This window comes from Pseudophryne corroboree, chromosome 4 (genome assembly GCF_028390025.1).
Source record: "Pseudophryne corroboree isolate aPseCor3 chromosome 4, aPseCor3.hap2, whole genome shotgun sequence".
Lineage (NCBI taxonomy): Eukaryota > Metazoa > Chordata > Amphibia > Anura > Myobatrachidae > Pseudophryne > Pseudophryne corroboree.
In genome coordinates, this window is record NC_086447.1 from 281,953,280 (window position 1) to 282,025,368 (window position 72,089).

Genomic DNA, 72,089 nt, shown 5'->3' on the forward strand with positions numbered 1-72,089 from the left:
GGAAACGGTAGCGTTTTCAGCCACACGCCCCTGAAACGCCGTGTTTCCGCCCAGTAACACCCATTTCCTGTCAATCACATTACGATCGCCGGAGCGAAGAAAAAGCCGTGAGTAAAAATACTATCTTCATAGTAAAGTTACTTGGCGCAGTCGCAGTGCGAACATTGCGCATGCGTACTAAGCGGATTTTCACTGCGATGCGATGAAAAATACCGAGCGAACAACTCGGAATGAGGGCCTTTGTTGTTACTGAGATCTTTAAGTGCAGTTTTTTCTGTTGCAGTTAGTTTTAATGTTCTTGGTTTCGTTTCTAACTTGTCTAGGTCACGAGTAACTAATTGTTCAAACGTACTTATGAGAGAACCTCTCATGTGCTGTGGGTAGAATCTAGACTTGGGCTTCAAATCTGAATGTTTGTACACTTTGTCTCCCTCTCTAGGTTCTGTGGTGTTGTTAGGGCCTTTTTTGTAATATTTTGCAAGAGTCAGTTTTCTCGTGAATCTGTGCAGATCCAAATATGTCTCAAACTTATTTAGTTGTTTGGTAGGTGCGTACTTTAAACCTTTGTTTAGGAGTGTTATGTGTTCGTCTCTTAGTGTAACTGTACTCAAATTGAATATGCCCTTGGTATCTAGTTTAAGTTGTTGTTGTTTCTCTTGTTTCTTCCTACTACCTCCACCTCTACATCCTCGTCTAGATCCTCCAATTTTCATTTTTGTGGTGTCACATGGTTCTGTTCGCAGGACAGGTGGCCTGTCTTCTTCCCTAAAAAATGATCTGCACATGTTTCTACAGTTTCTGGATCAGTAATTTGTGTGTCTGTATTCCTGATGAAAGTGTTGTCCTCCAAATTTGCTGATATCTGAAATCCCTTTTCTAAAGAGACTCTCGCTAAATTCTCATAATTGTCGTACTCTGCAATACTATATGTCGAAAATTCGCTGTCTATTGTGGTGTCGGGGTCAGACCTATCTGTACTTGTCTTCCTGTCTTCAGGGATGTTCAATTTTTCGGTGATACTTAATGTTTTGTGATGTAGCTTGGTCATATACTGTTGGTATGTCAAATTTAGTCTCTTATAAATGAGCGTCTTGTTGGGGATGCTGGGAGTTTTCTGTACCTTGCCTCTTGGTGGTATTTGTGATGATTTGGTAATAGACTTGTGTTTGTCAGTATGTCTCTTTTTTGATTTGACTTTTCCTATCTTTTCTCTGAGAATTTTTGATTTCTTTGTGGCTATGATTTCCTCCTCTACCTTTCTTAATCTGTTCTGAGAAATTGTTTCTAATTGTTGGTACTCTTTATCCTGTTTGTGTACTTCTAATACTGTTTGTAAAGATTCTATTTCTGTTTCTAAATTGCTCAATTCTGTTTCATGTATACTGAGAATCAGTTGTATTAACTGCATTGAACAATTGTGTAGAACATTGTTCCATTTTTCCATAAATTGCGGGTTGTCTTGGTTTTGAGTGGGTGTTTTCTTAATTCTGAGTCCCTTGGGTATAAGTTGATGCTGTAGGTACCAATTGAGTGTCTTATTATCCCACCATACCTTGGACTCTCTTGTTGCTAACCGTTCTAATTTCAAAAAGAGGTCACAAAATTTGTTTACACTATCGTGTGTTGCTGTTGTATGATCTAAATTTGTGAAAACTAGATCCGCCCTATTGGCTCTGTCCCTCCTGAGGTCCAAAATACCCATATAAAGGGGCTGCTGGATACTGGGTTCACAAAACGGATAGACAAATAGTTATATCCTGCGCTCACCTTCCTTGGGTATTGGTTGTGGCAGCAAAATTGCAAATGAGGCTAAACCCACAACCTCACAATATAATGACAAGAAAAAGGTTTTGCAACTGCGCCTGGAAAGTAGATGAATTGGCAATGTTTGGGATCTTCAGTGTTTGGGATTTTATATGTACTCCCAAGTAGGAGATATTTAGCGAAGCTTGGAGAGACATACAATTGTTAGAGATAAAGTACTAACCGATCAGCTTCTAATTTATATTTTACATGCTGTGTTTGAAAAATGTCTGGGGCTGATTGGTATTTTACAATTTTATCTCTTGTCAAATCCCCCCCCATCAAAAAAATAAATAAAAAAAATGAAAAGAAGTTCATTTAAGACAAATGGCGTAGGATAATTATGGTTACCAGCAGTTATTTGTTTAAAAATACAATGACAGGTTCTTCTACCTTATGTATAAAGTATACTATATTCCTCTTAAATTATAAACACATGCTGGCAGGGATATATTCATGTTGTTCTATATATTTAAATATTACTTGTCTCATTATTCTGTCAATGTATAATACTGCAGAATATTTCAGGACTTTATAAATAAATAAAGATTATAAAAATGATAATGATATTAATAATATATACTGAGACACTGATTCAATAACTCCTTCAAAAGACAACATTTGCTAATTTGCTATGTTGGAGTAGTGTACACCAGCGACATATGCTACTTTCAGAAATGTATTACCAACTTTAATTTTACATGCAAACACCTCTGCCATTTTCTACTAGGTAATTTACAGTCCAAAAAAAACAAGAATCAGGGCCAAAGAGGAAGGGTGCTGGAGATATTGTACCTTCTTGTAGTCACATATACAGAGGCTCTATACAGAGGAGTAATGTGAAGCAATTTCACCTGGGACAAGCTCACATCATGACGCCCCCTCCCATCCCCTCTTCCCCACACACACACCCTTAGTCCCACACCCTCCTTCCCCTGGGGCCCTTAGAACCTCATAACTGTCCCCAGCCCTCATCACCTCAGGATCTCATCATCCTGAGCCCCTCAACACTGTTGTCAGTCCCTCAACACCGCCCTCACCCACAGCCCCATCACCATTCTCAGCCACATCACCTTCCTCAGCCACAGCTCACATCATCAGCCTCAGCCCTCTGCCCCATCACCATCCTCTGTCCTTTGCCCCATCACTATCCTCAGCCCCCTGCCCCATCACTATCCTCAGCCACTTGCCCCATCACTATCCTCAGCCCCCTGACCCATCACTATCCTCAGCTCCCTGCTCCATCACCATCCCCTGCCCCATCACCATCCTCAGTCCCTTGCACCATCACATTCCTCAGCCCCCTGCCCCATCAATATCCTCAGCCCCCTGCCCCATTACTATCCTCAGCTCCCTGCTCCATCACCATCCTCTGCCCCATCACCATCCTCAGTCCCTTGCACCATCACAATCCTCAGCCCCCTGCCCCATCACTTACTTCCTCAGTCCCCTGCCCCATCGCCATCCTCAGCCCCCTGCCCAATCACCATCTTCAGCCCCCTTCCCAATCACTATCCTCAACCCCCTGCCCCATCACCATCCTCAACCCCCTGCCCATCACCATCCTCTGCCCCCTGCCCCTTACCCCATCACCATCCTTTTCCCCTTGCCCCATCACCATACTCATGCCCCGGTCACATTACCCTCTTCAGCTCCAGTTTAATTATGTTCTCATACCATTTCCTGCCTCCCCTATGGAGCCTCCTCCTGTGCAGCCACATGGGTGATAGGAGCTAAGCAGATAGCAGCCACCAGTTAGAACCCTGCTGTGTGTGCTGCTCTGACTCACTGCTGCTGCCATCCCGGGCCACGTATGTGAAAAGAATGACAGACTACAAATGACGTGCGGTGTGGGTAACGGTCCCTGCAGCACCGCCACTGCTCAGTGCCCTCTGATATTTCTGGCACCTGGAGCTTGTTCTCCACCGGAACCGCCCTCCCTATGCCCCTGGCCCTATATAGCCCTCTACCCCACACATACACAATATGCAATAATCCCCTTCATACTTCAAAAAATCTATTTCCATTTCTTAGAGACCTTCATTATCCTTCCGTTTTGTCCACCAATGCACAAATGAAGAACATTGCATTGACAGATCACACTGCACAAGTAAACACAGTTTCTACACCTGTACTCAAATTTATCTGGACTGCCAACTTATCTATCCTTACCATGCAGCCAAGAAAACCATGAAACTGAAAGAAGTTTCCAGAGGGATCTGATCCACAATGACTTAGTGGCAAAGACAACGTGAAACATTAGACTTGATGTGCTATTCACATACATGAATTGAAATGAGATAGTCTTCAATTGGAAGTAGAACAGCACATCACATCCTAAGACAGAGGTTCCCAAACACGGTCCTCAAGGCACACTAATGGTCCAGATTTTAAGTATATCCATGCTTGGCCACAGGTGACTTAATTAGTAGCTCAGTCACTTTGATTAAACCATCTGTGTCGAGTCATGGGTGTACATAAAACCTTGACCATTAGGGTGACTTGAGAAAAAAATTTGTGAATCTCTACACTAAGCTACCATCAGTGCCATTTTTAAGGCTGGTCCAGCCAAGCTATTGCACGGGGCGCCGGTTATTATGTACAGTAATCAGTGTGGTCTGCCGGCTGCATAGAATACTGTGAAAATGTGCCTCCCAAAATGGCCACCACTTGAGAGAGGACAGTTTTTATGGATACAAGCAGAACCATGTACAGTGCCAATTTTAATTGTCATTGTCATTATTACTATATTACTATTATTACTGTATGGGGCATAATTTGGTGCAAGGGGCATTACAGTGTGGGGCACAATATGGTGCTAGCGGTATTACTGCTTGGGGCATAATATGGTCAAGGTAGTATTTTCCTGGCAGACCATGCCCATTACAGGAATACCCTACTCCTTTTTCTTGGGCACATGTGCCCCGGGGGGTGGGGGGGGTGGGGTTGTAGAGGGTGGATTTTCTTTGTGTTTGTGCTGGGAGCTGATTGGCTAGAAACAGCTCTGGATACCATACAGGTTTGCAAGCAAAGTAGAATACATCTGCACTACAAGTATTCAGCACCTACAATTAGCACAGCAAAGGTGCATCCTATTAGGAGACTTTGAGATTAGCAAAAACTATGAGCCCATACACTGCTCACAAAACTCTGTCGGACTTAACTCCACAGAGCTGTACACAGATTGGGAAGCAGTTAGCTTCCTAATGGACAGGATCCTGGCGGTCAATATACCAATGCCAGGATCGCAAAGGAGGAGATAATCCCGGTGTCTACATAACGACACCGCATGGGATACCGGCATCGCAATACCATCAGCCAGCATCCTGATCCTCCTGACAGCAGGAAGCGCTGGCATCCGGTCGCGGGGGGAGGTTAGGTTTAGGCATTAGAAGGGGGGTTAGGGTGCAGGGACAGGAAGGTTAGGGTTAGGAACTGGGGAGGGAGGATTATGTTTAGGCACATAGAAGGGGAGGTTAGGGATAGGCATTTAGCAGGTAGGGTTAGGTTTAGGCAGCTGGGAAGGGATGGTTAGTGTTAGGTACCATCCGGGAGGGTTAGGCACCAACTGGGAGGGTTAGGTTTATGCACCCACAAGGGAGGGTTAGGGTTAGGGTAGGGGGCAGAGAATGGTTAGGGGACTTCAGAGGGGGCTTTCAGGATTCTGATGGATGGGATGCCGCTGTCGGGATTCTATCCGCTGGCATCAAGTCCATCAGTAAATCATACTGAACACCACAGCACTTTTCTATTGTACTAGATGTATCTAATAAGTGACACATTTTAGCGATGGTGACTTTACTGATATCTTTATTTCAATGAATCATATAGTGTGTAGATTATGTATTTTATTTCTTATTGGTAAGTAGTACTTGCATGGTTATAGATAGACATCAACTCCACATGCTGCTCTCCTCCTTACTCTCCTTCTACTTCCTACTTCCTTCTACTTCCTGATCACATGTTCATCTGTGCAGCCAGATTCTTAAAGGTACACTACCTCATCTAGCTAATGCACATAAACTATTTACACAGATACTACATCTCCCCCTTCCTTTCATATATGAAAATTAATATATTTCTTTAAAACACATAAAATTGATTTTACGTTCCAACAATTAAACATACAACAATATGCTTACTGAATTTGAGCATGAACATTAACCCACAATATACAATACACATTAAACTGGAAAAGATTTTTGAACAACAAATTATGAGGTTTAAGATGAAAGTCATATCTGCTCAATAAGCCTTGTAGGAGGTTTAATGACTCTGCCTGCTTTCATCCGAGTATATGATCCTTCACTCAAAGGAACAGACACAATAGAATCACTTGGTGCTGAGGATGTTATAGGTGGTATCTTGACATCATCTTGACTTGGTGCATCAGAAGATAAGGATGGGAATATCTTCTGGGACACATTCCTTGTCACAGTGTGATGGTCATTTCCTGCAACAACCATTGTTCCTTTCCTTTTCACTACAGTCAGTGGACTTGGGTGAAAAGCAGTCATGTCCTTACGTACTACTTTTTGTTTAACCAGAACACGATCTCCTTCTTGTAAGTCCGAAACAATAGCTCTCCTTTTCCGGTCTGCATATTGTTTAGCCTTTTGTTTATTGGCAGAGTCCTTCTGTCTAACCTGATGATCTCTAGATGAAGGAGTCAAATGGATTTCTGGAAGAGTGGATCTGATTACTTTTCTTGGAAACATTAATGTATGAGGTGGGACATTTGTTGTGGAATGAGGCACTGAGCGATATTGTCTGAGAAATTGATTTAGAGATTGTTGAATTGGAATTCGGGATACTTTACAAATCTTTATTTGCTTTCCCAGATTACGCATGAAACGTTCAACAAGACCATTAGCCTGTGGCCACAGGGGAGTGATTTTTTTATGTCGAATTCCAAAATGTTTCATGAATTTGCTGAAATCATCACCTTGAAATGGCGGACCATTATCAATCTTTATTGTTCCTGGAATTCCATAAGTAGTAAATATTCTATCCAACGCTGGTAAGACAGATGTGGCAGACTTTGAAGATATTATTTCAAGAACAGGATATCTTGAATATTCATCCACAGCCACTAGTACGTATTTACCATTGTATAATGGTCCATAGAAGTCAACATAGACATTTTCCCAGACATTGTCAGGTAGATTAGTCATCCGCAATGGTTCACTGCTAGTTTGCGTAGAAAGAAGGGTGCATGTCATACAGTTACGGATTTCCGATTCAACAAGTTGCTCCATGGAGGGAAACCATACCTTTTCACGTAAAAGTTGTTTGGTCTTTACGATTCCTAAATGACTGGCATGGGCAATATCAATTACCCTCTTTCTCAAAACAGCTGGAATAACAATTTTGTCACCACTGAGAATTATTGAATCATCATGTACAGTAAGTTCTTGACAATGTTTATGAAGTGTTCGGAATTATTGTTCCTCATCAGATGAAAATAAAAACTGTCCCAGTCGCCAATCATTGGAAATAATGCAGTGTTTTACTGCTGACAAAACTTTATCTGAGGAAGAAGCCTCTTTGATGTTGGCACTAGTAAGTGAATCAGGAATTGAATTGTTAATAATAAAGTTCACATATTCCTCCACTGAAGTAGACTGCGATATGTCAGAAGGCAGAGGATGTCTGGACATGTAATCTGAGGGATTGTCAGCACCAGCTCTATGAATGATGGAGAAATTGTATGCCTGCAAACGTAAGCCCCATCGCTGTATCCTAGCTGGTTGTTTCGATTTTGGATTTCCAAAAAGTGTCACTAGGGCTTGATGATCAGTCTGGATGGTAACGTCAATGCCGTATAGATAGAGATGAAAGCGTTCACAACCCCAGACTACTGCAAGAGTTTACCTTTCTGGTTGAGAGTAACGTTTTTCCACCTCTGTCAAACTGCGACGGATAGCATTTTGAAACACCTCTGCTGCAGATACAATTCCAAATGATAGCCGTTTGTATCGTCATAACCAAACATGAGTTGAGAATGTTGTTATTTGCCGTGACTCTTCATCAAGTTCCAGTTGATGATAACCTTTATTTAAATCCAATTTTGAAAAGAAACTTGCACCTGTGAGTAGATGTATGATATCATCCATAGTAGGAGTAATATGGCGCTCTCTTTTAATGGCAACATTAGGACGACGCATATCAACACATATTCTCACTGCATTTGGTTGACCTAGTTTGGGCACAATAGGGGATACCCATGGTGTTGGACCAGAAACCTTTTCAATTATATCTAATTCTTCAAGGGCCTGAATTTCTTTTTCCACTTGCTTCCTTATGTTGATAGGAATACGCCGATGTTCTTGAGCAATTGGGATAACTGAGTGATCAATGTGAAGATGAACTTCATAGTCTTTAAGTTTTCCAATGCCATGAAAAAGATGATCATACTCCCATAGTAAAACATCCACATCACTTCGTAGTGGTTTTGGGTCATGTAGGACAGGAGTGAGATTGGGAGGGTCAAGTAAAACATGAGCGGAATCATGAGTGTGTGCCACAATTTGTATAAGACCCAACTCTGATGCAGAATCCAATCCCAAAAGATTACCTCTTGCATACTTAGTGACATAAAATACAGCTTTTGTCATTTTGTCATTTTTGCGTGCAATTATGTCAAAACAACCCTTTAGTGGAAGAGGTCGTTTATTACCATAGGTGAATATACAAAATATTGAAGCCAAAACTGAGGCCCTTTGGGTCACCATAGAAACTGGGAAGAAGGACATTATTCGCATTGGGGTGATCTATAGACCACCAGGCCAGGGGCAGGATTTGGACAGGAACCTATTGTTGGACATCTCTAAAATGGCTTTGAAGGGAGAAGTCATAATCATGGGAGACTTTAATTTACCTGATGTAAATTGGGAGGGGTCTTTTGCAAGTTCAGCTACAAGTGGCAAATTTTTACATTCCTTACAGGGAGCATCTCTCAAGCAATTGGTGAGGGAGCCCACTCGCAAAGACTCAATATTAGATCTAATTCTTACAAATGGTGATAGGATATTTGATATATATGTGGGTGAGCACCTGGGATCCAGTGATCATCAAGTAGTATGGTTTAGTATAAAGACAGGATCCAACTCCTGTCACACAAAAACAAAGGTGTTGGATTTTAGAAATGCTGACTTTGCAAAAATGGGGAGATGTTTAAGTGATTCATTGGCAGACTGGAGGAACTTGGAAGGAGTGCAGGAGAGGTGGAAAAAAATAAAAAGTGCAATGCTAAGTGCAACAGACCTTTGTATCAAAATGGTTAGGAAAAGCACCAGGAAAAGGAAGCCAGTGTGGTTCACAAAAGAAGTATCAACTAGTGTGAAAGCAAAAAAGATGGCTTTTAGGAAATACAAACAGACTCAAAATAATAACGACAAAGAGGTGTATCTGGACAGACGGAAGGATGCTAAGAAAGTGATCAGACGTGCAAAGGCAGAAGCTGAGGAGAAAATGGCCCAGTCAGTAGATAAAGGGGGCAAAACTTTTTTTAAGTATATAAGTGAAAGGAGAAAATAAAATGGAGGAATAATAAGACTTAAGACAGAGAGTGGGCATTTGGTGGAGGGAGACAAGGCAATAGCAGATCACCTAAATAATTATTTTTGCTCAGTATTTACTACAGAAGAAGGGATGGGGCCACAGTTAAGTTGCAAGGACATTCATAAAAATAAGGTAGATGAAAATACATTTACAGAGGAGAAGGTCCTAACAGAACTTTCAAAACTAAAAGTGGAAAAATCAATGGGACCAGATGGGATACACCCAAGGATACTCAAAGAGCTAAAAGATGTGCTGGTTACACCTTTAATAGAATTATTTAACCAGTCACTAAATACAGGTGCTATTCCAGAGGACTGGAAAAGAGCAAATGTAGTTCCACTGCACAAAAGTGGAAGCAAGGAAGAAGCAAGTAACTACAGACCAGTAAGCCTTACATCAGTAGTAGGGAAAGTAATGGAAAAACTATTAAAAGAATGAGTAGTGGAATATCTTAAATCAAACAACTTACAGGATCCAAAACAGCATGGATTTACTGGTGGGAGATCATGCCAAACAAATCTTATTGACTTTTTGACTCTGTGATGAAAATAATAGATCAAGGGGGAGCTGTAGATGTAGCATATCTAGACTTTAGTAAGGCATTTGACACTGTCCCACATCGCAGACTGCTAAATAAACTTGAAAGCCTGGGGGTGGATTATAAATCAGTTAAATGGATTAGAAACTGGTTGCAGGATAGGAAACAGACAGTCGTAGTTAATGGAGTGCAATCTATGGAGGGAAATGTTACCAGTGGAGTACCCCAGGGATCTGTACTTGGTCCAGTTCTCTTTAATATCTTTGTTGGTGACATTGCAGATGGTATTGAAGGGAAGATATGCCTTTTTGCAGATGATACAAAGATATGCAACAGGATAGACACACCGGGAGGGGTCAAACAAATGATTAATGACCTAGGTAGGCTTGAGAAATGGTCAAGAACGTGGCAACTACAGTTTAATGCTAAAAAATGCAAAATCATGCACTTGGGTCTCAAAAACCCAAAGGCTAAGTATAGTATCAAGGGTACTATAATGGAAACTACTGAGGAGGAAAGAGATTTAGGAGTCACTATTTCAAGTGACTTGAAGGCAGGAAAGCAATGCAACAAAGCAATGAGAAAGGCAAGTCAGATGCTTGGTTGCATAGGGAGAGGAATCAGTAGCAGGAAAAAAGAAGTGATAATGCCACTGTATAGGTCATTGGTACGGCCCCATCTGGAATACTGTGTCCAGTTCTGGAGACCCTATCTCCAGAAGGATATAAATAGAGGACATACCTTTATACCAAGAAATGAAGGCCCCTCAGGTGCTCGTGCATCCGGCCTTCATTACTTGGTATAAAGGTATGTCCTTCTCTTCTTTTCACTTGTTATTTACCTTGACAAAGGGACGTGTTTGTCCCGAAACGTTGGGATTCATGTAGTGATTTTTTCAATACACCCGTTTGCTACAACAAGACCCTGAGTGCCGCTGACTGCTTTATTGCCTTTCGTCTTACTTATTTGTACCAGAGGGCACCGGGGCACATTGTTCTCCAACAGTGGGAGTGCCGGTCCACGCTAGAACTGTATATATATATATATATATATATATATATATATTATTTTTTTTATTATTATTATTTTTATTGTTTTTAGATTGTGTTTGGATTCCATGACAACCGATGTGTGTATCTCATGACGTCACCGGAAGTGATGCAATGCTATATATGGACTTAAACTCCGCTGCATTTCAACAAACAGTTATAACTACGAAAGATCTAACAGTACAGAGACATACATATGTGTCTTAAACATTGTGAAATAATACACTGGCAAGTGGTTACCAGACTGCGTTCGGGAACCGATGTTGCCATGGTTCCCTGCTATGCCAGAAGTGACATAGCAGGAAGTCCGAGCACAGCAAAGAACCTTGGGACTTGTAGGATTTGGTGTATAATGGTTCAGCTTTGCACGGAGAGACATCATTGGACAGTGTCTATTTAAATAGAGAAAGGAGTTTACCTGAGGCATAATCACACCTTGAAAAAGACCCCAGTTTGGGGAAGAAATGCGTTGGTGGAGGAGGCGATCCGGTCTTAAAAAACAGGAGGATTCTTTGATACCAGCAGTTCTGACGGTCTTGTGGGGCATTCCCGGGATCCCCACCATAACCTATATGGGCAAATATTGAACTGTTTAATTCACAGTTCCATAAAATCTGGTAATCACCCATTGTTTAAGCTGACTGGAAAGCCTACCTGTGTTAGAAAGATATATGCCCTGCACTGCACTTTGTGTTCTAGCTTGGAACATTTTTATCTCATCTTTTTGTTATTTCATGTCTATTAAAATTGTGATACACTATATATTCTCTTTTGATCTTTGTTGTATATACCATTTATGGAGACGGTATATGAGAATAAGTGATCTAATGAATTAACAAAGAAGCACTGGTTAAGTTGTTCCTTCATTTTTTCTGTTTGTTTGCACTATTGGTGAGGGGTGAAGGATACCTCTAGAAGTTTATGACTGACGAGCTGCTTGTGCACAAGGGACAGTTCTTCTATTCTTTTTTCTATAGTATGACATGGTTTTGCATGCCATAGACTCAGATATTTAGCCATGCCTTGTGATTTTTCTTACTACTTTATACATATTCTATTATGGGAAACAATTTTTTTTAAATCAATCCACCCGCTACTTGTGAAAAACAGCTTAGCCGTTTTTGCATGTTGTGTCAAATTGAGCAAAATAGCAAAAATGTAAGTAGATCTGTAAATATAATATTAATGGCATTTCATTGGAAACTAGTGAGGAAGAAAGGGTTCTAGGAGTCACTATTTCAGGTGACTTAAAGACAGGTAAGCAATGTAACAAAGCAATGAGGAAGTCTAGTCAAATGCTTGATTGCATAGGGAGAGGAATCAGCAGCAGAAAGAAGTAATAATGCCACTATATAAGTAATTGGTACAGCCCCATCTAGAATACTGTGTTCAATGCTGGATGCCATATCTTCAAAAGGATATGAATACATTAGAGACTGTACAAAAAAGGGCAACTAAAATATTGCATGTTTCTATGTAATTTAGGGAGAAGCCTCTTTTTAAAGGCAGCTATGTGGCCTAGCCACAAAATCTCTTATGGGCCCAACACGTCAACCAGCGAAACGCGTTGAGCCAAGGACACTGACCACCACCATTGGATCCACTTTTCACCCCTGGTACTTGTTGGACTCTTTCACCTCTATTTGGACATTTCCAGACCTGGAACTTGAAACAACCCCTGCTGCTAATTGGATCCCTAACTGCCAAACTGAGATCCACGGGGATAATTTCCATAAGGACTGGGTAACTACCAAAATTTAAATATTGAGGAGCGAGTCTTAACCAGAGACTGCACATATAATCATCACATAAGTGAGATCCTAGTGGTCCTAATCCCCTCAATTGGGAATATACAAAGTCATTTAGTTTACTTCTGTGACATTTTTAATTAATTATTTTTTTTTTTTTTTAATGTTTATTAAAATTATATGATATTTTATTGCAAATACCTTTTTCATCCCTTATTGGCATTTCAGCCGGCGCCAGTATATCCCTATACTATAGTCCCAATTAAGTCTATCAAAGGCTTTATCAGAATCTAAAGAAAGGATAACAAATTGTTTCTTAGTATCTAAATGTAATTGAAGTACATTAATGTTGTGAGCCGCCATGGCGGCACATCCCTCCATCACATCCTGGTCATTGTTAGGTGAGCAAGACATCATAGGACTTCCACCCAGCCTTCCCTGTTGGCACCTAGACAACCAGGATGCCGGGTGGCAGGGACTGTTATTGCTGGGTAAACAGCATGCTTAGGGATACATGCAGTGCTGCAGCTGCACAGAGTTTTTTTTCACTAGGGCATAGCTCTCTCCCATTTGCTGGTACTGTTGTTAAAGGCCAGACAGCCTAGATCCCAATGCCAGCTATAGTTTGTGCCTTGTGTAGAAGCCACTGGTCCTTGTCTGCAAGCTGTGCTGGTTCTGTGGATCACTGGATTTCCTGCTCATCTGTGTTCTGGTTCCTGCCCTGTTTGCACTCATCTACAGCCTAGTGTGTAACCCTCCATCTGCCTTCCCATTGTACCTGTACTCAGCCTGCAAGATTTACACATTTTTCAGTGCCTGCATATCATCTACTCAGTGCCTGCTAAGCCATATTTACAGTGTCTTATCTGCCCTGGCTCAGAATCTGACCCGGCTCAGACCTCATCCTCCGTGCTTCACATGTATCTCTAACCTTAGTTATTTTCCAGTCCATTATCCTGTGGTATCCAGCATATTGTGTGAGCCCCTCCTGCTGGAGCTTTAAGTCCAGGGGGCCCCTAAATACTGGTGTACATATTCAGCAATAAGGGAAAAGTGGGGTTTTGCCATTGGCAGAAGACCCTCTTGAGGGCTCTAGGGGTCTCACACCAATAGAGTTAGATTTCCCTAACAAATAACCATCATACTTGTATTGTCCAAGGCTTGCCTATCCAACACAAATACACCCTGGTCAGGTGGTACAGATGTGAAAAAAAAAACAGAAAGTCTATTTGCTAGGATTTTAGCAAATATGTTTATATCTGTGTTTAATAATGCTATTGATCTACAGTATAATTTCTGTAGTCAGAGTGATCCTTACCGAATTTTGGAATGGTAGGTAACCTAACAATCCTTGCAGTACCCCTTAACATGGCTTTTAGGGCAAACCAAAAAGTAAATATACTTGTATCGGTAGGAGAATTAGGGGACTATCCAATTAGCCCAGGTAAATTACCACGGTTATCCTATTACACTCGATAAGCCAGCACGAGCTGTGGCTTGTCGGGGGTAACCTGATGCTGCACCGGGTGCTGACTGCTGACAGCTTCCGGTGCAGCGCTGCTACTCCGGCTTTCCCGGTCTCATGGCCTCTCCCCCGTTATGTGACCACTGCCCGGGGTGGAGTAGAGAGGGGATGTGGTCACGGCACTGCCCCAGCTTCTCCACCAGGGGTCAGCGCTGAGGGCTGTTTCCAGGATGTGGTGCCATACCTGAAGTCCCAGCTTGCTGCTGCAGCGGGCATGGGACACTGCAGGTTGTCTCGGTCATCAGGGATATTGTTTTGACTGCCTCAGGCCTCAAGCAGGTGAAACCAAATCCCCAGAAACAGCTCCGTTTCCATGTGAAAATGGGTCTGTTTCTACCGAAAACACACAGGTTTCACTGAACCTGTGTTTTTTCGGGAGAAAGTTCATTTTTTATAGGCGATCTATCTGGATAGCCTGTAAAAAAAACGGTGAAACATCGGGAACAATCACGAAAAACATGTTTTGACCTGATGTTTTACCAGCCCTAATAGGATATCCCCCTTAGTATTAATATATTTAGAAAGGGAATCTGAGAGTGCTTGGACTGCTTCATGCGACTGAAAAAGGTGATCAGAGAGTCTTCAAGGCAATATGACACAGTTAAGAGAGGATGAATTCCACATCCACAGTCGTGGTGTATGGTCTGGCCAGGTAATGGGCAATATTTTTATGGAATCAGTGTACTGAATAGATCTTTTGTCTACTATAGTTAGGTCTATTTGTGAGTAACAGTTATGAACAGAGGAAAACACCTCTGGATGTTCGGTCTGCCAAACATCATAGATGTCAAATTCTAAGTAATTCTAAGTAATTTCTTAAAAGTAGCAGCAAGGGTAAGTTGTCCAGAGCAGACACCTCTCTTGTAGGCACCTGATCTATCTCTAGAAGGATTGGGGGCATATAATAAGATGACCCTTTTTAACTTTAGAGATTTCGCAGCAAAATTTTAACATTATGCAAGTTAGAGAAATCTGTGTTTTTTGTTTTGTTATTTAATACCCTCTTCATTTGTTTCTTGAAGATAATGCAGTATAATATGTGTGTCCATGTTTGTAAAATTATTTTTCTGTAACCAAACCTTAGAAATATTTTTCAGGCTAAAACACATTTTAGTCTAGCATATTCTCCGTGTTTCTTGGTGAATTTGCCACCCTGTGCAGCCTCATGCTACATAACTATGTATAACTACAGTAAGTGTGAAATATTAATCATTGTGCAGAGAACATAAAGACTCCAGCAATTTCTAACAAGGTGGCAGTGAAATTATATATTTATCATACGTAACCGAAGTTTGCAACCGTCACAACCCAGTTGTCTTAGATTGCGGTATCTAAGGGCAGGCAGGAATCATAGCAGGGATTATAAAATGGCATCATTTTATTTGTTTTCCTAGGTGGAGGGGGAAAGACAAGGTCATGGAGAGATGTAATTAGTGTTTTAGATGATCTAATCTCCCCCAAAAGCAGTACACAAGGCAATGCCCGCTCTTTTTTTGATTCTGCTTCAGGTCATGCCCTTCTTGCATTCTGTATATTTTGCCCCATATATCCCACAAAGCATCACATCTTACCCTTCAGCCCTCTTTCCTCTTCTCCCCCTATTTCCCATCCTTCCTGTCCAGTATACATACCCTTCTTTCACTGTTACTACACTGTCTTGTCCTCCTCCTAAGTTTCTCCTTAGGACAACTGATTTTATTTTTTAACATTTTAAGTTTTTACAGTGCAGATGGTCAAATTATAAGCAATTAAAACTTTATGGATAGAGGGGATGGTGAAGGCGTCAAGTTATTCACTTGGCCAGGGGCACCTGTACCTCTAGGTATGAACCTTAGTAGCAATGTTGAGATGCAAAAGAATTTTAGGTCAGTCAAAATACACGTGTGGTGTGGACTTCAAAAGTGGAAAAGGAGGGGGAGAACTCCTTAGGAATTACATGAATGAAAGTACAGACAGAGATTTGGTAATGGCAAAGAGACTTACTGTAAGTAACAACAGAAGGATAGTTATTAAATAGTCGGACATTTGTTCCAGACAAATACAGCATTCCAGAAATTACATGTACATTATAAAGTTTAAAGGGAAGTGAGGATGTGTTTGATATTGGATGTTTTACAAGTATATAGTACTGTAGATGTCAAATTTTAGGATAGAAGCGTAAACTTGAGATTGCATGGTGATTGCATGGTTATCAGGATTGTGGAGATGTTGCCAGCAACCAAGAGGAGGATATGTATTACAAAGAGGAAAATCTAAAGCAATATGTTGGTGTAATATTTATACCAGCTTGTATTGGAAGATGGATGAGGATGATACAGAAGGTAGAACATTTTAAAATTGTAGGCAGGTGAGAAAGAGGCTAGTGTGGATAAGATGTAAAGGGAAGAGTAGAGTTGAGATATTTGAGAGTAGGTAGGTAGAAGTAAATTGTTGGAGGGTGTATTGCTTTATGCATGGATGGTGGTGAGAGACAATAATATGTTATATGAGGGGGGTGAGAGCTGGGGGATTGCTTAGGAGTATTAAATCAGGTGGTATACTGTGTAATAAGTAATGACAGATGGTGTACACCGTGAAATAGATATTCATTAGAATGTGTAAATTTTTTTTATCAAACCATGGTGGACAACGTCAGAATTAACGAAAGTTCCTTCTTTCTGGATTTTTCTTATTAGCTAACCAAAACACGTGACGTCCGTGAGCCAATAAGGAGATTCAGGTAAATCCGAGTAAATCCGAGTAAAGTGGTTTTGCCTTGTAATTGATTGCGCCCTTCTTGTTCAGCTATTTTTATTTTGTTCAGCTTTAAAATAATGTTAGCGCCCATGTTTACTTTGGTTATATCCTTGTTGGTTAACAAAAATAAAAATAAACAATATAGATGATTTGTCAAACCAATCAACAAACTTAATAATGATGGACTTGATCATCTCTAAAAGGCAGCTTACATTGGAAAAATTTGCAATGAATAGATGTTGATGGTATTTATAACACCATGGTTGCATTATGATTCCTAGTACAGATTGCAGACAAAGCAACTACCACTAATAAATTGCCATTATATGGAATCTTGACCTTGTCCACTTGACCCGAGTGTTGAGCACCTGAATATGCATCCAATAAGCCATATTCCACTGTGATCAAATCATAAAGATCCATCAATATCCAACTCAAGCCCAATTCCCTGAACTTTTGGTGCCCATTTAGTGGTGAGTTTGTGTTGTGGAGTGGAAGATGTCATATAAAACTTGTGACACTGTATTTGTGTGCAGCTCGCATCAGTATTTTAAGTTGAATGTGTACAACACTAGCAGCATCTTGTGCTTGAAGCAGTAACTATGGGGGTCATTCCGAGTTGATCGCTAGCTAGCTGCTTTTAGCAGCAGTGCCAACGCTAAGCTGCTGCCTTCTGGGAGTGTATCTTAGCTTAGCAGAAGTGTGAACGAAAGGATCGCAGCATTGCTACAAAAAAAGATTGTGCAGTTTCAGAGTAGCTCGAGACTTACTCCTAGCTAGCGATCACTTCAGTCTGTTTAGTTCCTGTTTTGATGTCACAAACACGCCCTGCGTTTGGCCAGCCACTCCCCCGTTTCCCCAGCCACTCCTGCGTTTTTATCGGGCACGCCTGCGTTTTTACAAACACTCCCCGAAAACGGTCAGTTACCACCCAGAAATACCCACTTCCTATCAATCACTCAACGAACAGCAGTGCGACTGAAAAGCGTCGCTAGAGCTTGTGTAAAATTACATTGGCTTTTGTGAAAGTACGACGCGCGTGCGCAGTGCGCCGCATACGCATGTGCAGAAGTGACGATTTTTAGCCTGATCGCTGCGCTATGAACAACGGCAGCTAGCGATCAACTCGGAAAGACCCACTATGTGTAGGTACAGTAAGTACAGTACATTAATTTGCACATGGTACAGTAAGTACAGTACATTAATTTGCACATAGGCGTGCGCAGGGGGGGTGCCTGGTGTGCACAGGCACCCCCTAATGTCTGGCACCCCAATCTCACATGCCTGATGCAATGATCGCCGAGCAGGCTGATTACTGTCCCCTCTGCGTTGCACCTTGTCAGGACTGCATTACTGACCGAACGCCTGGGTTAATCAAGGGTGCCACTGCCACCGGCTTTCAAACTCCCGGCACCTCCATGTACAAAAACATGCTCGCACGCCCACCTGCCACACCCGCCACATGCCCACCTCTCTCCTTCTATGCTATGCCAATGCCAGCCACTGATGAGGATCAGCATGCAGCCAGTGTTCCTCTTAGGAAGACAAATTCAATACTGGCAGGCGGTCGGCAGCAGCATTGACACGTGACTCGTTTTCCCAGCAGCAGCAGTACTAGTCTGCGACTGTCAGTGTCAGTGAGTGACTGACTTGTAAGTAAGCTGCTGCAGCTTGCAAGGGAAAGAGAGGGGGAGCCAGACCAGGCTGAGGAGGAGCAGTGTAATTGCAGTGAGTGCCATCAGGGGTGTTTGTTTGGTGCACACCACAACATCTGACAATATATCTGCTTTATTAGGATTGGTACAAGGGTGGATATTTTATATTGCGTTGACCGTCAATAGATGGTGCTAGACACGCCCAAAAGGCGGTGCTAGACACACCACTCCGATGGTGCACCCCCTAATAAAATGTGCTGCGCACGCCTATGAATTTGCACGATAACTATGCCACATGAGCTATTCATGTATTTTGGGTTAAGAAGATGAAACTTGTATACTTGCAATGCCAATATTAACATGGTCATATATGTACTTAGAGTAGAGAGGTGCCACATTTTAAAGTAACTCTAAATACTGGATTCCACATTTAACTTGTATGTGTGCATAATTGTACAGGTGAATGTTTGCAATTGTAATGGCACTAGTTTACACAAAAACGTATGCAACTCTAAGTCACCTCTAGTATGGACAATAACAGTTCTGTGGGCAGTGACCACACATAATTATATTGTGGTCACATTGCTGATTGACATGTGAAAGATCCCAGTCAGATTTGGATCAGGATCAGTGACCCATACATACATTTTAGCAGTTTGAAGCCAATTACCTCTAACATAGTTTAACTGCTTATGAAAATCACAGGTCTTAGGAGGATCTTTAGGGATATTTGCAGAATATTAATTTGTGAAAATGTAATCAGTAAAAGGTTCATAGCTGACAGGTCGCCTGGCCTGTCATTTGCATTGCATCTCACATGGAGCAACAATCAAAATTTTAATTTATTCCCATTGGATTAAAAACTGACTGAAGAGGATCCCGTTGGATATAAGAGTATAATAATTTGGTAAGTGAGAATGTTGGTGAGTGTTTATTGTAAGAAAATACTTTAACATGGTGTCAGTTTCTACTTTAGCAGCATTTTCTTTCTGATGGACTACAGACCCCTATGTGCCCTGGATGTAGTTGCTCTGCAGACTTGATTATGATGTTGTTTCCAGCACCCATGCAATTGAGAGTTGCCTGGGTTTGATGAGCCCACCTGGGCATTAGTGCTGGATGGCGCCATAGTGGTTTCAGCAGAGGGAAATCAGTGCTGGGTAAAGATTTTGTGGATAAACACCACACTGTTAATTCCCCAGGCTATAAGCACTGTTGTAGGTATCACTTTTTTTAACTGCAAAGGTTAGTGCTGAGGACAATTATTTCCAACAAAGATATTTACTAATGATTTAGGGCATAATTCAAGGTTGATTGCGAAACCACATTTTCCTCTAACTCTCTCTGCACATGTTATATCTGCCCCACCTGCAGTGCACATGGTTTTTCCCATTACAGGAAAATGTTGTTTTGCAATCACCTTGAAATAGACCCTTGGTACAGAAGTTATAGAATGGGAACATTCCTTTACTTAACCTATGTTTTTGTGGTCATACCCTCCTATACTTTGCCTCTCCAGATACTAAAATATTTGTTTACTTTTACACATTTTTGCTAAGTATTAGAACATTTAATTTTATATCGACTCCTTACATCCGGAGAGGCGAAGCATGGTTGGTCCATTAAATCATATTGGTGTACATTTCACTAAAAGAGTGAGAAAATGTTAATAGACCTTAAATTACTCCCCAAAGATTAAATGCAAATGAGGTACTCCTATTCATCAGAGTACAAGTAAGAGCAATGCAGTTGAAGCTGGGTACACATAAGAACAATGCGCACCCCAGCCGACGCCACAATCTATATTAATATATATTGGTCAGACATACACACTGAATGATATAAGGCATAACTCAGAGTTGATCGCAGCAGCAAATTTGTTAGCAGTTGGGCAAAACCATGTGCACTGCAGGGGGGGGGGGACAGATATAATATGTGCAGAGAGAGTTAGATTTGGATGGGGTGTGTTCAAACTGAAATCTAAATTGCAGTGTAAAAATAAAGCAGCTAGTATTTACCCTGCATAGAAACAATATAACCGACCTAAATCTAACTCTCTCTGCAAATGTTATATCTGCCCCACCTGCAGTGCACATGGGTTTGGCCAACTGCTAACAAACTTGCTGCTGCGATCAACTCTGAATTAGCCTCATAGTGTGTGACCGTGCAATATATAATTCACGGATGGATTTAGAATGCATGCTGTTGTTGGCAAGACCATCCCATTGGCCATGCAGCATGCCAGATGGGACGACCCAGGGAACGACCTGTGGGAGTGTGCGATCGGCCATACACATGAGACTATATGGCAGATATATTGTTCCGATCCACTCCGGAAGGATATTTTGGAATATATATCGTCTAAAGTGTACCCAGCTTTAGATGGAATCACTATGAATCAAAGCTTTGGCCAATGGTTTTTAAAGTCTGATGCAGATTCAAATACAATTGCAGATGTGCTTATTGAATAGCTGCAATTGTGTACATACTGCATAGAAAGTGTCAACTATCAAAAGTTGCATGTGGGCTAGCACCAGAAGCATATGCACCAGGTTGACATTTAGATTATGCAACATACGCACTCACACTTTTTTTTAACCATTTGGGTTGATTTTGAAATACAGTGGCGGAACAAGTGGCAGTGCAGCCTCTGCATTGCACAGGGGCCTGCCGCAATGAACGGGCCCATCTACTCGTGGCATTATCATGAGTCAGAGTAACTCAATATATGCTGCCCACAACCCACTGCTGCACCACTGCTCGCAGCTAGTATGCCGTAAAGAGCAGCTGCAGGGGAAGAGAGGAGTAGCAGCGAGGTCATCACTTCAAAGTCACACTTTACATACACAACGAAGACAGGCAGCAGCACTTGGAGTCATTTCAAAGTGTCAGTATATTACAGAATCAAATAGTGCACCTGACATTTCGGGGCACACGTGCCCCTTTGTCAAGGTATATATACAGTAGGTGTATATATTAGAAGGTGTGATGTATCTACATTAATGCTGTGAACATGAAAAAACCATAGAAAATAACCTTTGTCGGACTGCACTTCATGACACTGCTTGCTCCTGAGGGCACCAAACCAGGATGCTAGTCTGAGTAGTTCAATCGCACTGTGCTGAGTTCCTGCCAGGCATCAGTCCCAGGAAGGGAGTGATGAGTGTATCCATGTTTTTAATTGTGCTTTGGCACCCCGATTTGTGTCTATTTGGGCATCTACCCCAGCAAAGTATTTTTTTTTCTAAGTGAGTGTGGGCTATGATTTTGTGTGTGTGTATATATATATACATATATATATATATATATATATATATATATATATTTATTTATTTTGAGTGATGTGGTCATGGGCTACATGCACCCCACCCTATGAGTGGTAAGTGCATGTGTGTAACCTGCACCTGGGGTGGTGAGAGCCAAGGTTACGTGCACCCCCCCCTATGAGTGAGGAGTGCACTTGTGTGCCACGCTTCTGGGGTGGTGAGTGATGTGGTTTAAAATAGTAACATAGTAACATAGTAACATAGTATCTAAGGTTGAGAAAAGACAATTGTCCATCGAGTTCAACCTATTTGTGGTCTCCTATGCACGATTATTTTGTATAAAATTTTGACTGAAGTTGATGACTGCTGTTACGTTTTACCCCTCTTTTTTATAATAACCATAGTGCGTGACTATGCCCCGTAACCCTGGATATCCTTATCCATTAGGAAGTTATCTAACCCATTCTTAAAGGTGTTGACTGAGTTGGCCATTACAACTCCCTCAGGCAGGGAATTCCAAACACGTATCGTCCTTACCGTAAAAAAGCCTTTACGCCGTATTGTGCGGAATCTCCTCTAACCTGAGCGACTGTCCACGAGTTCTCTGTGTTGATCTAACCAAAAACAGGTCCTGCCTGCGCAACATCTGTATATTGTCCCCCTATATATTTGTAAATGTTGATCATGTCCCCTCTTAATCTCCTCTTTTCCAGTGTAAACATGCCTAGTCTTGCAAGCCTTTCCTCATATTCCAGCGTCTCCATACCCTTAATTAGTTTGGTCGCCCGCCTCTGAACCTTTTCTAGCTCCAGGATATCCTTTTTGTAGTAAGGTGCTCAGAATTGTACACAGCATTCAAGGTGTGGCCTCACAAGTGATTTATATAATGGGAGTATAATACTCTCGTCCCTAGCATCAATTCCCCATTTTATGCATGCTAATATCTTATTAGCCTTCTTTGCTGCAGTCCTACTTTGGGTACTACTGCTTAGTTTGCTATCTATGAGGACACCTAAGTCCTTTTCCAGTACAGAATCCCCTAATTTTACCCCATTTAGTAGGCAGGTGTTATTTTTGTTCTTGTTACCACAGTGCATTACCTTACACTTGTCTGTATTGAAGCACATTCTCCATTTCGCTGCCCAAGCTTCTAATTTAAATAAGTCGTTCTGAAGCGACTCAGCATCCCCATCCGCATTTATAACTTTACACAATTTGGTATCATCTTCAAAAATTGACACCATGCTCTCTAGACCTTCTGTTAGGTCGTTAATGAAAATATTGAACAATAGCGGTCCTAATAATGAGCCTTGCGGCACACCACTTAGCACTTCAGTCCAATTTGAAAAAGATCCATTAACCACAACGCGCTGCTCCCTATTATCTTACAAGTTTTTGACCCAAGTGCATATTGTGCTTCCTAGCCCTATTTCTTGTAGCTTGTAGATAAGTCTCATGTGTGGTACAGTGTCGAATGCTTTGGCAAAATCTAAAAAGATTACATCCACCTCTTTACCCTGATCTAGGTTTGCGCTTACTGTTTCATAAAAGCCAAGTAAGTTGGTTTGACAGGATCTGTCCTTCATAAACCCATGTTGATTACTTTTAATTACCTTATTGACTTCAAGGAACTTCTGAATACTATCTCTTAGAATACCTTCCAATACTTTCCCCACTATAGATGTAAGACTAACTGGTCTGTAATTACCTGGTTCAGCTTTACTTCCCTTTTTGAATATAGGCACTACTTCCGCTTTACGTCAGTCTTTGAGAACCATACCTGATATTACTGAATCCTTAAAGATCAAAAATAGAGGTTTTTCAAGTTCAGAGTGAAGCTCCATTAGAACCCTTGGGTGAATACCATCGGGACCTGGTGACTTATTAATCTTTAAATGTTTTAATCGGTCACAGACTACTTCCTTGCTTAACTAAGTACCTATCAGTGGGATATTCTCATTATTAAGATTATGTGTTAGTCCCTGAATTGGGTCCTCTCTAGTAAATACTGTTGAAAAAAACTCATTTAGTGTGTCCGCTATGTCATTATCATTTTTGCTTAAGACTCCCAACTTGTCTTTTAAAGGGCCTATACTCTCCTTCTTTAATCTCTTGCTACTAATGTATTTAAAGAATTTTTGGGGATTCACTTTGCTTTCCTTTGCTACTAGTTTTTCAGTTTCTACTTTAGCTGCTCTTATTTCCTTTTTGCCTATTTTGTTACATTCCTTACAGTGCTGAAATGACTCTGCTTCCCCGTCAGATTTGTATTTTTTAAATGCTCGCCTTTTCTTGCCCATAAGTTCCTTTATCTTTTTGTGAAGCTACATCGGTTTATGATTTTTATTCCTTTTTTTGCTGCTCGTAGGAATAAATTTGAGAGTATTTTTAGCCAGCAGGAGTTTTAGTAACCTCCCATTTTTTTCCATAGTATTTTCTCCTAAAAACAAACCTTCCCATTCAATATCCCTGAAAAATACCCTCATCCTTTCAAAATTCGCTTTGCTAAAGTTTAGAGTCCTAGTTGAGCCAGTATAGGGCTCTTTATGAAAACTGATATTGAATGTGACCATATTGTGGTCGCTGTTTCCTATGGGTTCCCCTACTATAATACCTGATACCAAATCCCCATTATTTGTTAATACCAGGTCTAGGATTGCATTGTACCTAGTTGGTTCCTCAATTAGTTGAACTAAGTAGTTATCATTAAATGTGTTTAAAAACATATTGCCCCTAGCAGTATCACATGAATTGTTTTTCCAGTTTATCTCTGGATAGTTAAAATCTCCCATCACTACTATGTCTCCTACTCCTGCTGCTCTTTCAATTTGCTTAAGTAACAATTCCTCATCAGATACGTTGATACCAGGCGGCCTGTAGCATACACCCAATACTAACTTTTTATTCCCTTTTCCCTGCATGCAATTTCTACCCATAATGTCTCGACAGTGTCTACAGTCCCCTCCTGAATATCTTCCCGTATATCAGGTTTTAAAAATGGCTTTACGTAAAGACACACCCCTCCACCCTTTTTATTTAGTCTGTCTCTCCTAAACAGTGTATAGCCCTCTAGATTGACTGTCCAATCATGAGATTCGTCCCACCAAGTTTCAGTAATGCCTATAATATCATACTGTTTGCTTGCTGCAAGTATTTCTAGTTCGCCCTCTTTACCAGTAATGCTTCTAGCGTTTACATACATACAACTAAGATAAATATTTTCCCTTGCGTTAGGGACATCTTTCACCTTATGTAGCAATGATGACCTGTAATCGTCATTGGTTAGTGCTTTGGTAAAATCTCTTTTAGTACCCATGTTATTAACCTTACCGCCTGCTCTTACCCTCCCCCCAACTTCTCCCCCATTTTGTTTACTACCGCCATCCCCACTATTCTCACTGCATGACCCGTAGTTTCTAGCTAAACCCTCCCACCAGGCTCCTAGTTTAAAATCTCCTCCAACCTTCTAACCATCCTTCCCCCCAGCACCACTGCCCCCTCCTCAGTCAGGTGCAATCCGTCACGACCAAAGAGATGGCGCCTGACTGAGAAGTCCGCCCAGTGTTCCAGGAACACAAACCCCTCTTTCCTGCACCAATCCCTAAGCCAAACATCTACCTCCCTAATCTCCCTTTGCCTCCCTGGACTAGAACGTGGCACGGGTAATATTTCAGAGAATATTACCTTAGATGTCCTTGCCTTAAGTTTCTTTCCTAAGTCCCTATAGTCTTTCTTAAGGACATCCCACCTTCTGCTAACTTTGTCATTGGTGCCAACGTGCACCAAGACCGCCGGGTTTTCCCAGCCCCTCCCAACAATCTATCTACCCGGTCCGCGATGTGCCGTACCCGAGCACTCGGGAGACCACAGACTGTACGGCGATCACGGTCCCGGTAGCAGATTGCCCTATCTGCCTTCCTGATGATAGAATCCCCTACCACCACCATCTGACTAGGTACCTCACTATCTTTTATCCCAACTGCGCCAGAGGGACCGCTCCTCTGTATGCTAAAGGGAGCAGTCTCCTCCGGCACCGTCATTTCTTCACTATCATCCTCTGATTCCTCGTCTAGTCGGGCAAATTTGTTCGGGTTTGATAGTTCGGAAATGTCGAGCCTCCCCCTCTTTTTCTTCCTTCTAACTGTGACCTAGCTGGCTACCTGATCATCATCCTCTTCTACCAGTGACCCCTCCCGCAACTCCTCCACCGTTCTGTCTAAACTTCGCTCGAGATTGTGAATTTCCCTCAGTCGCGTAACGGTTTGCTCTAGATCAGTTACCTGGGCTTCCAGGGCAACCGTTCACACACACCTCGTGCAGATGTAATCACACTGGGCCGGTAGTTCTAGGTGTGCATACATCTTGCACGACATGCACTGAGTGAGGTCCCCAATCACAGCCCCTCCCATATTGTTTGTAAGGTCTAACTCCCTGTTACTCTCAAAGAAAAAGAAGCAAAAAGAAAAAGTAGAAGACAAACAATCTGGGCAAACACTCACTTATACAATAATTAAGCTGGCTTATACTTATCTATCTTTGTGCGGTTCTTGGTCCTTTGCTTTTATGCAGCCGTAGTACTCCAGTGCCCCCTCTGTGTGGGACCTCTCCTGCGGCACCAATATTCCACTTAGCAGTTGCAGTTGTTCCAGCTCACTGCACCTCCTTTTCACTCAGCTTCCAGCTCCTGCTTCTGCTGATTCCAACTCACATACACTTACAAATCCAAGCAACACTTTAAAATACAAGCCCTTACAATGAGCAAATATATGTGTGTGTGTGTGTGTGTGTGTGTGTGTGTGTGTGTGTGTGTGTGTGTATATATATATATATATATATATATATATATGTACAACAAACAAACAGCAGCCGGCACTCACAACACTCCGGTGCCAGAATCTATAGTAATAGAACTCCAGAAATAAACGGCACTCAGAGACAGCAGGTAGCTTCAAATATGTGTAAATCCAGATCAATGTTTCGGGGCTATAAACCCCATTGTCAGGACCTTTATGCTGTTTGTGTATATATATACACCACTATTGGGTGTGTGTGGTTGCACAGCAATGAAGCAGGGATACGCTGTTTTTCTGTCAGCAGAGTCTCTGTGAGTAATGCCATTGTTAACAGTTGTATTTGTTTACAGTTGGCAGTGTGGCAGTTGGAAGCAGCTTTAAGTTGCAGTATATGGAAAATAATACACAGTCCTGTGATCTAATGTGTCCAATCATATTAATGAATATATATATATATATATATATGTATATATATATATATATAAAATATATATGCAGCGTACGGGCAGCACTCCTCTTTCATAAGTCCTTAAGTCTGGTGCCCTCCTAGGTGTCACAGTGCTGGGACCCAATATAGAATGCGGATGGCAGCACTCAAAGAAATCAGTCAAAGCAGCAAAATATTGATCAACGTTTTGAGATTTTAATATCGTCGCTAGGATACAAATGCATACAACCACAGAGTGTACTTAAATACATGCATGGTATTATGGTGCTGAGTTAGTTTCTTTAGCAGCTATGGTTGATTATGTTCTAAAGCAGTATGCTGCTGGTGTGTTACATTGGAGCTTGATGTAACGTGATGTCAGTTTGCAACAATTGTAAATGATCATATTTTTATACTGCTGTTTCTAGCAGAATATAAGATACATGTTGCCTTTTGTGCTTGATGTGTTTTTAAATGTTGTGTCTTTGTGTTATTTACAGTATCACATGTGTGTTACCTGGCTGACAGGTTCCTGGCAATGACCCCCCGGGGGGCGGCTTCCGGGAGTCCTGGAGGCGGGATCAAACTGTCGTGTTGGTGAAGGTATTTAAGTGCACCCTGTGGTTGTATGCATTTGTATCCTGACGACAAGATTAAAATCTCTGCCGCCATCCGCATGCTATATATATATATATATATATATATATATATATATTGTCCATAGCAGCTGGCACTCTTATACTCAATAAGCAATGGGTCCCCGTGCCAGTGTAATTCAACATGCACCACTTCACAAATCACGGCACTGGAGACAAGTTTCAAATGCAATAAAAATCTTGTAATGTAGGTAGACGCACGTTTCAGAGCCTCCGCTCCGTCCTCAGTACCATACAAGATAAACATGACTCAAAAACACACACATATAAATACCTGTGTAGGTCCCGCCAAGCACCACCGCCGTCCCCCTGGCTCCCGTTCACCGCCGCTGCTCACACTTCCGTTTCCGCTCCCGACATCATGTTGCCAGGCAACGCTCAGCTTGCGCGTCACCAGCCCCACAGTCTGCAGAGCGGGACATCACTGATATTGCAGCTCCGGAACTGGTTCCCCCGGGGTCTGCAGCACACGCCTGACAGGGACCTATAACAAAAAACCAACACATAATACAGACACTGGAAAAGAAAAAACTACATTAAACATACACAGTTATCATACCTAGTAGCATCTTGTCACTACTCAATGCGGATCAATTTATACATATACCCTAAATTAGTTTGTATACCCCATATCAAGATACCACTCATGCTAGGGTACCAACTGTAGAGAACAGCACTATTCCCCAATGCATCACCCCCAACAAGAGCAATGTAACCCCAATGTGTTATACAATAGGGGCAATCAGTAATCCCATCCTGCACTTACTGCCAACATCCTTACACAGCATTCCAATTGATCTTGTCATTTAGACCAAAGGGAGTAAACGTGTTTAACCTCATAATCCACCTTGATTCCTTTTCCAGCAAGCATTTGGCCCTGTCACCTCCCCGCAATGTGAGTGGTACGTGATCAATGCCAAAGTAACTTAGATCACTTAGTTTATGGCCAGCTTGTTTAAAGTGGCGCGCAACTGGTTGGTCAACTGTCTTGCCTTCGAGCGTCAATTTAATGGCAGACCGATGTGCTGCCATCCTCTCACTAAGCTTGCGCACGGTCTGGCCTATATAGTAAAGGCCACAGGGGCAAACAATGACATATACCACGAAAGAAGTATTGCACGTAATAACATATCTAATGCCATACTTTTTTTCATTATTATGTGGGTGCTTGAAATCTTTGCAAACCACCATATATCGGCATGTAGTGCATTTTGGGCATCTATAGCAACCAGGGGCTTTACGATAAACATTAGGTGCGTCCCCCTTACCCATACCTGTAATGTCTGTACGCACCAACCGGTCCCTTAAATTCCGACCCCTCCTAAACGCTGCAACTGGTCTGATCTTCTTGAGCCCAGGGAGTTCAGGGTCTGATGCCACTATGGGCCAAAGAGCCTTAGAGGCCCTATGAATAATGGGACTGGCTACCGAATAATCGCTGCTCCAGGGTAAGATGGTGCTCTCTTTATTGCTGTTAGATGTGAGCAAATCACAGCGAGACATACCTAGTACTTTATGTTTTTGTGCCCGGAGGAGCTGCCTATCATACCCTCGGTACTCAAAATTGGAAATCATTTCATCCAAAAGTTGAGGTACCTTGGTCTGGTCACTGGTGATGCGAGCCACTCGCATCATCTGAGATGTCGGTAAGCCCCTCTTCAATGCGGGAGGGTGATGGCTGAAAGCCATCAACAATGTGTTACGATCAGTAGGTTTAGAGTATATTTCTGACTGTAAAACCCCATCTACTAACATCACTTTGACATCCAAAAAATTAGCCACAATGTTGTCACACGAATACGTGAACTTAATCGGACATGGTGAATTATTGATCTCCAACATTAAGGCCTCAAAGGATTCAAGGTCACCCCCCCATAATAGGAACACATTGTCGATGTATCGAGTGTACATCAGTAACTTACTTCTCACCGCAGGGTTATTAAAGTACATTTTATGTTCTTGATCGAATATATAAACATTTGCATACGAGGGTGCTACCGATGATCCCATCGCGCACCCTCGCAGCTGTAGATAAAATTCCCCATCGAACAAGAAGTAGTTGCGATATAGAGTGAGCTCAAGCAGGGTCAGGAACAAATCATGATCAAATACACTAAAAGCGAGGTTCCTGTCCAAGAATGCTTTCATAGCTCGCATCCCCTCGTGGTGCGGAATTGAAGTATAGAGGCTCTGAACGTCTAAACAACATAGCCACGTATTGGAAGGAATGTCCCGGAGAGCTTCCAACTTAAGTAGAAATTAGGTAGTGTCTTTCAGAAACGTCTCTTGGGTCATCAACAGGGGTTGCAGAATACTATCCAGTAGTTGTGCCACTGGCTGGTACAAAGAGTCCCTTGCGGAAATTATAGGTCTGCCGGGCGGCTGGGTGTCATGTTTATGAAGTTTAGGCAGTGTGTATAGTACTGGATTCTTGGGGTGATGTACACATAGTGCTTTAAACACTTTATCAGGAAGTAAGCCTTTATCTTTTGCTCTTACTAAAATATCCATCAGCTCTTTCTGATATTCCAGAACAGGGTTGCCTTTGAGTTTTTGATAGACTCCTAATTCCGCAAGTTGTGCTTGAATTTCCTTTCTATAGTAGTCCAAATCGAGAATCACTATAGCCCCACCCTTATCGGCGGGCCTGATCACAATGTCCTGATACGACGATAGCTGGTTTATCGCTTCACGTTCCGCCTTAGTAAGATTAAATTTAATTCTAGCTGGCGCTGCCAGGTATCTATTGACTGAATCGTCCATCAAACGACTGTAGGTTCTAATAGAAGCGTTATGGGATGGAGGGTCAAATCTAGACCTGGACCTACTATGAAGGAATGTATCAAAGACAGTCTCTGCTGTTACCGTTGTAGAGTTCTGGAAGTACTCTTTGAGCCGCAGTTTTTGTGATAAATTGTGCAAATCGCGTGACCAATTGAACGGATCATGGTTGTTTGTAGGTACAAAACTTAACCCCTTGTTCAGCACTTGAGTTTCGGTGGCAGACAGAGATCTTTTTGAAAGATTGAAAATCAGGTGTTCTTCTTGAGCATGACAGCTCTTATTCCTTTTGTTCTGCGGGTGGCAGATTTCCTGGCCCCATTCTGGGCCCTTTGGCCTAAAGGGGCCCCGCTTGGAATAGAGTTGTCTTCTGACTCTGAAAAGACAAATTCGCATTCACTGCTGGAAATTCCGCTCTTTTCACCCTTACGTCTGGAATTCTGCCATGGTCGCCTTCTCATGGCTGATCTTGAATTCCTATCGGGTTCTGCACCAGTAAGCCATCTATACACCTTATTTTCGTCATAATCCTGGTCCACCATTGCCTTCTTATTCCTTTTAAATTTCAAGAGCTCACGTCGATATTGGTCACATTGTTTGTCAATTTTGGATATCCAATCCTGTGAGGTATCTTTCTCTAATACTTTCTTATTCTCACGTTCCAGATTTGCAATTTTGGTGCGTGTTATCTCCAATTCTCTATTCGCCTCTTCAATTACAAGGATCATCAGGTCAAGGCCACAACGATTGAGAATACCCAACCATTTTCTGACAAAATCAGGGTTCTGTCTGCCTATAGTTGGTTAAGTTAGTTCAAGGCCCTCAGAGACAATATACGGGTCATATTAACTGTTAGTGTAATGGCAGCAATTTCACACCAATGGGTATATTAATTCCTCCAAGCTTAATACATCTAAGGTCAACTTGCACACATCAGAGCATCAGGACAGGGCCTGGCCTGATGCTGTGATGTGTGCAAGTTGACCTTATATGTATTAAGCTTGGAGGAATGAATATACCCATTGGTGTAAAATTGTTCCCATTGGTGTGAAATTGCTGCCATTACACTAACAGTTAATATGACCCGTATATTGTCTCTGAGGGCCTTGAACTAACTTTAATGATGTACATATACATTTGGATGTTATTACTGTGCTCGTCTAGACAAAGATTCTACATTGGAATCGAAACGTTGACATACTGAGCTATTATATTGAACATTAAAGACGACCTTATTTGGATTGGACTGACTTCTTTAGGAGAGTGCATCTCCCTGTTTAGGGATCGTCTCTATATTTGTGGACTCATTGTTTCAATGTATCCTCCACTGGGTGCACCCCGCTGTTGCTATTAAGTAGATGAGAGTGCAGGCTTATTTGTAAATATATATATATATATATATATATATATACTGCATATTGTAATTAAGAGTTTAATGCTGACTGAATTATATGGTGGTCACTAATGCAGCCTGTAGTATATGGTCGTAACTAATACTTTCTGTGTTATATGGCTTTCAAGATTTCTGTCATTAGTAACCGATTCTGTCATTAGTACTGATATATAGTATATAGGTATATCGTGGTCATTAAGGCTGTCTGTACAATATTGCTGTTCCATTTATGTACAGTGCAAAATAGTCTTCAATTGAATCATGTTTACCCTGATTTGAGTAAAGACTATTTTGCATTGTGCATGAATAATACTGATACCCTGTGTGTCGTGAGGCCACGCACTCTTTCCCATAAGGTCACCAACATTTTCAAGAGCACTCAGAGTTCCTGATTTGGTAGGAGGGACTGAGGGGCTGAGGAGTGATTGAATGAGGGGAAGGGGGACACATATTATTGCTACTGGGCCCTCCACTCTCTAGTACAACAACTGGTGAAATATATTATTACCTATAGTGTATTTAAAATAGCTAAACAGATCTCTCTAATACACAAGACACAATGCTAAACCTCACATATGATAAAAATTGTTTGAACATACACAAATATAATACACACACAAGTAATGAAGAAGGTAAAAAAAGCAATAGCAGTGCATTTGCAATCAACCAAACACACGTGGTTCACTAGTGCAGACAGGGCCCTTCTTAACATCAGTGTTAGCCTCTGGGCAAAGCAATGCCCTGGGTCCTCAACCCATCCTCCAGTGGTAGGAGTTGGGGGATCTATCAGCAGCAGCTTTGATGCCCCCCAGGTGGTAGGGGGTGTTCTATCTTCCGCTCAGCATGTAGGACCTGGAGCAGTAATTTCTGCTAATTAATCCTTTACAGCACAGATGGTGGGAGATGGGGCGAGAGGGAGAATGCTAAACTGTAGAAGGGGGAATTGGGCTGAATGAAGGGACCCTTGTTCATGACTTCCAGGGTGGTAGGGGGTGTTTAATATGCAGGGGAGGAGTGGATATTGGAGTCGCTTAATATTCATCAATGTGTGGTGGGAGGGCAGCTTGCTTGGCTGCAGTTATCTCCAGTTCCTGGAAATAGATTTCATAGCTTTTAATATGATAAAAAGCTAGAGAGTCCTTACTTTCAGACGGTACTGGAAACCTGGGGATAAGAGTTCAGGAGCCAGAGCAATCTACCAATGAAAATATAAAACTGCATACCAGGCGCGTGGAGCTGGAGCAGGGACCAGCTGCTGGAAGGCTAATATCTCTGGTTCTAGGCATAGTACAGACAAGCTGCCAGTGTCCACTGAAGGGGACAGTCCCAAATTTTGGAATATACCATAAGAAATACTCTAAGTCAGACAGAACCCAAGATATCTGGCTGGTAAGAGCAATTAACAGGCTCAGATTGGGTCAACTGCTTTGAAGTAATTAAGGTTGTCTGTACTCTATTGCTTTTCTATTAAAGCTTACATGTAAATGCTCTTACTTTACTTGGCCTATGTTTATGCTGTACAAACTGCCATAGGTTTCACTTTATATTTGCTATAAAATCTTCATTTATTTTGACCAGTTACCACCTTGTTAGATCTCATTGCAGGATATGATGTTTTTGTTCATCCATCAGTGGGGAATTTGTATAATCTCCCTGTTTCTGCATGAGATTTCTCCTGGTGCTCCGGTTTCCTCCAACGCTCCAAAAACATGTTCCTAGGTTTACTGGCTTCTGACAAAAATATTAACCCTAGTGCAATGGTTCCCAAATGTCACTCTCATAGCACCCAAACTGTCAGGTTTAAGGATTTCAATGCTAAAGCACAGGTGGCTTCTTTAGAACCTTATTCAGTTTAATTATACAATCTGTGAACAAGGATGGATAGCCTTAAAACCTGGACTGTTACAGGCGGGCCCATCTCCCCCGTTGCTGACTGCACTGATCGAGATGAGAGCATCTCTCAATGCTTTGCTGTTTGCGGACATTAAGAGGGATTATAGGTTTTGTAGGAATCACTTTTTCCAATCAGGTAATAAACCGGGGATGCTTCTGGCTAGGGCGCTCCGCGCGCAGAGGGCCACTCTATTTATCCAGTCGATACAAGATGCTGCGGGGATTCGCCGCACCCTCACAAAGGACATTGCTGAAGCATTCCACTCTTATTACACTAAGTTATATAACCTTCAGGAATCTAGAACCCCAGGATCATTATCGACCACCCGGGATTTGGTGGAGGGGTACCTCTGTGACGCGGGGCTCCTTAGAATATCGGAGGACGATAGCGCCTGGCTAGACTCCCCGTTCTCTCTTCCGGAATTGGAGCAAGCTCTTAAGGAGACTCCTTCTGGGAAGAGTCCGGGGGCCCCGATGGCTATACCATCTCTTATTATAAGCTTTTTAAAGACTCTCTTTTGCCTAAGATGCTTATGGCGTTCAATGAGGTTTCCGACAATCGCAGTTTCTCCCCTCAATCACTAGAGGCATTCATCACGGTTATACCAAAAGAAGGGAAGGATCCGGCTCAATGTGCCAGTTACCGCCCGATATCCCTCCTTAACACAGACATAAAGCTGTTTGCTAAACTTATAGCAAACAGATTGAAGTTACTTCTCCCCAATATTGTGCATTCAGACCAAGTGGGTTTCATACCTGGGAGGGAAGCTCGTGACAATGCGACTAAAATCATCGATCTGATGCATTTAGCTTCACACAGCCATAACCCAATAGTGGTGCTCTCTACTGATGCCGAGAAGGCTTTCGATAGAGTTGACTGGATATTTATGGAGGGGGTTCTGCAACACTTAGGGTTGGGACCGGTCAGCTTGGGCCGCATCTTGGCACTATATAATTTTCCAACCGCAAGGATCAAAATTAATGGGGACCTGTCTCGCCCAGTCCTGATTAGAAATGGTACCAGACAAAGGTGTCCTCTTTCGCCCCTGATCTTCGTACTTTGTATGGAAGCCTTGGCAGGCTCTATTAGAGTAAATCCAAATATTTTGGGACTCATGGTGGGGGGCAGAGAATATAAACTCGCGCTGTTCGCAGATGACTTGCTAGCTATTATATCGAATCTGGTGGTATCTGTCCCTAACCTGATGTCCGAACTAGATAGATATTGCTCCCTGTCAAATTTTAAGATTAACCTCTCTAAGTCAGTGGCAGTGACTGTATCAGTGCCCTCCCAAGACATTGACGACCTTAAACATTCTTTCCCCTTCCATTGGCACCCCTCTAGCTTTAAATACCTGGGGATCACTTTACACAAAGATTTATCACGCCTTTTTGATGAAAATTTTAAAAAATGACTCACCTTACTTCGCTCCGAGTTCCGGGACTGGGGTAACAGGAGATTATCCTGGTTGGGGAGGCTCAGTGTTATTAAAATGAACGTTTTGCTGAGAGTCCTCTATCTCCTCCAGGCGCTCCCAGTTTCCATTCCCAAAACTTGGTTTAGGGATCTACACAATTTAGTTCGGGATTTTGTTTGGGGGGACAAAAGGCCTTGATTCCAACATACCATACTTTTTCGCCCCAAACATAAGGGAGGTCTTCAGCTACCACATTTCACTCTGTATTACGATGCTATTGTCCTCCATAGAATTTTGGAATGGTCACACCCGCATGATAAGAAACAATGGGTCCATATCGAGGGGACAGTGTTACCTGCCCCCATTGCCTACTACCCTTGGCGTTCAAAGATACCACATATAGATCATCCTACCATTGGCCCTACACTTTCACGCTGGAATAGACTTAGGGTCCTCCCGTATATTTCTTCTAAACACTCTCCTTTGACCCCACTATTCTATAAGCCTGATTTCCCACTGGCAGCCTCAGGCTGGGGGTTTGACTCCTGGAAACAGGTGGGGGTGACGCGTGCTGGCCAGCTGGTGGAGCGTGGAGAGATAATCCCCTTCCCTTCGATGCAATCAAAGTGGAATCTCCCGCCTTCAGAGATTTGGAAATACCTTCAACTGAAACACTTTGCCCTGGGGAGTAATGTTCGCCCAAGCCTGACTAGACCATTAACGATTTTTGAGAATTTGTGTTCAGACCTATCTCGCCCGTTGCACTTCCTCTCCAAATGTTATAGATTCCTGATTGTGAACAAATTTCCAGATCTCCCTAAATATACCAGGGATTGTGGCCATGACATGCAGATAGATTTATCAGAGGAAGACTGGGAGAAAAGTTTCCAAACCACCTTTGTAAGTTCCTCAAGTTATTCAGTCCTCGAAACACATTTTAAAGTTTTATCTAGATGGTACAGATGCTCCCTAACACTGGCTAAAATGTTCCCTGATGAACCAGACACGCGCTGGAGATGTAACAATGAAACGGGCTCCCCGATGCACGTCTGATGGGACTGCCCCGTACTTCGTCCCTTTTGGGGTAAGGTCGTTGCAGTCTCAAAATTGATAGTGGGATTGGAGGTTCCCTCTGAGCCTGCCTTCTGGCTTCTCAACTGTGTTGCATGGCCCCTGTCGACCTACAAACACTCTTTACTAAAGTTTCTCAATAGTGCCGCCAAAGCGGTTATTCCGGTTCGCTGGCGATCTATAGAACCCCCTACTATGAGGGAATGGGTTGCCAGAGTGGACTGGTATATGTCTATGGAAGAACTGCGGGTGACACCGGAGACTCAATGGAGATTCACGAATACTTGGTCCCCTTGGTTGGAATTTAAGTACTCACAAGCATACCCGATATTACCGCTCTAACTCGGGCCCCTCACAACGACCCCTATTTCCGATTTCTGACTGCCTTACTGTTATTTGGAGCTAGGTGTTGATATTTATGCTCCTTGATCTGACTGGACCTAGGAAAGCCCACATTGTCTTTACCTTCCCTTCCCTTCTTCTGATTTCTCCTTTTTCCACCCTGCTCTCTTTTCTTTTTCTTTCTCTTTCTCTTTTAATGTTTTAGAGCTAAGAAAGGCTTTGTTTAAACAGCTGTTATTTAGAGAGGCCTGGTTTGACTTGGGCTATGAGGTATTTACCTAGACACTGAGTCTATACAAACACGGCCATAACGACACTATTTAACTGTCATTGCGTATATCTACTGGACTGTATTTTCCTGTATTACAAGTTATATTATGTATGCTGTCTGCTTTATTCTATTTTCTTATAAATCAATAAACATTTATTGAAAAAAAAATACATATGAAAACCGATAATAAGCAAAAAAAAAAAAAAAAAAACCTGGACTGTTACAGTACAGTGAGCACCACATTTGGGAAACCCTGCTCTAGTGTGTATATGTGTCCATGTGATTGGGAAAATATATTTTAAGCTCCACTCATATGAATAATATTTTCTCTGTAAAGCGCTGCTCAGTTTGTGTGTGCTATATAAATATCTGCTAATCATGTGACCTGCTAAAAAGACAGACTCACCAATAAATAATAATAGTTAAGAAACCTCTTAAATACTCAACAGAAAAAAATATATGCAAATAAACTCTTAGTTTTCATACAGTCAAAAAGGTTTCTTAGTAATACCATTACTTTTTCAACCCTTCAATTCAGTGCTGTACCCACTAGGTATTGTACTGACAAAGATCTGACAATTCAAATTTGCTCAAAGCGTAAAAGTACAATAAATAGTGTAAATATTGAATCTAATGTGGTATAAAACATCAATAATGCACAGCTAGAACAATAAGAGTTACAGTCTACAGCTTGCAGGAATTAAACAAACTGGACACGTACTAATTTCAGATGGCTAGGCTAGGAGAAAGAAACGCAAAATTCAAGCTGTCAAAAAAATCTGGTGCCAGGATATAAACAGTGTGAATGCTTTTTGGGAATGATAAATTAACTTGTTAAGTTTATGCAATCTTTCATAGTGATTGGTTTATTAGAAGCTAGTGAAACAAAAGAACAGTGAAATTGGGAACGTGTCAATCAGCAAGTGCTTGAGTGACTGAAGGAGTTTGTAATTGAAACCCCAGTTCTTAAATTAATTGATACAACAAAGGCAATGACTCTGCAGGTGGATGTGTCCTATAATGGACTTGCAGAGAGAATGCAAAGTAAAAAAATGAAGTCAGGTATAGTTTGTATTGAAAATAAAAGAGAAGTCTGTATTGCTCTCAATAAAGAGAAACAATATACAAATATTTATTTACTTAGTAACAATTTGTTTTAACAATTTATACCTTAAGACCTACTATGCTAAAAATGTAAGTTACGTAAATCATTTCAACTTTTTCAGTTACATAGGGGCAGATGTATTAACCTGGAGAAGGCATAAGGAAGTGATAAACCAGTGATATGTGCAAGGTGATAAAGGCACCAACCAATTAGCTCCAATATGTAAATTAACAGTTAGGCTCTGATTGGCTGGTGCCTTTATCACCCTCCAGGTTAATACATCTGCCCCTGAATGCTGTCTTGGAACAATAAGGTTATAATAATAAAGTTAACATCAGTAGATATATTGAAAACACTTTTTTATGTTGGTGATGTTGAAACTTCTCACTTAACCCTTTCATTATAGAGTCAATGAGAAGGTTCTGGCTCAATATTGTCTGGTAGACATATAGATTGTAGTAAAGAATAGGGAGAGAAACAGTACTGTCTACTGGAATTTATTCCTTGCATACCCAAGAACACAAAGGTGTAAAAGGTGGACTCAGAAGACTATAATTACAATACTATAAATTTTATAATCATTCCATGTATCATAAAATTATACAATAGCAGGCATTTATGTACCGTAGTACACTATTATTCATTTCTGATATATACAGTATGAGGGTGGTTCAATAAGTAAGGTAACAAGACCTCTCACATGTGTAATGTTCTCTATTTCATTCTCATTTCCCACCAGGCCAGAGCAGGTAGACCACTGATTACCTTCACGGCCATTAGACTACGCCTCATATCATTCATACTATCCCAATGTCAGTTGTAAGGTGACAGGGCTGGTGGAAACATGGTCAAACATCGAGGTGCATAGTGTGATCAGATTTCTGCATCTAAAGGGCAGCTGAAGTTCATTGGAAACTAGTCGAGGTGTACAGTGATAATATGATGTCATAGAAAAAGTGTGGGGATGTATTCAACTATTTTTTACTTTTTAACTACTTTACTGACTATTATTTCCCCCCCCCCCAAAATGCTCAGAAATTGTCAGTTTTTTTATGAGTAAATTACTGTAGGTGAAGAACATGAATTTAACCTTATACAAAATGATTTTTGTAAAAAAATAAATAAATATATATATATATATATACAGTTGTGCTCATAAGTTTACATACCCTAGCAGAATTTGTGATTTTCTGTCCGTTTGTCAGAGAATATGAATGAAAACTCACAAACTTTTCTTTCACTCATGGTTAGGGGTTGGGTGATGCCATTTATTGTCAAACAACTGTGTTTACTCTTTTTAAATCATAATGACAACAGAAACTACCCAAATGACCCTGATCAAAAGTTTACATACCCCAGTTCTTAATACCGTGTATTGCCCTCAATGACAGCTTGAAGTGTTTTGTGGCAGTTGGGCATGAGGCTCTTTATTTTCTCAGATGGTAAAGCGGCCCATTCTTCTTGGCAAAAAGCCTCCAGTTCCTGTAAATTCTTGGGCTGTTTTGCATGAACTGCACGTTGAGATCTCCCGAGAGTGGCTCAATGATATTGAAGTCAGGTGACTGAGATGGCCACTCCAGAACCTTCACTTTATTCTGCTGTAGCCAATGACAGGTCAACTTGGCATTGTGTTTTGGATCATTGTCATGTTGGAACGTCCAAGTACGTCCCATGTGCAGCTTCCGGGCTGATGAGTGCAAATTTTCCCCCAGTATTTTCTGATAACATGCTGCATTCATCTTGCCATCAATTTTGGCCAAGTTTCCAGTGCCTTTGTAGCTCACACATCCCCAAAACAACAGCGATCCACCTCCGTGTTTCACAGTAGGAATGGTGTACCTTTCATCATAGGCCTTGTTGACTCCTCTCCAAATGTAACGTTTATGGTTGTGGGCAAAAAGTTAAATTTTGGTCTCATCACTCCAAATGACTTTGTTCCAGAAGTTTTGAGGCTTGTCTCAGTGCTGTTTGGAGTATTGTAAGTGGGATGCTTTGTGGCATTTGCGTAGTAATGGCTTTCTTCTGGCGAGTCGACCATGCAGCCCATTTTTCTTCAAATGCCTCCTTATTGTGCATCTTGAAACAACCACACCACTTTTTTCAGAGAGTCCTGTATTTCAGATGAAGTTATTTGTGGATTTTTCTTTGCATTCCGAACAATTTTCCGGGCAGTTGTGGCTAAAATTTTTGTTGGTCTACCTGACCGTGATTTGGTTTCCACAGAATCCCTCATTTTCTACTTCTTAATTAGAGTTTGAACACTGCTGATTGGCATTCTCAATTGCTTGGATATCTTTTTATATCCCTTTCCTGTTTTATACAGTTCAGTTACCTTTTCCCGCAGATCCTTTGACAATTCTTTTGCTTTCCCCATGACTCAGAATCCAGACACGTCAGTGCAGCACTGGACGAAAGATGCAAGTGTCTCTCAGGAGTCCGGAAACTCACTGACCTTTTATACACACACACTGATTACAAGCAAACAGATCACAGGTGAGGATGGTTACCTTTAGTAGCCATTCAAGCCCGTTTGTATCAACTTGTGTGTATGTTATCAGGCCAAAATCTCCAGGGTATGTAAACTTTTGATCAGGGTCATTTGGGTAGTTTCTGTTGTCATTATGATTTAAAAAGAGTAAACACAGTTGTTTGACAATAAATGGCTTCACCCAACCACTAACCACGAGTGAAAGAAAAGTTTGTGAGTTATCATTCATATTCTCTGACAAATGGCCAGAAAATCACAAATTCTGCTAGGTTATGTAAACTTATGAGCACAACTGTATATATATATATATATATATATATATATATTGTTGGGGTATGTGTAAAAAAAATAATAATTCAAACATCAGAACATTGGTCAGCACCATCGGAACATCGGAAACAACACGTTCATTGTGACTTTCCTTTAAACAGTGGGGACAGCCGTCACGTACTTAGGGGGGTTTGGGAGGTTGATCTACATTTCTCCAGCGGCTGCTATTGCCTGCATCTGCTGGGTGGGGAACTCTGCCGTGCTGACTGATCAGCAGTGATTGGCTGCATGAGAAACACTGAGGGAGGGTGCAAGTTGGCAGTGGGACCTTCCGGTCACTCTGAGAGTGTCAGCAGAGAGAAGTTGCTCTTCCCTGCAGCTGCAAACACTGCATATAACATTATTGTTTGACATCTAAAAGAAAAGTGACTGGTCCATAATTTATTGGCAATCGAAGTGTCATACAATCACGATGTGTCCAGAGACAGTTGTGTCAGTAATTTATTTTAGACATCTAGATTTGTTGATGTATGCAATATGTATGTAATTTTAATTGTGTCAAAAAACTTTTATATATTGTTTGTTTAGGTTTAATTTATAAAATACAATTCAAATAAACTGTATAAGTGCTCCCTTGATATTTTAAATATCATATTTTTTTTCTTTTGTTATTGGCAATACGGTGGTGCTGATTGGGAGCAGCATAGCAGCTAGAGAACAAAAAACGAGTAGAATAGATTGCTCTACAAGTGCTAGGGATAGTTGATTGGTTTGTGTGTTAAAAGAGATGAGAACATCATCAGCATAGAAAGCCTTTTTGTGTTCAGATTGTCAAACCCTCACCCCAGTTCTACCCACATTGCCAAGGATCCTAGCCGCTAGGGGCTCCATAACTAATGTGAATATCAGGGGCGAAAGCTGGCAACCCTGTCTGGTGCCACTGGTAATTCCAAAGTTGGACAAGGTACATTAATGACAGAGACACTGGCTGTTGGTGAGCGGTACAGTGCTGAAATACCATAGAAAAATGTACCACAGAAACCCATCCTGAAGAATACTTTGAAAGCGAGAAACCAGGAAATGCGGTCAAATGTATTTACCACATCCATTGCTAAGAGAAGTGAGGGAATTTTCTTTCTTAGTTCATGATGGACTAGCTTGGGGAGAATCTAGAATCAAGTTGCCCAAATTTAGGAATACATTTTCGAATCCACATTTAACAGTGAGTTTGGCCAGTAGCTGCAACATTGAGTCCAGAGAGACCCTCTCTGTCTGGCTTGGGAATCAAAACAATATTGGATTGCATAGCAGAAGGAGGAAAATACTCACCCCCTAAGATATTGTTAAATAGAGAGGTGAGATGTGGGACCAGTTATTTTGCAAATAGTTTGTAATATTGCTCAATGAATCCATCGGGACATGGAGCAGCTGAACACCACATTGATTTAATGTCTGCGATCTCCTCCTCTGAAATCTCCTTGTTTAAGTCAACTAGCTGAGTTTCCAGGATACTTGGCAGTAGGATAGACGACAAATAAGAACATACTCCTTTGGATTCATTAAAGTGAATCTGAGATGAATGCACCAAATTATACAATGAATTATAAAGGTCCCTGAACTCCTCAACCATTACGTTAGAGTCATAGGTGATTGACCCTAATTTTTGAGAGTATAAATTGTCTATCATGCTAGCCACTTGCTTGTATCTCAATTTGTTAGCAAGTAGAGAGTCAATTTTGTCCGCCTTGTTGTAAAATCGTTGGCGCAACTTCTGCAAGACTCGATGTTGCAGAAATTGTGGCTCAATGGGATAAGAGAGTATTCAATTGTCTTGTAAAGAAGTTATTTGAGCTAGCAGGGAGGCACATAGTGACTGTTGGTGTTGGACGACCAAGCCTGCAATTTACATTTCTAGGGAGAGGATCTCTGGAGCTGCTTTCTTACTAGAGATAAGCGGGTTCGGTTCTCAGAGAACTGAACACCCCCGAACTTTGCCTTCCGAGTCCGGATCTGAGCCAGGCTCGGATTTTCCATCTTGACTTGGAAACCTGAACGTGGCAAAACGTCATCATCCCGCTGTCGGATTCTCGCGGGATTTGGATTCCATATAAGGAGCCGCGCGTCACGGCTATTTTCACTCCAGTCTTGGAGAGTGTAGTGAGAGGACGTGTCTCCATCCTCAGTGTCTGTGTGGGGGCGGGAAAGTGGCATGGCGAGTCAACTTACTGCTGTCTTGTCCTGCTCAGTCCAGTCCAGTGTAGTCAGTGTCTTATGCTGCATCAGTCCAGCAAGTCACAGTGTTGGTGTCCTCTGCTGCTATATGTCCCCAGTGCTGCTGGCTGCTGTATAAGTCCCTTGCATTTTAGCTGTGTTGTCTTGCATCAGACCAGGGGTAGTGGATTGTACAGCATCAGTCCAGTGAACAGTCACAGGGGTGGTGTCCTCTGCTGCCATATATCCATTGTAGCTGTATAAGTCCCTTTTGGTGCTGCTGTGTTGTCCTGCATTAAACCAGGGGAAGTATCTTGTGCAGCATCAGTCCAGTGACCAGTCACAGTGGTGGTATCCTCTGCTGCCATATATCCAGTGTAACTGCCGTATAATTCCCGTGATACTGGCGTATAATTCCTGTGATATTGACGTATAATTCCCGTGATATTGACGTATAATTCCTGTGACATTGCCGTAAAATTCTCGGAATACTGGCGTATAATTCCTGTGATATTGCTGTATAATTCTCGGAATGCTGGCGTATAATTCCTGTGATATTGCTGTATAATTCCTGTTATATTGCCGTATAATTCGCGGAATACTGCCGTATAATTCCTGCGACATTGCCGTATAATTCTCTGAATACTGGCGTATAATTCCTGTGACATTGCCGTATAATTCTCGGAATACTGGCATATGATTCCTGTGATATTGCCGTATAATTCCTGTGATACTGGTGTATAATTCCAGTTATCCTGCCGTATAATTCCATATAAATCAATATAATTCCATATAAATCCAGTCCAGTGGTGCTGCCATATAAGTTCAGTGGTGCTGTCCTGTGCTGTATATTATTTACTCCAAATAAAGGGGTTATTAATATTTAATCCAAATAATTTTTACAGGGTTTGCCCTGTGAGGTGTAGGGGTACACTCTCTTGTGCCGCATATTGTGTTATATAACTCCAGAAAAATAATGGAGAACAAACATTTTGAGGAGTTAATAGGGAAAGATCAAGAGCCACTTCCTCCTAGTGCTGAAGCTGCTGCCACTAGCCATGTCATAGACAATGAAATGCCATCAACGTCGTCTGCCAAGGCCGATGCCCTATGTGATCGTTGAGGGTGTGTAAAATCCAAAGAGCCAAAGTTCAGTAAAAAGACCCCAAAAAAGAAATTGAAATGGTCTGAGAAGAAACGTAAACTTGCCAATATGCCATTTACGACACGGAGTGGCAAGGAACGGCTGAGGCCCTGGCCTATGTTCATGACTAGTGGTTCAGCTTCACATGATGATGAAAGCCCTCATAACTGAGGCCTTGACACTTATGTTGGTGTTAGACGTGCGCCCGGTATCCGCCATTAGTGCAGTGGTATTTAGACAATTGATGGAGGTATTGTGTCCCTGGTACCAAATCCCATTAAGATTCCACTTCACTAGACAGGCAATAGCGAGATTTTTCCATTTAATTCCAGTGATTTGGACGAATAATTATAGTGATTTTGCCAATTAATGTCAGTGATTTATCATTATTAATTACAGTGATCTTGCCAATTAATTCCAGTGATTTGGACGTATAATTACAGTGATTTTGCCAATTAATGTCAGTGATTTATAATTATTAATTCGAGTGATCTTGCCATTTAATTCCAGTGATTTGGACGTATAATTACAGTGATTTTGTCAATTAATGTCAGTGATTTACAATTATTAGATACAGTGATCTTGCCAATTAATTCCAGTGATTTGGATGTATAATTCCAGTTGGAATTGTTTGTGTCGCTTGGCTTAGTCATACAGCTACCTCATTGCACCTCTTCGACATCTTTGCATGAGGTGCTGTTTGGGGCCTAGTTTTTTTAAAAGTGACATCCTGTGTGACACTGCCGTATGAGTCCAGTCCTGGGGTACTGCCGTATAAGTCCACCAATTGCAGATTTTTTTTAAAGTGACTGGAGCGTGCTGGAGATGCTGTCAGTGGACCGAACAATTGCAGCCCACTCTCGACATTCAGCCACTGTGTGACACTACTAGATGGGCCAGGTGGTTGTGTTGCTTAGCTTAGTCATACAGCAACCTCGGTGCACCTTTTTTTCTTCCTTGCATCACGTGCTGTTAGGGGCCTTTCTTTTATATCTGCCCTCCTGTCTGCCACTGCAGTGCCACGCCTAGATAGGCCAATTGTGTGTGTCGCTTGGCTTAGTCATACAACTACCTCATTGCAAATCTTTTTCTTATTTGCATGATGTGCTGTTTGGGGCCTTTATTATATCTGCCCTCCGGTCTGACACTGCAGTGCCACGTCTAGATGGGCAAGGTGTTTTTGCCGCATACTTGTGTTGCTTAGCTCAGTCATAGAGCCACCTCGGTGCAACTTTTAGGCCTAAAAACAATATTGTGAGGTGTGAGGTGTTCAGAATAGACTGAAAATGAGTGGAAATGATTGTTATTGAGGTTAATAATACTGTAGGTGAAAAATTACCCCCAAATTCTGTGATTTTAGCTGTTTTTATGTTTTTTTCCCAAAAATCATCCAGTTCCAAAACCAAAACATGAAACAGTGGTTTTGGCAAAACCAAGCCAAAACCAAAACACGATAATGGAATTAGAACCAAAACCAAAACACAAAACATGAAAAGTGCCCGCCGCACATCTCTATTTCTTACGAATCACAGATGTCTTAGCTATACATAGTCAGTGGCCTTATGCCATGGAAAACTTCAGGCTAGACATTCTCAGTAAAGTAATGATTCACCTGAGGAAAACCTGACCTAGTCAGGATGGACTAGATTGGGGTGGACTAGATTCGTTTTTTTTTTTTGCTAGACTGTTTTTATTTCTGCTAATACAGAGGGGTGAAGTAGCACAGACTCATCAAGGCACCATTTATGTGGGCCATGAGGGGTACTGTAAAGGTCCAGCAGAATGTAAACTCCCAAGTGGTCAGTCCAGGTAAAGAGGGTTATGCCAGCATCCGTAGCCCAAGAGGCGACATAAGAGGAGACATGGATCATATCAATCTGTGAGTAATTCTGGCATGGGACAGAAAAATTGGTGTAATCCCTAGCCTTTATTTGTAAAACTTTCATCATGTATATAATTCCATCTTAAAAATAAGGAAATTAAAAAAATATATAGACCTACTGTAGATTTTATTTTATTTTCAAAATTGGACACAAAATGCATCTTAGGTTAACACTATTTTATGACTGTTACCACTTGATAATAACTTTGCAAGTTGTTCTTAAGAAGCATTTAAGTGAAAATGTTGCATTGTTTCCCTTGGGTTGCATCTTTTTCAATGTGAAAATCCAATAGTCTTCACGCTACAACAGACATCTAACTCTTTCCCATCCTCCAGATGTTTTTGGAATATGTTCAGTACTTTATTATGCATTATCTTTTTAGTCTGTAAAAATAAAATATTTTGAGCTGCTCAAGGATTTGGAACTTCTCTGTATTTTGCATTTTGTAATTTACTGATTTTTTTCCAAGTTACATTAAAGAGAACCACCACATCATCCAGTATAAACCATTTGGGTTCAACTGCACATTGTGTACTTCAGAGTCTCTTAACTACAGTAACCTAACCAATTAATTATTGGACTGCTATACATTTAAGTAGTATAACTTTGATTGTTGTGTCATGTTTAATATTTTATAATTTAATTCCTTAATTTAAAATATATTTATATCCTTATGTTTGCATTAATAAATTTGCAAACTTCAGTTTTATTATTGTTGTACTGCATATTACTATTTTTATAATGATACTGTACCATAAATTTGAAACTCACCTGGCAATCAGTGGTAGATGATTATCTCCTTTGTCTAGAACCATACTAAACTTGCATGTGTATCCAATGCCTGTTACCAACTCTTGTCTTCCGATTTGATTACCTTTCTGCTTGCTTCCTCCATCTACTGTGCCTGGACTTCTTTCTGTGCTGCTTTGTGGATTTTTATATACTAGCTCTCTCTGTTTACCTGGACTTCTGCCTGTGATATTCTGTGGATTCCTATATGCCAATCTAGCTCTATTGTCTAAACCCCACTGCACAAACCTGACTGTAAGTTTATTAACACCTGTCTATTTTCATTCTTATTGGTTGTAACCTGACTTTCAGTGTACTAAGCCTAGATTCTATGACCACAAGTTTCCCCATACTGCTTCCATACAGGTGTGCAAAACGGTAGCCAAACCCTACCATCCCACAGCCTAGCACTAACCGCCCTCTACCCTTCCCCCCAGCAGCCTATCTTTAACCCATCCCCCCTGCAGCCTAACCCTAACTCTCCCCATAGTGCCCAACCTTATCCATAACCCCAGTGCTTACTGTCAGGCTCCAACAGGGTTTTGACCATAGGGATACTGCTGTTGGCATTCTGACAGTCTGGATGGTGACTGCCCAGATATTAACTACATCCTGTGCAAAACACCTTGTTCTAATACTGGGGCAGATGTATTAAGCCTGGAGAAGGCATAAAGAAGTGATAAATCAGTGATAAATGGAAGGTGATAACGCACCAGCCTATCAGCTCCAATATGTAAATTGACAGTTATGAGCTAATTGGCTGGTGCATTATCACCTTTTACTTATCACCACTTTATCACTTCTTTATGCCTTCACCACGCTTAATACATCTGCCCCATTGTACCTATTGTTTTTGCTCACACTGGGGCAGATGTATTAACCTGGAAAAGGCATAAGGAAAAGATAAACCAGTGATAAATTCAAGGTGATAAACATACCAGCCAATCAGCTCCAATATGTAAATTAACAGTTAGGCGTTGATTGGCTGGTGCCTTTAACACCTTGCACTTATCATTGGTTTATCACTTCCTTATGCCTTCTCCAGGTTAATACATTTGCCCCATTGTACTGTAGCATGTCTCTGACTGATGTACTCATTAAGTACTGTAACTATGATAGTAACGGTACAGTTTGCAGTGTGCACGCCATCACATATTAGATGTGTTTTTCAGATTCATACTGCAGGTTTAACTATATTATGGTGTGGAGGCTGGAAACACAAATCCTCTTTTATGTGTGGCAGCTTGTTGATGCAGTTCGGGAGCCCTCAAAATCTAATCAGGTCAGACCAATCCTCATGGTAAAACTATGTGGCTTTGCCTGGCAAAGTGCACTGTGCCTGACTTGACAGTCCACGCGGAATCCAACTTGCCAGGTTCACTTATATCAAATTAAAATAGGGGAAAAAATCACTTCCAAGTGTAACGTAATTAGCATCAGTCACTTTTTTTTTCTGGAGGATGAACATTTGCCAATAATTTTGCACATAAAGATCTCAAATGGATTGGTGGCTTCTCCCTTGCAGATTTAGAAGTGCATCTTATTTGCTTTATTTTAACCACAGGATTACTGATACAGTATATACTATCAGGGATTGCCCCTACAGTACTTTATCTCATTTAATATAGGGTCTGATCTCTAGATGGATGCAATGTTAATGCTGTACACTGCGGAGTGATTTTTTTGCTGCTGCACATATGTATAAGTCAAACAGCGCATGTGCTGTTATGGGCTTGTGATAGTGGTGGCAGTGAGGATTCAATCACAAAGTGAGGCATACCCCTTTTACACTCGCATGAAAATCCCGGGATATTGCACGTGAACGCGCATCATCCCGGGTTTTTTGTCAGTGTGAAAGGGTACAGGGACAATTTCCCGGGTCGAGCATCCCGGGATTTCAACCCAGGTCTCGACCAGGGTTGAATCCGGGACCGTCCCGGGAAGCTGGGTAGTGTGAAAGGGCCCGTCCCGGGATTCACTACCCGGGACTGTTAAAAGGCCTCCGATTGGAGCTTTCATGGGCTCAGAAAAGATGATGTCATCTTCCAGAGCCCTGGGGAGCGTCCTGGATGCGTGTGAGGAAGGCAGCATGGCGACCTGGACAGACCAGGAGGTTAGAGAGTTGCTGAGCATTAGGGGAGAGGAGGAAATAATGAGGCAGATCACAGGCACAGTTAAAGATGCAGTGATTTATAAAAACATCTCCAAGATGCTGGAAGCCAGGGGAATCATCCGCACACAGCAGCAAGTGTTAAACAAAATGAAAACTCTTAAAAAGCAGTTTCTGAAGGTGCATGACAACAACAGGAAAAAGAGCGGTGTTGGCCGTATCGACTGGCAGTACTATGACATCTGCGCCAATATCTTTGGAAACACAGCTATATGCAGTCCGGTGAGTCTGTCTTCCAGTTCACAGTACACTGCTACAGAAGGCACCCCAGAAGAGACACAGACAAGCAGTGACGTCTGTCCGTCATCGCCGTTGTTAATTGACGACACACCTGAGGACAGCGACACATCCTCCCAGCCGTCCATAAACACATCCAGAAACGACGACAGCATAACTGCAACCATTGAAGACGTCGTGGATGCTCAGACCAGTGACAGTGGGACTGTACAAAGTACCGTCACCCCAACTTTACAGAAAAACAGTAAGTACATGTTTAGAAATTAACACTCATAGCACAAATCTACAATTATTAATCATCCGGTTATGTGTGTAGTATGAGTGGCCAGTGTGGCAGCAGCGTGGCGAGCGCAAATGAGCCCCTTGCAGGATCACTGCGCTCATCACGCTGCTGGCACGGTGGCACGCTTTGCAATTTCTGCCCCCACCCAGGGGGGCTTTGGATTTTTATAAATAGTTCAATGTTGCAGAGTAGCTAGTGTGTAGGTGGAATAATGCCACAAACACATGTTTGCTAACGCTGCTATTTTTATATACGCTCATTTTGTATTTCTTCTCTTCACAGTTTACACTGTACCGCCTAGAAGGAAGAAACTGAGCAAAGCGGAGCAAGTGGCTAAAGCCATGTCAAATGTCCTTGTCGACCAACTCCGAGAGATGGACGCTACAATGTCCGCACAGGAGGATGCAAGGCTCGACAGGTTTCTAGAGGCAGAACGCCAAATGCATGATGCATTTTTTTCCCAAGTCATGACAATGCAGTAGAGAGCAGTATGACCGGCACAGGGAAATGCACCAAATGAACATGGCGTTCTATGAGCGTATGAGCAATACCTCAAGAGCACCAATCCAACACCACAACTCACAATACCCTGAGCAGGGTTTTTCATCATTTAATCCTGGCCCATACTATGCCCCAAATACTGCACCATCTAGCGCGCAAAGCACAGAGTTTACTGTATTGCGCAATTTGCCGTGAAACACAGTGAATTTCTTATTGTTGTTATTTGTTGTTAAATAACCACAGTGTGGTCAGTGTTTATGCACAACTGTTTGTGCATTCTTTAATTTTTTTTCTATGTTCTGTTCTGTATAGTGTCTACATTAAAGCACTTTTTATTTATTTTTTACACAGTAATAATATACTGCAGGGACACTGTGGTGTTGTATCTACAAGCCTACCAGTGTTTTTTTTTTTTTTATGCCAATCAAAACTTGATTGCAAATCTATGCATAACATTCCCACTTGTGCGTAACAGTAGACCATGTTTTCAGTGTTTTCTACATTGTTTCTCCATATATACACAGTTGCTGGCAATGTGTTTTTTTTTTGAAAATCATAAATATTGAAACCAAAGATCAAAGGTGGAATACAAAATAAAAAAAATGTAATTCACCAAACATGTTGTGCTGATTCTTAAACACTATTGTACCAGTGCTGCAAGGTTGGACGTAACAGTGTGGCGTATTTGTTCTGCAGCGGAGTTTGAGGCAGTCCCAAACAAAGCACCTTCCACATGTGGGTTCATAACCTCAGGGTCCAGCACAGTCCACTCAGGAAGGAATACCTCATTTTTCAGTTCACAGATGTTGTGCAGTATACAGCACGCAGCTACTACATTAGGCATATTCTTTAGGTCCACATCATTGCGCTTCATCAAACAACGCCACCTTCCTTTTAACCTGCCAAAGGCGTTCTCAACCACCATCCTTGCTGAACTCAGGGTGAGTATAGGTTTGTTGCTCTGGGGTTAACTGGACCTGTTGGGTGTAGCCTTTCATAATCCAGGGGCGTAAAGGGTATGCAGCATCCCCGATGATGTGGACAGGGATCTCCACCCCATTCACAATCTTTGCACACTCTTTGGGGTACAGCCAGCCTCCCTGCTTCTCCTCTACGATGTTGTACAGGTCAGAATTGGCAAGAACTCGGGAGTCATGAGATCGGCCTGGCCAGCCAATAAACACATCTAGGAAACTAAAGAACAGTAAAATTTAAAAAAGTTAGAATGTAAAACACATGCAACTCATCCCACCACCCCAAAAATAAACACTTACCAATATTTGTGGTCCACAACAGCCTGTAATATGATGGAGTGCCAGCCCTTCCTATTAAAATAGTCAGCATGGTTGTCACGTGGGGCAATAATGGGGATGTGTGTCCCATCAATCGCTCCTCCACACTGCGGATAGCCTCGCTTCACAAATCCTTTGATGGTATCCTGTAAGCGCTGTCCTTGTGGTAGAGATATGAAGCGCTTGTATAAGGTAGATACAATTGCTTTAGTCACCTGGTGGACTATGACACAGCAGGTGGAGATCGCAACACCGAACAAGCATGAGACTGAGCGGTACTCTCCTGGGGTAGCATATCACCACAATGCAATAGCTAGCCTCCTGCGTGCCTCGATGGGTCTCCTAAGGCTGGTGGTCTGCATGTCAAGTGCTGGGGTAAGTAATTCCAGGATGTAGTCAAAGGTTGCACGAGACACACGGAAGTTAGCCATCCACTCCTCATCCTGGTAAGCTTCCACGGTCCTCATAAAGGCTTCTCCATGCCGGCGATCTCTGGACCAAAATGAGCGGTTAGGCCCCATACTCACGCTCAGGATGGTACTCATCCTGGATGATATGAGGGCTCTCCTCCTGCGCAAATATTGTAGGCAACTAGCAGCCCTATCCACCATAAATTGCGCCCTCCTCCTCCTCCTCATAAAATATATGTGCAGTATACTGCACAGTGTGACAAGCTGCATCATGCTGTCACTGGCTGTATGAAACATCTGCAAAGCAGAAAGAATCATGAGCTCAGGCATACACACTGGTACTCCGTCGGCCATGACTGCAGCAATGGTGTGAGCAGGCACCACCCCTCCCTTTGTTGACTAGTGTGACCTCATCTATGTGAGCCAGAAAAAGGCCATTTCTAATGACATACATATGCATTTGCAGGGATATCCCGGGATCAGTGTAAATGGGGCTGTCCCGGGTCGATCCCAGGTCTTAGTGCAGTGTGAAAGGGGTCAGTCCCGGGAATGCATCCCGGGAGTGACCAGGGTGTGCGAGTGTAAAAGGGGTATTACAGGCAGGAAGCATGTGTGGGAGGTAACAGGGGAGTGGTGACTCAAATGCAGGCATTTTGGGGTCGTGTCACAGCTCGCAGCTGCAATCCTTTAAGCAGATAAAATGGCTTTGACTGTCTTACTTATAACAACCCATAGGGTTACTCTGATGGTCAATAATTGAAGACTGCGCGTCCAGTGGTTGCATCTTCGTACAGATCTCAGACACCTCCAGTGGGTGCTTCAATACTAATTCTGGTGGCTACAACATTTGCATACGTTCACACAGCCACTGCACACTGAATCACAGCTACTGTAGCAAGGCATTTGTGTACATATCTGAATCAGGCCCATAGTTACTAAAACATTTTCTGACTCATGTAAACCTCCTGGCCTTAACAAGCATCTGCAATCTCACATTCCCTACAGATATCTTTTCATCATTATTTATGCATGTGCTTCTTACTACTCTTCTGAAAAAAATGCTTCTCACTCAAATTCTCTCTCAATGGTGGTCATTCCGAGTTGTTCGCTCGGTAATTTTCTTTGCATTGCAGCGATTTTCCGCTAATTGCGCATGCGCAATGTTCGCACTGCGACTGCGCCAAGTAAATTTGCTATGAAGATTGGTATTTTACTCACGGCATTGCAAGGTATTTTCTTCGTTCTGGAGATCGGAGTGTGATTGACAGGAAGTGGGTGTTTCTGGGCGGAAACTGGCCGTTTTATGGGAGCGTGTGAAAAAACGCTACCGTTTCTGGGAAAAACGCGGGAGTGGCTGGAGAAACGGAGGAGTGTCTGGGCGAACGCTGGGTGTGTTTGTGACGTCAAACCAGGAACGACAAGCACTGAACTGATCGCACTGGCAGAGTAAGTCTCAAGCTACTCAGAAACTGCACAGAGAAGTCTTTTCGCAATATTGCGAATCTTTCGTTCGCAATTTTGGTAAGCTAAGATTCACTCCCAGTAGGCGGCGGCTTAGCGTGTGCAATGCTGCTAAAAGCAGCTTGCGAGCGAACAACTCGGAATGAGGGCCAATAATCGCTCTCTATAACACTGCAGGTTTATTCAGGGACATTTCTAAACTCGCCTCACATACATACTTCTTACATACAGTACTTCTCTGTTGGGGTTTTGTTGCCAACACAATGACTGCATCTACTAAGGTGCTCAATGTTTTTATCACTGTTAAACCTAAAGGACAGTTGTCAGTTTTAGTACTGCAAATGTCATTAAGACCCTTATTCTTATTCAGGAAGAGCCTTGTTCTCATGCTACTGTAACCATTACTGTCACATGTAAAAATGTTTCGGCAGTGGTTTACCGCTGGTAATCAGCTCTGCAGCGATAGGGCAAGGCAGTGAAAGGTTACCAAGGTGATAGAGATTGTATTGAGACTTGTTTGGATGATACATAAGTGGCCTATACATCAGCAATCCCAATTTGTTTCACAGACACTGTGATTTCCACCCCAAATTTATTGTTTCCCAAATCAGTGATTTGCAGATCATTTTCAGCAAATACAGATGTGCCAATTTTGAAAGGCTCATCAGTTTACTAGAAATGGCCTGCAAATCTGCTGATTGTTTGCGATAGCAATCTACAGCCCCAATTGATCTGTGAAATTAAATATGTTGAAAAAATCTGATTTAACAGTCCCTATAGATTTTTGTTCAGAATTTGTGATCTGTGAACCCCATACATTGCAGATTTATTTGCACAATCATCTGCAAAATGCCAAATTTCCCAAATTGATTGCAGATGTTTTTCAGCTCAATGAACACTTATGTACTGTACATATTATATTACATGTGTATAGAGTGAGAAGAGCAGTTAGGCACGAGCTGCTCTCTATAAGTTAAATGTCTGAATGTTGGGGTCAGAGGGGGAGCTGAGGAGATAAAACAAACGTGCTAAAGGGATCCCACTTCTAGCCAGTGACGTCTGCTTCATGATGTCCAGAGCAATAACTTAGGATGAAATACAGAGGGGGACTTGTCCCTTCTTTGTATTGAGATCATCCAAGACCAGCCTTTACTGTAGGCTTCAGCCTTATCTGGCAGAGAGTAAGTTGTGTACACATGGTGATACTTCTTCTTTCGATTTTGACTATAAAGTCAAAATTGCAAGGAAAGTTAGTGCAAATCGCAAGCTGTTAGCCACCTTGCGATCCCGATTCAATCCTGATGCGCACTCCCGTGGGGTCGGTATCACAAGGCTAGATAGACTGTGCAGGCAAGTTAATCTTGACTATATAATGTACTATCTAGTACAAAGTATAGTCAAAATTGGCACTTAGCCAAAATCATACATAGACAAAATCTCAAGCACAATAGTCAAAATCTGTGCTTCTGGGCTCTGGGGGAGTTCAAGGGGAAATCACAAAATCAAAATCAGGCATAGCAAGGATCTCACCGATGGAGTGGAGCTCTCCAGGTGCTAAACAGATGTCTGACTGAGATGTATTGAGGTCTGTAATATACATATTTCATTTGAACCAAAAAGGGGTCTCCTCAGTAAAATCATAGCATGCGCACATGCGAACTGCTAGCTAGGGCTGACTTATATTTTATTCATCGGGCAGCATTGAATACACACAAAGTAATTAATAAAAGGCTAAACATTTATGTATCTGCTAAAAGACTAGCATTAAGTAACATTGCCATATTGAGAAAGGAAATGGCCATGTGCAGTCTCCGTCTGGGCCCCCTCCTCTATAGCTGGCAGTGCAGTGGGACTCTGAGCACTAGGGTCACTAGGAAACTCTATCGCTGTACCAGAGTCCATTGTGCAAAACTTCAGAAAAATGGGCACCGCGCCATTTTTTCCTGTGATTTGTGCAGTGCTAATGGGTGCAGGGTGTGCGTTGTGGGCCACTCTGAGCCCAGGGGCACATGTGCGCCACACACCTTGCACCCATTATAGATATGCCACTGCTAAGTAGTTAATTTAGGTCAGAATGCTTAGTCAAGAGCCATCAGCGGTGAGCCTAAAGGGGTGATTTATCAAAGCTTGGAGAGAGTTAAAAAAGATTTAGGGGCCTATTTATTATTAAACATTTACAGGGTTTTCCCCAAAACAGACATTTTTTGGGGCATGTGCAAAAATTTAATATCCCCCAGATGTATCATAGAAGGATAGCAGCAAATATTTGCTGTGGTCCCTCCATTTCGGACAGCATCCATAGGTTTCTATGTTACCTTCAGTGCTGCCAGATTTACCAGTTGCATTCCAGAACTTGGCCTTGAAATTAAAATGCCATCTCTGTATAGCATTATCCTATACTAGCACTTGCGCTGCTAATTAATACAAAAATTGGGAGAAAAATACTTGTTACATCAATTATTATTTAAGTATCTATGGCGACTACTCAGCTTACTGGAAAAAAGATGTTTTGCAATGTTGCGTTAGCACCCGGTTAAACATGCAGCTTAATACATTCAAGGAGAACTTCACAAATACTCTCTATATAAATTGACATAATAAAAAACAAATGTATCCAAGCGCAATCACCAGTGAATAATCAGAAATAAAAAATAATCACCCTTTTTAATAATTGTTCCAAGGTGAATAGACTTCTAGTCTGAGGTCACATAACAGTAGTTCCAAATGATGTTAATTTACATGCTCACACGGTCTCTATTTTCCATATGTAGGGGGTCATTCTGACTCGTTCGCACGCAGCGGTTTTTCGCTACAGTGCGAATGGGTGCGGAATGCGCATGCTCGGCGGGTGCAGTGCGCGACGTTTCCCGGCGACAGGGGTCGCCGGGTTACGTTGCGGTTACCGACTGAAGCGAACGCAGAGGTGACCGCTAAGAAGATTGAAAGGAAGGAAGCGTGGATGGGCGGATCCGGACCATTGGAGAGCGTTTTCGGGGAGTGGTGAGTAAAACGCAGGCGTGTCCAGGACAACAGAGGGCGGAGGTGTGACGTCAAAGCCGGGCCCATCATCGCTGGATTCATAGCACAGGGTATGTCCAGCCCTAGTCTACTTCTGCTTGAAATTTAGTTAGCTTAGCAGGGCTGCACAAGTGATCGCAGCACTGCTAAGCTAAAATACACTCCCCCATAGGCGTGAACTACTGATCACAGCAGCAGCTAAAAGTTGCTGGCTGCGATCAACTCGGAATGACCATCGTAGTCTCCTCCACAGATTTCACTCACAGACGATAATGATAGACCATAAAAGAGAAGGAATAGATACCAATAGTGCACACCTTTTTGATGGCACAAAGGGTAGTGTTTGAGTATATAATATCACAAGTGAGTGTTTATGTGCTCATCAATATTTCATGGTGTCTCCTATTTTGTGTACTCTTAGGAGTTGGACCTTCATGTGTTTAGTCACTATACATGGTATTTGTATATTTTATATTTTATATATATATATATCTTACGGGAGTACCTTTTTAAGCACAGAATGTATTGTATTAGTTTAACGCAAGAATTACCTACTGTATATACAGGTTGAGTATCCCTTATCCAAAATGCTTGGGACCAGAGGTATTTTGGATATCGGATTTTTCCGTATTTTGGAATAATTGCATACCACAATTAGATATCATGGAGATGGGACCTAAGTCTAAGCACAGAATGCATTTATGTTTCATATACACCTTATAAACACAGCCTGAAGGTCATTTTGCCCAATATTTTTAATAACTTTGTGTATTAAACAAAGTTTGTGTACATTGAGCCACAGAAAACAAAGATTTCACTATCTCACTCTCACTCAAAAAAGTCCGTATTTCGGAATATTCCGTATTTCGGAATATTTGGATATGGGATACTCAACCTGTACTATACATATTGTATTGGTATAAATAGAGAATACTCACAGCACTACAGTCGTAGTAGACTTACTCAACCTAAGTTTTATGGTTCAAGGTAATTTAAAGTAAAATGTCTTTTTTAGTATACACTTCAAATTCTAAAGGGGGTTTAGGGAAATGTAAGGTCTAAAGAAGGGGAGGAAGTTTGTTCTGGAAACTAGGAGGAAATTTAAGAAAATTCACTGAATTCACTGCAATCTATGTGACAATATACATTTCTTGGCATGTTGTATCTGGGAGGTAGATGAAGTAAATAATATGTATGCATATATGTGTATTGTAGAGGGAGAAGAAAAGGGGTTTTGGTTTTCATTTTTTACATGTGTGTGGGGGGGTATTTGCATGGCAAAATGTGGGTAAGATACGTACGTCATAAGTTATCTTTATATTGTGTGCGAGGTATTGTTTGTAAACTGTATGTGTAAAAAAGGAAAAATTTAATAAAGACTCAATAAAAATAAAAATACACAGCACAGACACTATGAGACTGGCCAGCACATCCAATTTGACCATTTAATCAGCAGAGTACAGCGGAGCACACAGCAGCATACCTGGAGTGAAATGGCGCCAAGTCCCATCCGCAGCACCTTTATATAGAATATAAAACCTGCTAGAATCCAACACTGGGAGGATAACATTTTGCTTAAGTTTGTATCCGAGCCTGGCAAGAAACCCCGAGCCGTGGCTCTAATTGACTCAGATCCGAGAAGTTCAGGGAAACTTGAATTTCCTAAAATCCAAGCCGATCAGCTCTAATTTATACCCCTAAACCTAATCAAGCTGGCACGTTCTCATAGTGTGTTCAATACAATAGATAACTTAGTTTTGCTTGTGTTAAATTCCAGGGTGTCATAAAAATAGTTGGATCACTCTGCCCCAAGGTGGCAAACAGGTAGGGCATCATAAAAATGGAATTTTCATTTCATGCAATATTCTCCTTTGGTTATTTTTTATTTGTAAATAAGGTCCATTATGACTAAGGTTGGTCATACCTTGTTTATCAATAACCTCTTGTTGGTAGTAAATAGATCTACCGTTGCCATGAACACTGGCTTAGTCATGGAAAACTTGTTCAGACCAGAGATGAGCGGGTTCAGATCTCCGAGATCCAAACCCCCCTGAACGTCACGATCCGAGCCAGGAACCATGGGACTTCCCACCAGACTCGGATCCCAGAACGAGGCAAAACATCATCACCCCACTGTCAGATTCTCGTGGGTTTTGGATTCCGTATACGAAGACACGTGTTGCTGCCATTTTCACTCCAGATTTGGAGAGTGAGGGAGACAGACCTCTGTCTCTCTGTGGGTGGTGGCGTTGGGTGGGGTCAGTGTGTGCTCTTTAGGGGTGCTGTCCTGTGTGCTGTCATGGATGCTGTACATGGGTGGTGTCCTGTGCTGTTAGGGGTGATGTACAGGGTTGCTGTCCTGGGGTGTCCTGTGCTGTTTGAGGTGCTGTACAGGGGTGTTGCTGTCCTCTGCTCTCCTGTGCTGTATAGGGGTGCTATCCTGTGCTGTTTGGGGTGCTGTCCTGGGGTGTCCGGTGCTGTTAGGGGTGCTGTACAGGGGTGTTTTGCTGTCCTGTCCTGTCCTATACAGGGGCATTGTTCTGTGTGCTGTAAAAATACAGGGGTGTTGTTAAAATAAAGTAACACTGGCCCTGTCCTGTATGCTGTAAAAATACAGGGGTGTTGTTAAAATACAGGGGTGCTGTGAAAATAAAGGGGTGCTGTGTCCCTGTCCTTTATGCGGTAACAATACAGGGATGTTGTTAAAATAAAGGAACACTGGCCCTGTCCTGTATGCTGTAAAAATACAGGGATGTTGTAAAAATAAAGGAACACTGGCCCTGGCCCGTATGCTGTAAAAATATAGTGGTGCTGTTAAAATACAGGGGTGCTGTGAAAATACAAGTGTGCTGTGAAAATACAGGGGTGCTGTGTCCCGGTCCTGCATGCTGTAAAAGTAGAAGATGTTGTAAAAATAAAGGAACACTTGCCCTGTCCTGTATTCTGTAAAAATACAGGGATGTTGCTAAAATAAAGGAACACTGGCCCGGTCCTGTATGCTGTAAAAATACAGGTATGTTGTAAAAATAAAGCAACACAGGCCCTGTCCCATATGCTGTAAAAATACAGTGGTGTTGTTAAAATACAGGGGTGCTGTGAAAATACAGGTGTGCTGTGAAAATATAGGGGTGCTGTGTCCCGGTCCTGTATGCTGTAAAAGTACAGGGTGTTGTAAAAATAAAGAGGTACTATTGTGTTTGCTGCAAAAATAAAGGGGCACTGTTCTTTGTGCTGTAATAATAAAGGGGTGCTGTCCTGTGAAATAGAGAACAAAAATTTGGAGGAAAAAATAGTGAAAGATCAGGAACCACTTCCTAGTACTGAAGCTGCTGCTGCCACCAGTCATGACACTGATGATGCAATTCCATCAAAGTTGTCTGCTAAGGACAATACCCAATGTCATAGAGGGCATGTAAAATCCAATAAGCAAAAATTAATAACTAAAAAAAAAACAAAATAAATTATCTGATGAGAAATGTAAAATTGGCAATATGTCATTCACAACATGAAGTGGCAAGAAAAGGCTAAGGCCTTGGCCTATGTTCATAACTAGTGGTTCAGCTTCTCATGAAGATAGAAGCCTTCCTCCCTCTCAAAAAATGAAAAAATAAAGCTTGTTAAAGCACAGGAAAAACAACTGTGCATTCAGAGATATCACAAATCTCCAAGGAGAATCCAAGTGTTGTGATGTCTATGCCTTACCTTCACAACAATGTATGGGAAGAAGAGGCTCCTACCACCATTTGTGTGCACCCTGCAAGTGTTGGGAGAAGTACCACCGGTCCAGTTGCTGATATTGAGATTGAGGATGTCACTGTAGAAGTAGACCAGGATGAGGAGGATATTGGTGTAGCTGGCGCTGAGGAGGAAGTTGACAATGAGGATTCTGATTGTGATCTGGTTTGTTTGAATAAGTCGCCAGTAGAGACAGTTGTTGGCCATGGGATTAAAAAGCCCATTGTCATGCATGGGCAAAATACCGAAAAATCCACCTCTTCAGTGTGGAATTATTTCTCCTTGAGGATGAGGATGTAAACAGTGAAAGGGGTGAGGAATTGGATGATGAGGACAAAATCTTGCCTCTGTAGAGCCAGTATGCAAGGAGAGATCAATTGCTTCTTTTTTGTGGGGGCTCAATCAAACCAATCAGTTCAGCCACAGTCATGTGGCAGACCCTGTTGCTGAAATGATTTGTTTGCATTTCCTGTTTCTACAATATAAGGGTGGTAGGGCCAAAGGACAATTCTATTTTGAACGTCTTTTCTTTGTTTGCCACATCATTCCAGGAGTGCTGCCCTTCTGCTCTATCAGTTGAGGGGTGCTGCCCTACTGCCATTTAAGTCCAGGGGTGCTGCTGCCTGTCTGCTGTGCTGTGTAATTCTCCTTAGGTGCTTCCTATGATGTATAAGTCCAGGGGTGTTGCCTATCTGCTGCATAAGTCCAGAGGCACTTCCGTATAATTCCAGCGGTGCCCTGTCTGAACCTGCTCATCTCTAGTAGATATATCTTCTAGTGTGCACTGTGTACCAAGCATTAGAGAGAGGTTCTTCTCAATTATTTCATATTAGGGACTCATTTGAAATGGCTTCAATTAGTCAACCTTAATTTTGATTTATTCATGTTCCACATTTTGGGATTATTTATAAGATGCACATTTGTTGTACAGGGTTCTTTTCCTTTATTTTGTAAATGTTTTCTCCTTAATAATTGTACAATGTAAGAGCTTCATACGGTTAGTGCAAGACCTTTCTGTGTTAGAATAACAGAGTTTCAGAGATCTTGCATTGCATCAGCTTTCCATTGCACTGCAGCACTAGATGGGCCCGGAGCTCCTAAGAGGCACAAACAGTTACTTAGTAATGGTGGCTTACAGCTAGGAAGCTGTCTAGATTTCCAGGATGAGACATGCTGGTGGCACACAGGTTAGCATTGCTTCCTCCCACAGTCCCACTTACTAATATGAAATGAGTTTTGATTAGAGTGGTAAGCTCCACTAGGGCAGGAACTGAATAACAAAAATTTAACTGCACAGTCCTGATTAGTACTGTACCCAACCCACGTGAACTCAGCTTGCCCAATCTGGGGTTGCTGTGGGGGCTCCTGAGGGGTTACTAAAGCATCTAGGTGGCTGCTTTATTTAAAAATAAAATATGAATAAAATAAACAAGACACACAGGTATGCTCGCATGCGTGTTACCGGGACACACAGGTATGCTCACATGCATGTAAGTGGGAGCTGTGAAAAAGAAAATAAGGCCCGAAAACCCCCCTCCCCTGAACTTCACAATCCAAGCCGGGATCCGAGTCCAGCTCGGGACATTTTACCAGACTCGGATCCCAGATCGAGGCAACAGGTCATCATCTCGCTGGTTTTGGATTCCATATAAGGAGCTGCATGTCACCACCATTTTTCACTCCAGACTAGGAGAGTGAGACAGATCTCTTTCTGTCTGTTGGTGTTAGCACACAGGGGTATTGTTATCCTGTTCTGTTCTGGGGAGGTATCCTGTGCTGTTCGGGTTGCTGCTGTCCTGTGCTATTCTGGGGTGGTGTCCTGTGTTGGTGTACTGTTCTGTGTTGTTATGGGTGCTGCTGTCCTGTGCTGTACATGAGGAGTGCTGTTCTGCGGTTGTGTCCTGTGCTGTTAGGGCTGCTGGTGTCCTGTGCTGTACAGGGGTGCTGCTGTCCTGTGCTGTTCAGGGGCACTGTTCTGTGTGCTGTAAAAATAAAGGGGCACTGTTCTGTGTGCCGTAAAAATGTAGGGGTGCTGTAAAAATAAAAGAATGCTGTGGCCCTTTCCTAGGTGCTGTAAAAATACAGGGGTGTGGTAAAAATAAAGGAACACTGTGGCCCTGTCCTACATTCTGTAAAATTAAAGAGGAACTGTTCTTTGTGCTGTAATAATAAAGGAGCGCTGTCCTGTGAAATGGAGAGCAAAAATTTGGAGGAAAAAATAGTGAAAGATCAGGAACCACTTCTTAGTAGTACTGCTGAAGCTTTTGCCACCAGTCATGACATTGATGATGCCTGTCTGCTGTGCTGTGCAATTCTCCAGGGGTGCTGCCTATGCTGCTTAAGTTCAGGGGTATTGACTATCTGCTGTATAAATCCAGAGCACTGCCGTATAATTCTAGAGGTGCTGCTGTACTTGATCCAAGCCTCACTCTAGCACAATATGAAACAAGCTTCAACATCACAACCTGATTTGTGAAAACATAGCCGCAAAGGATGAAATGGATTTTCCAAGTTTGACAAAGTGTTTTCCAATAAACTGGGGAGAGACCACATTTGTGGCCAAAGTCAGTCAGACTCCGAAGAGACAGAATCATAATCCAGCGGAACGTGACATGGCAACATCTCCTGCTTCTTTTTCTCTGGCAACTGCCAGAGAAAACTAGATTTTCCAAACACACCTATTTCTATACAGATGGCTGAGGCGTTAGTCACGATCAGGCATATGCAGTGTGCCTGGGCACAAGGAGGGAAAGTCTTATGGAGGTGCACAGAGCGTTTGGCATTACCTTTCAGTGTAATACCTGCGATTATCCTCCAGATGTCGCTTTTTAAAATCACCATTGTGCATGCGTGTGGTCTCCATTAAAATACAAAACTAAACTACAGCATAAAAACTACTTTACTGGTGCATCTCATTAAGCTACAGTATGACAAATACAGTATATAGTACTGTATTTAGTACAGTATATACAGATGCAAATAGTAAAGTATATACAGACGCAAAGGAACATGATAAAGCCACAGTATAGTCCATTGATGTTAGGGAAATGTGAGCGTCCAAGTCCTGCAGACAAATCAACAAATTAAAATAGTATTGTATATAGATGCAAACAAATTTGTTACAGGTATGGTCTATTGATGTTAGGGATATAGTATGTGAGCGTCCAAATCCCGTAGCCATTACGGCATAATCAAAACCAATGGGCTTATGTATCTGTCATGCGGCGACGTGTCTAAGTGGGGAAGTATGCCGCTTCCCATGCTTAGAGTCCCGGGTTCGATTCCCAAAGGTCTTATGCATGTTAATTGTTTCCTGACACTGTATTAATTTTTTATTTTTGTGTCTATTGTAATATACCTTCACATTCAATAGAAGTGTGCAAACAAGTTTTACATAAATCAGGGCAAAACTGCAGGAGCTTATATAAAATACACAGCGGCTATAAGGATAAGCAAGCTCTATGCACCATACAGTACACATACAATACTGTAGCAGATGAGACTCGATTGACATGGCTACCACTTATGACCCTGCACCTCTTGGAAGCCCTCAGCTATGGAGAGAGCAACGACATTGTTTTTTCAAAAATCTGGGCAATGCTGAAGGAGCGTCTCAATACCCTAGTAGTAGGGATAAGTGAGCTCTATGCACATTATGATACACCAGACTTGATTGCATAGCAAGTTTACAAAATTTCAGCCACCCATGACCCTACACCTTTTGGATGCCTTCAGCTATGGAGCGAGCGTCAGCATAGGTTTTGCAGGTTACAGGGCAATGCTGAAGGAGCGTCTGAATCCCCTAGCTGAAATACACAGCGGCGATAGGGATAAGCAAGCTCTAGGCACCGTATGATACATTTGGCTTGCCCACATAGCTAACTGACAAAATGGCTGCCGACCCGTGATCCCTTGCCTCATGGAAACTCTCAGCTATGGAGCCAGCAATGGCATAGGTTTTGCAGGGTACAGGGCAATTCTGAAGGAGAATCTGAATCCCCTAGCTAAAATACACAGCAGCAATAGGGATAAGCGAGCTCTATGCACTGTAGGATACACCAGACTCAACCGTATAGCAAACTGACAAAATGGTTGCCCCCTGCGACCCCTTGCCTCATGGCAGCCCACAGCTATGGAGCGAGCAACAGCATACTGTAAATTTTGCAGATTACAGGGCAATGCTGAAGGAGCGTTTGAATCCCCTAGCTAAAATACGCAGCGGCAATGAGGTCCATAGAATGAGCAATTAATAAATATAGTGTATACAGACACAAAACAAGGTGTTTAAGCTACAGTTTGGTCCACTGAAGTTAGGGATACAGTACAGTACAGTATGTGAGTGGCCAAGTCCCGTAGCCATTAGGGCATAATCTAAAACCAATGGCAAGGGATCACTGCTTACATTTAGACATGAGCTTGTGTATCTGTCATGAGGCATGCACATGCCTTTTTTTCTCTCACTTTTTCATTTTTTTCTATTGTAATATACTGTTCTCTACTGTACTGTACCTTTACATTCAATAGAAGTACTGTATGCACACAGGTTTTACATGATTTAGGGCAATGCTGCAGGAGCGTCTCATTACGCTATCTAAAAAACACAGTGACTATGAATGGAGATAAGTGAGTCACCATAAGCTGTTTGCTGTACTGGACAGTACAGCAGATTTGCGACTGGGATACATTTGTGTATTTGTAATTAAAAAAAATTACTGTACATTTACTGTATACAGTATACCTCTAATACACATACTGTGGAAACAAATGTAAAAATGACATGTACAAGCACAGTAACTGTACAGTACTGTACAGTACTGTACATGGAGCATTTTCTTTACTGATCCACTTTTTTATGTCACAATGTACAGCAAGGATGGGGAACCTTCAGTCCTCCAGCTGTAGTTAAACTACACATACCAGCCTGCCTTTCTACAGTTTTGCTATTTGGCCATGCTAAAACTGTTGCAAGGCATGCTGGCATGTGTAGTTCAAAAACAGCTGAAGGACTGAGGATACCCCATCCCTGATGTACTGTACAATATTGAACAGAGTGTCTTTGGAAACTGACTTATTGTACAGTATATTTACAGACCAGTCAACAATTTTGCTTGCCATAATACAGTAGACTATGTATAAAGTACCATATGAAAGAAGCAACTTAAGAAAAATCACAAAGCATGGCTACTGTACTGTAAATTGTATAGTCTATGAGATTTCAAGCCATGCCATAATGTACCTGGCAGGATAAAGGAAATACTGTATGTACAGTACAGTACATTATGGAAAGATCTCTACTGTATGCATTAAATTCTAAATGCAATTTAGAGTAACCTTGTCCAAAATCTTTTGCTGTTTAACTGAAGACTAGATGGACCAATTGGTTCTTACAGTATCTTCCATCAAAATCTATGTTTCTGTGTACAGTACCTACTGTATTACTAATAAAACATTTGCACCTCACATTTCGAGTATTAGCAGACATTGGGATACTGTACAGTACAGTAAGAAGCTTGCTGGTACACAGGATGTGTTCTCTACCACAGGCTAGGAGGGGGTTGCTTAGAGTCAGGACTGCTTTGCACAAATACTGTACAGTAGCAGTCATACTGTACCTGTATTGACTGGCTCAAATCACTGTCCTTACAAATTCCTTGTTATAACCCAGGCTGCGGTAAACATTCTAAGATATTTGATTTACCTGTACTGTAAGGTATGATGCAGGCAATTAGGAGATAAGAATTGCAATATGGAGACTTCTGCAGTATCCGTGAGGGTAGGCAACTACTGTACTGTATGAACCAACAGAATATGTGTGGAGAGAAATTACCCTCCACTGCATAAAGGAAGCACTCAGTACAATTGTGCATAGTCCTCAAATGCATTTTTATTGCATAAAATAACTAAAAACAAATACATACATCATTTATAACTGTGTAACATACAGTATTATACTGAAAAATGTAAGCACAATTGTGACTTGAACATTAATACAGTAATGTACAGTACATAAAAAAATACTGTACAGTATGCAGCTTAGACAAATCACATTTCTCCATATTGGTGATTATTAGAATTCATGTTACTCTAAAACAGCAAAGGTACTGTGTTCCAGTACTGTATGAGAAACTAGTGTCTAAGATTCTTAAAGGTGCATAGCCCCTCTGAGTTTGGGGGCCTGGTACAAGCATACTCCTTTTTCCCCCTGCTGTTGCCAGACTTTGCTGCTGTTTCCCCCAGTGACTGACATCACAATACATGTCTGCCCAGTTGTGACATCATGCATGACACATTGGTACAGTCAGGTGGAGATAGGCTATAGGCCTCACCAGGAAGAATCCTGGTAGGCCGATGTGCCTGTGTGGCCTGTTTTAGGTTTTGTCATGTGGCCCCAGCACACTCATGACAGACGGCCCACCCACCACACTCAGTGCACTGCATTGTCCTGGTTCAGGGCTTCATGGTACGTAATACTGTACCGTTTGTGCTGCTCATGTTGGGACACTTCTAGAAAATAGTACAGGGACACTTTTAGTTCACAATCAGGCCCTATAAGGCAATTACCCATTGTCAGGATGGCCAAATTATTGATGGTAGTGTTTTTTACCAAAATAAATTATGCAGCTCAGTAAATAATGTACACAGTCTTACTGTAAAGGTGTGATACAGTACAGTACTTTACTATACACAGCAACCACAGGAGAAATTAATGTACTGTACTTTAAAAATACTGTACTGTCTCGTTGAGCTTGCAGTACAGTACTGTGCAGTAATTACAACAGTGTGTCTGTGATAAGGTTGTACTGTGAGTAGCTGAGTGGTACAGTATGTTTATGTACAGTACTCTGTGTAATGGTAAAAGGACCATGGTTAACCAACAGGCAAGCATTTATCATCATGGGTGTCATGAAGAAAATCAAAAACAGAAACTTAGTACAGTAATAGGTAAATATACTATATAACTCTTTCTGCTTCACCTCATTACCAAGGCAAAGCAGGAAGAGACATCGTCAAGCTGTACTGTACTAATCAAAAGCTCCCTCCTCTGGCGATGTCCCCTGAGCACTTCAGCACTGATTGGAAGCAAAGAAGAGGCAACTACACACCAGTGAGTCTTAAGGCCCATACAAATTAGACGATGTCGCTCTGTGAGAGACATCGTCTAACGTTTCCCCCTCCCGGGCCGGGCCGGTCGGCGGCCGCCTGTACACACTGAGCGATATGACCGCTCATATCGCTTAGAGACGTCACGCCCCCGCCAGCCCTGCATGAAGGTCGTGGACGACAGTCCACATCCTTCATGCATGCCCTACCGACAGCGACGATCGTTGCCGACCCGCGGGGCAGCGCATCGGTCGTCGCTGGCGGCATACACACTTAACGATAAAATGAGCGACGTCGCTCAAGGAGGGGGAAAATGAGCGACGTCGCTCATTTTATCGTTAAGTGTGTATGGACCTTTACTTCAGTAGTAGGGAAAAGAAAGAGTTATACTGTAGATTATCTAAAATACTGTACAGCAATTTACAGGATCCCAAACAGCACGGATTCACTGGGAGAGATCATGTCAAACAAAGGTGGAGCCATGAATATACAATAGCTTACAATACTGTACAGTATATTGACTTTAGTAAGGCTTTTGACATTGTTACACATTGCAGACTGCTAAACTAAATAGCTTGGGATTGCATACTATGATTGTTGATTGGATCAGATCTTGGTTGCATGATAGAAAACAGAGTTGTACAGTAGTCACCTTCATACCACACCCAGACCAGATACCTGCTGCTACAGCAGACCCTGTTTTATATAGTACCTGTAATTACAGTAACTTAAAGCACTGTACAGTAATCTACTGTACTGTACATTAATTACAGTTCCTGAGGGTCTGCAGACATCTTAGGGTCCTCCTCACGAGGTCACTCCACCTCCTCTGGAGTGACCTCAGCATCCTGCGATGGTTGTATTCTGCAAGGATAGCCCTGCTGGCCTGCCAGTAAGCCCTCAGATTCTGCTCATTGCTGGTGAGAGCTCGGCCCCGCCAGCGAACAAGGAGTCGCAGTTCTCCGGTGCTGAATTGTCTGTCACGGCATGCTGCCATTATCCCCTCAGCATACGGCGTCAGAGATGTGCATCCCAGATGTACGTCTCAGACATGTGTCCCACGCAGTGGTCCCTTCTCATACAGCACAACACAGATTCTCTAATGTCGATGAACTACAGTACTTTGTTGCTTGAACAGTTAGTTGCGTCAGAATACACTCGTTATATTTATTGATATGTCTACAGGACCTCATTGCTGCTGTGTATTTTAGATAGTGGAATGAGATGCTCCAGCAGATTTACCCTGATTTATGTGAAACCTGTGTGGAAACGTCTATTGAATGTTAAGAAATATTACAATAGATAAAAAATAATAATAAAGTGTCAGAAAAAAATAAACATGCACTCAAACTTTGGGAATCAAACCTGGGACTCTAAGCATGGGATGCAGAAGACTTCACCACTTGCCCACGACGCTTCATGGAAAATACACAACCTCATGTGTAAATGTACTGTAAGCAGTGATCCCTTCCCATTGGTGTTTGGTTATGCTGTTATGGGACTTGGACGCTCATAATGCAGAACACGTTATTTATCCACCACCTCCCCCCACACCCATCCCACTTCCCCCTGGGAGCCTGTTAATTTCACAGGCAGGGAGGGAGGTCAGGTTACAATAAATTGACAACTGTATGTAAATGAAAATCAGATAGAACTGCAGTCGCTTTGATAGAGACATGAACTCTAGTGTAAATGGTAGCAGTTATCCCTTCTCATACAGTACAACACAGATTCTCTAATGTTGCTGAACTACAGTACTGTATTGATCGAGCAGTTAGTTGCATCAGGATACACTAATTATTTCTATTGATATGTCTACGGGACCTCATTGCTGCTGAGTATTTTAGATAGTGGAATGAGATGCTCCTGCAGATTTACCCTGATTTATGTGAAACCTGTGTGCACACTTTTATTGAATGTGAAGGTACATTACAATAGATAAAAAAAATAATAAAGTGTCAGAAAAAATAAACATGCACTCGCACTTTGTTAATTGAACATGGGACTCTAAGCATGGGATGTGGAAGACTTCACCGCTAGCCCATGATGCTTCATGGAAAATACACAAGCTCATGTGTAAATGTACTGTAAGCAGTGATCCTTTCCCATTGGTGTTTGTTTATGCCATTATAGGACTAGGAAGCTAATATTGCAGAACACAGTGTTTAGCCACCACCTCCCCCAGCCCCATCCCACTTATCTCCTGGGAGCCTGCTAATTTCACATACAAGGAGGGTGGTCAGGTTACAATAAATTGACAACTGTATAAATTAAGATCAGATAGAGACCTGCAGTTGCTTTGATAGAGACACAAACTCTTGTGTAAATGGTAGCAGTTATCCCTTCTCATACAGTACAACACAGATTCTCTAACGTCGATGGACTACAGTACTGTGTTGCTCAAACAGTTAGTTGCGTCAGGATACACTAATTATATTTATTGATATGTCTATGGGACCTCATTGCCACTGTATATTTTAGATAGCGGAATGAGACACTCCTGCAGATTTACCCTGATTTATGTAAAACCTGTTTACACACTTATGTTGAATGTGAAGGTATATAACAATAGAGAAATAAAAAATCAATAAAGTGTCAGAAAAAATAAACATGCACTCCACATTGGGAATCGAACCCAGGACTCTAAGCATGGGATGTGGAAGACTTCACCACTTGCCCACAATGCTTCATGGAAGATGTGAAAGCTCATGTTTAAATGTACTGTAAGCAGTGATCCCTTCCCATTGGTGTTTGTTTATATCATTACATGACTTGGACACTCATATTGTACAAAACATACAGTATACTGTATATAATTTAACATCAATAAACTACATTATTGCTTTAACACATTAGTTGTGTCTTAATACTCTATTTTAATTTTAATCTATTGCTTTGTCGACGGAACTTGGATGCTCACATGCAGTAACACGGCAATGGACAAGTGTTTTAACACATTAGTTTGCGTCTGTATAATTTTTTTTTTTATTGACTCTCTCCGTCTGACCATTTGTCTGTGTGTACAGCATACATTACATTAACTTACAGTGGTCACTGACCAATTGCCAGAGCTTGTAGATCATTCCACCGCTATTTGCTCTAAAGTACTGGATTAGTGGAGCATTAGCAACCCAATGGTGGAGATGTGTATTGCATGCTGAGTATGTAGTCATGCCTCAATGCGCCTGTCCGTGCATAGACTCAACAACCTAAGCTATGGACTAGGTGTAACTGTACCTTCATTTAGGTGGAGAAATGCCATATAATTCCAGGGGTGACCTGTCTGAACCCACTCATCTCAGTAAATATATCTTCTAATGTGCACTGTGTACCTAGCATTAGAGAGTGGTTCTTCTCAATTATTTCATGTTAGGGACTCAAATGAATGGCTCCAATTAGTTAACCTTAATTTTGATTTATTAATGATCTACATTTTAGGATTATTTACAAGATGCACATTTGTTGTACAGGGTTCTTTTTCTTTATTTTGTAAATGTTTTCTCCTTAATAATTATACAATGTAAGGGAAGCGTAGGGTTATCGCAAGACCTCGCGGTGTTAGAAGAACAGGGTTTCGGTGACCTTGGATTGCATCAACTTTCCATTGCACTGCAGCACTAGATGGGCCAGGAGAACCAGTGAAGCACAAACAGTTACTGAAGAAGGGCCCAGTATGGAGTCTCCTTGTTGCTTACAGCCAGGAAGCTGTATGCTTGCCAGGCTCAGGCATACTGGTGGCACAGAGGTTAGCATTGCTTCCTCCCACATTCCTACTTGTAATATGAGTTTCGACTAGAGTGGTAAGCTCCACTAGGGTAGATGCTTTAATAACAAAAATTTCACTGCACTGTCCTGTTTAGTACTGTACCCAACCCACCCAAATTCAACTTGGTCTGGGGCTGCTGTGGGGGCTCACGAGTGGCTACTAAAACATCTAAGGGGCTGCTTTATTTAAAAATAAAATATGAATAAAATAAATAAGACACATGGGTATGCTTGCATGCGTGTTACTGGGACACACAGGTATGCTCACATGCATGTAACTGGGAGCTGTGAAAAATGAAAATAAGGCATCTGCCACAAAATATGTAAATAAAAATACAATAAAAAAATGGAAAAAAAGAAACCCATGAGATTTTAACAAAATAAGTCTCCAGACTCCGTGGAGTGGAAAATATCCAATCTTGATCTTGTGGTATACACCAGTTTATTTGCATCCCAGCATTAAGTCCCAGATTATCGTAATCCATGAAAATGGAGAAGGGTGTACAAATTCAGAGATTTTGGCCCCTCGTTTTTCAGTTTGTCCAATAATGTGGTAAGTATATATTTGCTTAGTTAAAGTCCTTTCTTATTCACACCAAGATAGGAGTGGAGGTGAAAGCCTGTGTGTTGTTCCTGATTGCATGTGCCTCTCGACACTGTCCTCTTCCTCTTGCCTCTTCTCATAATGTGAAAAGTCATCAAATATGGTTGTATGTTTGTAGCTAGTTATGATTCGGTGAACTTGGCGAGCTTTTTCCAGGGGGACCACCTGTCGCTGAAATAATGGGTTTATTAAACTGTGCATGTCCTGTTTAAACAACATAACAGTGGCTGGGAGGGCCCAAGGACAATTCCATCTTACACCTCTTTTTTTTCTTTGCATTATGTGCTCTTTGGGGCCTAGTTTTTAATACTGCAATCCTATCTGCCACTGCAGGGCCACTCCTAGATGGGCCACATGTTTGTGCCTCCCACTTGTGTTGCTTTCTTTGTCATCCAGCTACCTCGGTGCAACCGTTTGGCCTAAAAACAATATTGTGAGGTGTGTGGTGTTCAGAATAAACTGGGAATGAGTGTAAATGAATGTTATTGAGGTTAATAATACTGTAGGAACCCCCCAAAAAATTCTGTGATTTTAGCTGTTTTTATGTTTTTCTTTAAAAAAAATCCAGATCCAGAACCAAAACTAAAACTCGAAAGAGTGGTTTTGTAAAACCAATCCAGATCCAAATCACGAACGGCCTTGAAGAGAGATAAAGATGCATTAGGCCTTGAAGAGAGATAAAGAAAAGATGCAA